This window comes from Rattus rattus, chromosome 2 (genome assembly GCF_011064425.1).
Source record: "Rattus rattus isolate New Zealand chromosome 2, Rrattus_CSIRO_v1, whole genome shotgun sequence".
NCBI classification, from domain to species: Eukaryota; Metazoa; Chordata; class Mammalia; order Rodentia; family Muridae; genus Rattus; species Rattus rattus.
In genome coordinates this window covers 182946142-183005112 of record NC_046155.1, presented here as the reverse complement: position 1 = coordinate 183005112, position 58971 = coordinate 182946142, and the positions used below count along the sequence as shown (strand labels likewise).

The following is a 58971-nucleotide window of genomic DNA, read 5'->3' as shown; positions in this document are numbered from 1 at the left end:
TCGATGACTTAGCGTTTCAATGATTTACATGCCGACCACAAGAATATGAAAATAAATTTCCACCAATTTCCTATGAGTATCAATGCAAAAATACTCATTAAAATCTTCATAAAAAGAATCCAAGAGTACATCACAACAACACCCATCCTGATCAAGTTGGCTTCATCCCAGGGAAACAGGGATGGTTCAATATATAGAAATCCATCAACATAATCCATTATATAAACAAACTAAAAGAAAAAAAACACACGTTCCTCTTATTTGATGATGAGAAAGCATTGGACAAAATTAAACACCCCTTCAGGTTAAAAGTCTTGGAAAGATCAGGAATTCAAGGCCCATACCTAAATATAGTAAAAGCAATATATAGCAAACCAGTAGCCAACATCAAAAGAAATAGAGAGAAAATTGAAGCAAGTTCATCAAAATCAGGAACTAAACAAGGCTGCCCACTTTCTCCCTTTTTATTCATATTGTACTCAAAATACTAGCCTGAGCAATCAGAAAACAAAAGGAGGTCAAAGAAATACAAATTGGAAAGGACGAATTCAAAATATCACTATTTGCAGATGATAATATTGTATACTTAACTGACTCCACAAGTTCCACCAGAGAACTACTAAGCCTGAACAACAACTTCAGCAATGTGGCAGGATATAAACTTAAACAAATCAGTAGCCTTCCTCAACTCCAAGGATAAATGGGCTGAGAAAGAAATGAGAGAAACAACACCTTTCACAATAGTCACAAACAACATAAAATACCTCAGCTTGACTCCAATGGAACAAGTGAAAAATATATATGACAAGTACTTTAAGACTCTGAAGAAAGAAATTGAAGATCTCAGAAGATGAAATGATCTCCCATACTCATTGATTGGCAGGATTAATAGAATAAAAATGGCAATTTTACCAAAAGCAATCTACATATTTAATGCTATCCCCATCAAAATTCCAACTCAATTCTTCATGGAATTAGAAAGAGCAATTTGCATTCATTTGTAACAGAAAACCCAGGAGAAAAAAAAGTATCCTAAACAATAAAAAAGAACTACAGGGCCAATCAACATCCCCTGACCTCAAACTGGGAAATAGAGGCAATAATAGTAAGAATTGTATGGTATTTGTACAGAGACAGGCAGGAAGATCATTGCAATAGAATTGAAGACTCAGAAATGAATAAACACACATATGGTCACTTGATCTTTGACAAAGTTGCCAAAACTATCCTGTGGAAAAAATCATTTTTTTAAAAATCAACATATTTAATGTTATGTTAATTCAGTCAACAAATATATAATTAGCTCCTTCCACATGTGGAGTTATGTTCTAAGATACAGACATACAAGTTATTGTCAAGTGACAGAAGACTCGACATAAACAAGTCGAAAGTAGATTGTATTTTGAGGTATTTCTTTCAGTATCATAGGCTGGAGAGTATAGATGCCCTGGTTTAAATGACAATATTTCATATTTACATTAAGATTAACTCTTTGTGTGTGTGTGTGTGTGTGTGTGTGTGTTTTATTAACTTGAGTATTTCTTATTTACATTTAAAATGTTATTCCCTTTCCTGGTTTCCGGGCAAACGTCCCCTAACCCTCCCCCTCCCCCTCTATGTGGTGTTCCCCCATCCTCCCCCATTACCACCCTCCCCATTAACAATTATATTCCTCGGGTTCAGTCTTGGGGACTAAGGGCTTCCCCCTTCCACTGGTGCTCTTACTAGGCCATTCATTGCTATCTATGAGGTTGGAGCCCAGGGTCAGTCAATGTATAGTCTTTGGGTAGTGGATTAGTCCCTGGAAGCTCTGGTTGGTTGACATTGTTGTTCATATGGGGTCTCGAACCCCTTCAAGCTCTTTCAGTCCTTTCTCTGATTCCTTCAACGGGGGTCCCGTTCTCAGTTCAGTGGTTTGCTGCTGGCATTCACCTATGTATTTGCTATATTCTTGCTGTGTCTCTCAGGAGAGATCTACATCCGGTTCCTGTTGGCCTGCACTTCTTTGCTTCATCCATCTTGTCTAATTGGGTGGCTGTATATGTATGGGTTACATGTGGGACAGGTCTTGAATGGGTGTTCCTTCTGCCTCTGTTTTAATCTTTGCCTCCCTATTCCCTGCCAAGGGTATTCTTGTTCCCCTTCTGAAGAAGGAGTGAAGCATTTGCATTTTGATCATCCGTCTTGAGTTTCATGTGTTCTGTGCATCTAGGGCAATTCAAGCATTTGGGCTAATAGCCATTTATCAATCAGTGCATACCATATGTGTTCTTCTGTGATTGGGTTACCTCACTCAGGATAATATTTTCCAGATCCATCCATGTGCCTATGAATTTCATAAAGTCATTGTTTTTGATAGCTGAGTAATATTCCATTGTGTAGATATACCATTTTCTGTATCCATTCCTCTGTTGAAGGGCATCTGGGTTCTTTCCAGCTTCTGGCTATTATAAATAAGGCTACGATGAACATGAGTGGAGCACAAAAAGTCTTTTTTTATATGTTGGGGCATCTTTTGGGTATATGCCCAAGAGAGTATACCTGGATCCTCAGGCAGTTCAATGTCCAATTTTCTGAGGAACCTCCAGACTGATTTCCAGAATGGTTGTACCAGTCTGCAATCCCACCAACAATGGAGGAGTGTTCCTCTTTCTCCACATCCTCGACAGCACCTGCTGTCACCTGACTTTTTGATCTTAGCCATTCTCACTGGTGTGAGGTGAAATCTCAGGGTTGTTTTGATTTGCATTTTCCTTATGACTAAAGATGTTGAACATTTCTTTAGGTGTTCCTCAGCCATTCGACATTCCTCAGCTGTGAATTCTTTGTTTAGCTCTGAACTCCATTTTTTAATAGGGTTATTTGACTCCCTGCAGTCTAACTTCTTGAGTTCTTTGTATATTTTGGATATAAGGCCTTTATCTGCTGTAGGATTGGTAAAGATCTTTTCCCAATCTGTTGGTTGCCGTTTTGTTCTAACCACAGTGTCCTTTGCCTTACAGAAGCTTTGCAGTTTTATGAGATCCCATTTGTCGATTCTTGATCTTAGAGCATAAGCCATTGGTGTTTTGTTCAGGAAATTTTTTCCAGTGCCCATGTTTTCGAGTTGCTTCCCCACTTTTTCTTCTATTAGTTTGAGTGTATCTGGTTTGATGTGGAGGTCCTTGATCCACTTGGACTTAAGCTTTGTTCAGGGTGATAACCATGGATCGATCTGCATTCTTCTACATGTTGACCTCCAGTTGAACCAGTAGATCTCTCCTGAGAGACACAGCAAGAATACAGCAAATACATAAATAAACTACTTGTTTATTTATGTTTTCCTGCGTTTCTCTAAGGGAGTTCTTCATGTCTTTCTTGAAGTCCTCCAGCATCATGATCAAATATGATTTTAAATCTAGATCTTGCTTTTCTGGTGTGTTTGGATATTCAGTGTTTGCTTTGGTGGGAGAATTGGGCTCCGATGATGCCATGTAGTCTTGGTTTCTGTTGCTCGGGTTCCTGTGCTTGTCCCTCGCCATAGATTATCTCTGGTGTTACTTTGTTCTGCTATTTTTGATAGTGGCTAGACTGTCCTTTAAGCCTGTGTGACAGGAGTGTTGTAGACCTGTTTTCCTGTTTTCTTTCAGCCAGTTATGAGAACAGAGTGTTCTGCTTTCGGGCATGTAGTTTTTCCTGTCTACAGGTCTTCGGCTGTTCCTGTGGGCCTGAAGAGTTCTTGTGTGTTCCTGTGAGTCAGAAATGTGGGCAGAGTGTAGTCTATTCTGGTTTCCCAGGCTTGTCTGCCTCTCAGAAAGTTTAGCTCTCCCTCCCATGGGATTTGGGTGCAGAGAGCTGTTAATCCAGTCCCTTTAGTTTCTGGAGGTGTCTCGGGCGCAGGGGGTCTGCAGCTCCAGTGCACCTATCTACCGTTTCCCAGAGGCAGTATACAGTTTCCTCTTGGGCCAGGGATGTGGGCAGGGGTGGGCAGTATTGGTGATCTCTCCTGCTCTGCAGTCTCAGGAGTGCCCACCTGTCTGGGCGGTGAGCTCTCTGTGCCACGGGGTTCGGGAGCAGTGAGCTGCGGGCAGGGTTCCTCGAAGTTTTTGAAAAAAATCATTTTTAACAAATATTTCTGGTTCAGCTGGAGGTCAGCATGTGGAAGAATGCAAGTCGATCCATTATTTCCACCCTGTACAAAGTTCAAGTTCAAATGGATCAAGGACTTCCACATCAAACCAGATACACTCAAACTAATAGAAGAAAAAGTGGGGAAAAGCCTCAAAAACTTGGGTACTGGGGAAAATTTATTGAACAGAACACCAATGGCTTACACTCTAATATCAAGGATTGACAAATGGGATTTCATAAAGTTGCGAAGCTTCTGTATGGCAAAGGACACTGTCATTAGGACAAAACTGCCACCAAGATTTTGGGAAAAGATCTTTACCAATCCTACATCAGATAGAGGCCTAATATCTAATATATATAAAGAACTCAAGAAGATAGACTCCAAAGAATCTAATAACCCTATTAAAAATGGGGTACAAACCTAAACAATGAATTCTCAGCTGAGGAATATTGAATGGCTTAGAAGTACTTAAAGAAATGTTTAACATCTTTAGTCATCAGGAAAATGCAAATCAAAACAACATTGAGATTCCACCTTATATCAGGGAGAATGACTAAGATCAAAAACTCGGGTGACAACAAATGGTGCAGAGAATTGGAGAAAGAGGAACACTCCTCCATGATTGGTGGGATTGCAAGCTGATAGAACCAAATCAGTCTGGAGGTACCTCAGAATTTTGGAAATTGCACTCCCTGAGGACTCAGTTATACCACTCCTGGGCATATATCCTAAAATTCTCCAGCATATAACAAGGACACATGCTCCACTATGTTTATAGTAGCCTTATTTATAAAAGCCAGAAGATTGAAAGAACTCAGATGTCCCTCAGCAGAGGAATGGATACAGAAAATGTCATACATCTACACAATGGAGTACTATTCAACTATTAAAAACAATTCCTTCATGAAATTTATAGGCAAATGGATGGAACTAGAAAATATCCTGAGTGAAGTAACTCAATCACAAATACACGCAGGGTATACACTCACTGCTTAGTGGATATTAGCCCAAAATCTTGTATTACCAAAGATACAGTCCACGTGAAGCCCAAGAAGGATGACCAAAGTCCATATATGTCAGTCCTTCTTAAAAGGGGGAACAAGAATATTCATAGGAGGAGATATGGAGACAAAGTTTGGAGCAAAGACTGAAGGAATGGCTAATCAGAGCCTGCCCTACTGGGACAAGCTGTTCATATACATATAGCCACCAAACCCAGACAATATTGCTGATTCCAAGAATTGCATGGTGACAAGAGCCTGATATAATTGTTTCCTGAGAGGCTCTGCCCAAGCTTGATAAATACAGAGGCTAATCTAGCAGTCAATTATAGAACTGAGAACTGAGTCCCCTTTGGAAGAGTTAGAGAAAGGATTGTAGGAGTGAAGGGGCTTGCAACACCACAAGAACAACAATACCAACCAACCAGATCTCCCAGGGACTAAACCACCACTCAAAGAGAACACATGAGCAGACCCATGGTTCCAGCTGCATATGTAGCAGAGGATGGCCTTGTTGGCACCAATGGGAGTAGAAGCCCTTTGTCATGACAAGTTGGATCCCCCACTGTGTAGGAGAATGTCAGGGTGGGAAGGCAGGAAGGGGCGTGTAGTTGGGTGTGGGAAAACTCCATGACAAAACCAAATTTACACAATATCTTTCTACAAATCCAGCACTACGAAGGATAATAAATGGTAAAGCCCAACATAAGGAGGCAAGCTATACCCTAGAAGAAGCAAGAAACTAATCGTCTTGGCAACAAAACAAAGAGAAGAAAAGCACACAAACATAACCTCACATCCAAATATGAATATAACAGGAAGCAATAATCACTATTCCTTAATATCTCTCAACATCAATGGTCTCAACTCCCCAATAAAAAGACATAGATTAACAAAATGGATATGGAATGAGGACCCTGCATTCTGCTGCCTACAGGAAACACACCTCAGAGACAAAGACAGACACTACCTCAGAGTGAAAGGCTGGAAAACAACTTTCCAAGCAAATGGTCAGAAGAAGCAAGCTGGAGTAGCCATTCTAATATCAAATAAAATCAATTTTCAACTAAAACTCATCAAAAAAGATAAGGAAGGACACCTCATATTCCTCAAAGGAAAAATCCACCAAGATGAACTCTCAATCGTAAATATCTATGCTCCAAATACAAGGGCACCTACACACGTAAAAGAAACCTTACTAAAGCTCAAAGCACACATTGCACCTCACACAATAATAGTAGGAGATTTCAACACCCCACTCTCATCAATGGACAGATCATGGAAACAAAAATTAAACAAAGACGTAGACAGATTAGAGAAGTCATGAACCAAATGGACTTAACAGATATTTATAGAACATTCTATCCTAAAGCAAAAGGATAAACATTCTTCTCAGCACCTCATGGTACTTTCTCCAAAATTGACCATATAATTGGTCAAAAAACAGGCTTCAACAGACATAGAAAGATAGAAATAATCCCATGCGTCCTATCAGACCACCACAGCCTAAAGCTGGTCTTCAATAACAAAAAGGGAAGAATGCCCACATATACGTGGAAGCTGAACAATGCTCTACTCAACGATAACCTGGTCAAGGAAGAAATAAAGAAAGAAATTGAAGACTTCTTAGAATTTAATGAAAATGAAGGTACAACATACCCAAACTTATGGGACACAATGAAAGCTGTGCTAAGAGGAAAACTGATAGCTCTGAGTGCCTGCAGAAAGAAACAGGAAAGAGCATATGTCAGCAGCTTGACAGCACACCTAAAAGCTCTAGAACAAAAAGAAGCAAATACACCCAGGAGGAGTAGAAGGCAGGAAATAATCAAACTCAGAGCTGAAATCAACCAAGTAGAAACAAAAAGGACCATAGAAATAATTAACAGAACCAAAAGTTGGTTTTTGAGAAAATCAACAAGAAAGATAAACCCCTAGCCAGACTAACGAGAGGACACAGAGAGTGTGTCCAAATTAACAAAATCAGAAATGAAAAGGGAGACATAACTACAGAAACAGAGGAAATTCAAAAAATCATCAGATCCTACTACAAAAACCTATATTCAACAAAACTGGAAAATCTGGAGGAAATGAACAATTTCCTAGACAGATACCAGGTACTGAAGCTAAATCAGGAACAGAAAAACCATTTAAACAACCCCATAACTCCTAACGAAATAGAAGCAGTCATTAAAGGTCTCCCAACCAAAAAGAGCCCAGGTCCAGATGGGTTTAATTCAGAATTCTATCAGAACTTCATAGAAGACCTCATACCAATATTATCCAAACTATTCCACAAAATTGAAACAGATGGAGCACTACCGAATTCCTTCTATGAAGCCACAATTACTCTTATACCTAAACCACGCAAAGACCCAACAAAGAAAGAGAACTTCAGACCAATTTCCCTTATTAATATCGACGCAAAAATACTCAATAAAATTCTGGCAAACCGAATCCAAGAGCACATCAAAACAATCATCCACCATGATCAAGTAGGCTTCATCCCAGGCATGCAGGGATGGTTTAATATAAGGAAAACCATCAACGTGATCCATTATATAAACAAACTGAAAGAACAAAACCACATGATCATTTTATTAGATGCTGAGAAAGCATTTGACAAAATTCAACACCCCTTCATGATAAAAGTCCTGGAAAGAATAAGAATTCAAGGCCCACACCTTAATATAGTAAAGCCATATATATGATAAGAAACCAGTTGCTAACATTAAACTAAATGGAAAAAAAACTTAGAAGATGGAATCCCAAAATCAGGGACTAGACAGGCTGCCCTCTCTCCCTACTTATTCAATATAGTTCTTGAAGTTCTATTTTGCAATCAGACAACAAAAAAATCCCCAGGTCAAAAATACCAATCGGAAAAGAGAAAGTCAACAGAAGAAGTCAAAATATCATATTTGCAGATGATATGATAGTATATTTAAAACTATCCCAAAAGTTCCAAAGAGAACTACTAAAAGCTGATAAACAACTATTGCAAAGTGGCTGGGTATAAAATTAACTCAAAGAAATCAGTAGCTTTCCTCTACACAAAAGAGAAACAAGCCGAGAAAGAAATTAGGGAAATGACACCCTTCATAATAGTCCCAAATAATATAAAGTACCTCAGAGTTACTTTAACCAAGCAAGTAAAAGATCTCTACAATAAGAACTTCAAGCCTGGGGTTGGGGATTTGGCTCAGTGGTAGAGTGCTTGCCTAGAAAGCGCAAGGCCCTGGGTTCGGCCCCCAGCTCCGAAAAAAAAAAAAAAAGAATAGAAAAAAATAAGTACTTCAAGTCTCTGAAGAAAGAAATTGAAGAAGAACTCAGAAGATGGAAATATCTCCCATGCTCATGGATTGGCAGGATTGGCAGGATTAATATAGTAAAAATGGCCATTTTACCAAAAGCAATCTACAGATTCAATGCAATCCCCATCAAAATACCAATCCAATTCTTCAAAGAGTTAGACAGAACAATTTACAAATTCATCTGGAATAACAAAAAACCCAGGATAGCTAAAACTATCCTCAACAATAAAAGGACTTCAGGGGGAATCACTATCCCTGAACTCAAGCAGTATTACAGAGCAATAGTGATAAAAACTGCATGGTAATGGTACAGAGACAGACAGATAGACCAATGGAACAGAATTGATGACCCAGAAATGAACCCACACACCTATGGGCACTTGATTTTTGACAAAGGAGCCAAAACCATCCAATGGAAAAAAGATAGCATTTTGAGCAAATGCTGCTGGTTCAACTGGAGGTCAACATGTAGAAGAATGCAGATCGATCCATGCTTATCACCCCTGTACAAAGCTTAAGTCCAAGTGGATCAAGGACCTCCACATCAAACCAGACACCTCAAACTAATAGAAGAAAAAAATGGGAAGCATCGGAACACATGGGCACTGGAAAAAATTTCCTGAACAAAACACCAATGGCTTATGCTCTAAGATCAAGAATCGACAAATATGGATCTCATAAAACTGCAAAAGCTTCTGTAAGGCAAAGGACACTGTGGTTAGACAAAACGGCAACCAACAGATTGGGAAAAAGATCTTTACCAATCCTACAACAGATAGAGGCCTTATATCAAAATATACAAAAGAACTCAAAAGTTAGACTGCAGGGGAGACAAATAACCCTATTAAAAAATGGGGTTCAGAGCTAAACAAAAAAGAATTCACAGCTGAGGAATGTCAGATATTGAGGAACACCTAAAAAAATGTTCAACATCTTTGGTCAAAAAGGAAATGCAAAATCAAAACAACCCTGAGATTTCACCTCACACCAGTGAGAATGGCTAAGATCAAAAAGTCAGGTGACAGCAGGTGCTGTCGAGGATGTGGAGAAAGAGGAACACTCCTCCATTGTTGGTGGGATTGCAGACTGGTACAACCATTCTGGAAATCAGTCTGGAGGTTCCTCAGAAAATTGGACATTGAACTGCCTGAGGATCCAGGTATACCTCTCTTGGGCATATACCCAAAAGATGCCCCAACATATAAAAAAGACACGTGCTCCACTATGTTCATCGCAGCCTTATTTATAATAGCCAGAAGCTGGAAAGAACCCAGATGCCCTTCAACAGAGGAATGGATACAGAAAATGTGGTATATCTACACAATGGAATATTACTCAGCTATCAAAAACAATGACTTTATGAAATTCATAGGCACATGGATGGATCTGGAAAATATTATCCTGAGTGAGGTAACCCAATCACAGAAGAACACATATGGTAATACTGATTGATAAATGGCTAATGGCACCCAAATGCTTAGATTGCTAGATGCACAAACATGAAACTCAAGGCGGATGATCAAAAATCACGAATGCTTCCACTCTCAGCCTTCTTCAGAAGGGGGAACAAAGAATACCCTTAACTGAGGGAATAAGGGAGGCAAAAAGATTAAAACAGAGGCAGAAGGAACACCCATTCAAGACCTGCTCCACATGTAACCCATACATATACAGCCACCCAATTAGACAAGATGGATGAAGCAAAGAAGCTCAGGCCAACAGGAGACTGCAGTGTCAGATCTCTCTCTCCGAGAGACACAGTGCAAGAGCCTGTAAAATACATGAGGTGAGTGCCAGCAGCAACCACTGCAGCTAGAGCTTGGGACCCCCGTTGAAGGGAATCAGAGAAAGGACTAGAAAAGAGGCTTGAGAAGGGAGTTCGAAGACTTATATGAACAACAATAATGTCAACCAACCCAGAGCTTCCAGGGACTAATCCATCACCCAAAGAGACACACATTGACTGACCCTGGGCTCAAACAACCTCATAGTAGCAAATGAACGGCTCTCGTGAGAGCTACAGTGGAAGGTGGAAACCCTTGGTCCCGCTGGGACTGAACCCTGCAAAGTGAGCATATAATTGTTTAGCTGGGAGGATGTGATGGGAGGAGGATGGGAGGGGCACGACCCATATAGAGGGAGGAGGAGATGTTTGCCCGGAAGCTCGGAAAGAGGCCTAAACACCGAAATGTATACAGAAATGCTCAAGCTAATAGGTGGGGGATTCAGCATGAGGTTATATAGACGAATGAGAAACCTGGGCAGTGAAATGTAAAGCACATGGCAAAACCCTCAAAATATCTTAGATTTCCTGTTAGATGTCTTCTACCGGGTAAAGTTAAAAGGCACAATGCTTCATATGTTCTCTCTCGATACATGCACCATACACATATGCTCTACAAATCATGCATTAAGATAAGATAGTAAGTAGCATTTATCAAAATCAGGAAATATAAATGAAACTGGACATTGTAAATACTAACTCCTATTCTATTTCTCAAAATTTTTATAATTGTATAGTGTCCTAAAGTGAAAATCCATACCCCATAGGGTAAAAGGAGATGTTTGATTTATTGTTTCATGTGAAATTGTAGTGTCAATTGACTGTCAATATGTGACCACTGTATTAAAATTTGTAAATTGTGCTGGCATTTTATTTTGCTACGACAAAGATATATGGTGTTGTCATTTCCTTAACACATGTTGCAATACTTTCATTATATAAATGTTTGGCGGCTTTCAACTTGTCTGTCACACACATCGCAGCATAATTTTCTGAGTACCGTATGTTGAAGCACGTGAAACTAACTTGGCAGATACTCAAAAGAGCAACATTGCTGAGAGCGATGCTGCTACTCCACTACTGTCCTTTGTTGTTTGTTTCCTGTTTGTTTTTGTTTTTAACTTTTCTTTGTCAGCCTGTGTGTGTATGTTTGTGTTTGTGTAAAAGAAGATGTCTTTTAAGTCTCGGAGATGCAGAAAGAGACGCAGGAATGCAGTAATGTAGAATATGGATGATGAATCATGGGAGAAGAGCAGCAGAGCACTTGAAGGTAGGCCAAATAGAGAACCACCACTGGTGAAAATACCAGTGACCCAAGTGAGTCAGGACCAGAATGACAGCTGAGAGCTGCACTTACGACAAAAATATCAGCAATATTATACGATGATTTCTCTAGTGTTTTTACTGTTGCTCACAAGCGGACCTCTCAAAACAGAGAATATGTTAATCTTGAGTGGATATACCTGCAATGTTTTCATTTTGGTCCTTTCTTTTTCATGCTGAATTGGGCTATTCTGATACTAACTTTTATGTGGAGTGAAGCAGCCAATATTGTTTTCATGTAAAAGATTTCTTTGCTTCATATTTGCAGCCAATTGCCACGTCCCAAGAGGAGTCAACTCTGACCTCTGGATATTTGTAACGATGAGCTGGATCATAGTCTTCAACATTTGCAAATAAATACAAACAAATTTATATCCTAGATGATACCAGACATGAGGGCGACTCGGTTTAGTGCCCAAGAAAAACAGTTCATTCCCAATAGAAAGGGAGGAGGCAACATAAAAATTTTGGGCCAATGATTGAGTGTGACAGCCTCATCTGGGGAATAAAAGTTAAAAACAGCCATAGTCACAAAACATGACCTCAACATATATGTCATTAGGCTTTCTGAAATCTGGCCTCAAGTGAACCAGCAGTATCAGTAAGAGATGTTTTACTGGATCTTTCAGTTTCTCCTGGTTTCTTGCAGATTCCCAAATTTGACTCTCTTCAACTTTGTCACTGTGGATATCAGTGCAGTGCTAACACAAAACTCCTGAAAGGAATTTCACTATGGAAGGAGATGTTGCGATAGGTGCATTTTCCTATTCCTTACTCATATTCTCTAAACACAGAAGTTCCACATAAAGCTCTCTACCATACCAATATATGGACAATTATTTACAGTGAGTACAATTATTTATTTTTAATGTTTAGAATTCTTATATCTTAATGAGTGTGGTATTAAAATGTAATAGTATCTTGGTTTACTTTTAATGTAACAACTCATAGATATTCTAAAATCTATTTTTTAAATTTATTATCATTTTTACTCTTTTCCTCTCTCATGTGGAAATAAATGTTAACTTGGCATTTATTCATTTTAGTTTCCTCATTTGGTTAATGAAGTAAACCTCTTCTTTGCAATTGCTGCTATACCACAATGTCAGAATAGTTTTCAATATTATGATCTCAAGGAAGGATAAATTAATCGCATCCTGACCTTGCTGCTCATATTCCGGGTGTGTTCTTGTGATTATTTCACTAAATGCAGTAAGTCCTGAGTGTTTGTTATACTGGTTGATTGAAGAGGCTGTGTTTTTGCTACATGCAGCTAATTTCAAAATAGTGTGTCACAATTAGAAGTTGTGAATACCTTTGTGCTGCACAGACATTTCATCTATCTCTCGTTTTTTATAAGTGTTTGCTGATATAAGTTTTTTCTCCAATTCCCAGTGTTTAACGACTTATGCTTTTTTGCAGTATTTTCGTCTTTATGGCTGTATTTACCAAGACATCAGGAATATGAGGGGACCAACTTTTGGCTGTTTTAGCTTGCATGAAATATTCCAGATAGATGGATAGTGTCAGCAGGTCTTTATGAATTAGACAGAGATAAGATGTATTTATCTCAACCAAACCTTCCAATTCCTTGAAGACCATCTTATATATGTATTTATACAGAAAGTAGGGCACTGAAATAGAACATTAATACTTAGAAATCCCCTTAAAAGCATAACAAAACCTTTTGGGAGTTAACAAGTTAAAAATAACCAAAAGAAATACAAGTGTGAAGGTAAATCACACTCAGTGTGACAATATTATGTTTTGGTAAAAATCATATGAAATATATAAGGAATTTTATCAAAACATAGATGATAGGAGAAAGAAAATTTTATAGATACATATTGAACATTATGCTACTCTAGAGGATTTATTTGAAAATTTAAAACATACATATAGTTATGGAAAATTTGATAAAAGTAAAATGATTCGTATTCAGTATTTATCTCCATCCATTTTTGACACCAAGTACCACTGATTTTCTCTCAAATGGTTTAGCAGATAGGAAATTTCAGACATTGATGGTCTCACTTCTAACTCGTCATAATTAATCCTTCTTATATCTTCACTGTTTCTTTGTCTACCTCAGCAATTTCAGGCAGCAGAAGATAAGTCTTGACATATTCTTCACGTTATAAACATGCTGCAGTATCAAGTCATTTCACCACCAGAGACTATTTCTTTTATTTCCTGTTTACATGCTGTGAGTATTAGTGTCTGGCTGATCATTAAAAAGTGAAAGTGCTTTCCTTGTCACAGAATACAACTTGTCAGAGAATTTGCAACTTAGTGTTAGTTAAATATTTTATAAATCAGTGCAATATTATCTACCTTGCTTGTTCACTTCTGGTATGATATTCCTGCAAGATTGATCACTATGAGGCCCTACATACAGCTGAAAACATTCTAAAATAGGAGATCTCTTTGACTTTACATTTCAAATGTTATTCCTACTCTGGTTTCCTGTCCATAAGCCCGTGCATCTGCCTTCACCCTTCTTCTATAAAGGGTGTTCCCTCTGTCCACCAGCCCTTAATGCCCCCTGGCCATTCCCTGACGCTCCACCCTTGGCAGGCCCAAGGGCATCTCCTTCCTCTGAATGCTCAACAAAGGCCATGCTCTGCTCACCATATAGAGTTCAGGTCGGTCCACGTAGCACATGGTTTATATGGGCGGTGGTTTTTAGTCCCAGGAAGCCGAAAACAATCTTTTGTCATTACTTACTAAATATCTGCCTATCTGTTTGAAACGTTCCCTAACGCATTTGCAAAAGGATGAATTCCTATCTTCTCTGAGACTCTTATTCATTATATGTTTTATTAAGCATAAATATGTTTCCATAAAGGCTGTCACATTTACTAAAAGGAATAGAGTGAGCTATCAGTATATGTTCTGGTAATGTTAGTTTTCCAAAAGTAGCCTTTTCTAAATAGATTTCTTTCTCATAATGTTTTAACTTTCTGATCCTATCATATAGGAAGTGTAAGAGAGTGAGTGTGTTATTGTGTGAGAGTTTCTTGTTGAACATAGAGGATTTAGAAGAAATTTGAGCTTTTCATTAGGCTGTCTACGATATTAGTATAGTCTTCTCAAATTTCCTATGACACAAGCATCTTTGTGTGTGGACACACAGCTTTTGAGATTACAGCTCATTTTCGTATGAAAGAGAAAAATTAGCAGAGAACAAATTACTCTCATCTTACAATCAACATCTTGAGAATCCTATCGAGCCTCTAATCAGTATCACGGATCCTACACTCCCAACTAAAGCCAATGATAGGCAATGTGCTATTCAGTCGCTTCATTGAAGTCTTTCTAATATGATTTCAGGTAACAGCTAAAATACTCTATATATTTGTGAGAATAGAATTCTTTTCCCTCGCATCAGTCATATGGGGTGTAAACTTCGCTATGTTCAAATGGTAATCAACCATGACTTCATTCATGTATTCTATTTCTAGCAAACATGAAGTTGACATATCACAGAGACTATATCTCTTAGATCGTGAGCTATATACCATCATCGTCAATTTTCATGCGTAAAAATCATCGTGACAATACTGTAAGAATATGCTTTATGGTATGTTTTATTCATATTTGATATTTTATGTCTAATATGCTTAAATTACAGAAAGTAATATTACAGCTAGAGGTTTTCAATATTTATTCCCTGATAATATATAAACATTTATCATTTAGATGCAAATATTTAGTTATAAACATTACATGAATAAATAAATTTAACTAAACCAAATAAGATTATATTCTTTGAAAATAATCTTCAATCTATTCTGAATAGGCTTTCAGCAATTATAATTTTTTTCAGTACAGAATGAAAGTGTTTTTTTTCCTATTCTTCCTTATATTAGTTGTTTCCTTTGCTGAGATCTTGTTTATAGCTTTTATAAACATTTTTTGAGTATAATATAATGTGGACAGATATTTTGACAAAACAGAAATACCAAAATAAGCTCATAATATATATGAAGCTTTTCTTACTTCAGGATATTTAGAAAGTCTCTCTTGAAGTAAACAGTGTCTCTTATTTTTCAGCATGGTAAATTAGAAATTATTCTTGCAGAATAAATACTTGGATCCAATTAATGTTACATTCAAGTATGGATTAAGACATGTATAGACTGATTTTCTATAAAATTATTCATTTCTCAATATTAATTAAATAATGTAATGTTTTACTTTGTTCCTGCAAATTACTTTTAAAAGAATGTGAGTTGGCCTATAATCCAGTGATTATATGAGTAAGTTCTAAGCTCATTTATTATCCACTAGCAATTTCAGAATGCCATAGTAGAAAAATAATATCAGAGTTATGGTAACTATTACCTATAAGAAATGTATTTCATTTGTAATATTATTTAATAAACATATTGTTTCTAAAATCTGATTAGTTTAATAATGTATGATGAATTATCATAATTAGACATCTCAGAAGGTCAAGATTAACATATTAGGAGATCTGTAATTTTGTGAGAAAGTGATTCATAATAGGTAGACTGATCTTTGTAGTATAATCTAATAGATTATAAATAAAGTATGTTTTGAGGAAATATAGTCATTGTGTAATAATATTTAATGATCTTGCCAAATATTAACATATTTACACAATCTAGTTCCACCTATACATGGTGAAAAAGTTAAACTGCATAATTTATGGAAACAAAGATGTAGTATAAAGTTTACAATATTCGATATGTGTCCCATGTTGCATTCCTTTTGTAATTGGTGTTCTTTTGTCATTTATACAGGTATAATTTTAAGAACTACCAGTATATTCTGGCTTTGGTATTGGCCATTAAGGAGATAAATGGGAACCCCAATCTTTTACCTAATATATCTCTTGGATTTGATTTCTACAATATCAGATTCACTGAGAAAGAAACCCTTATGAATGCTTGTATTTGGATCACAGGTCAAGGACAGAAAAAGATTTTACCAAATTACAATTGTAACAAAAGAGTTTTTACTGCTGCACTTACAGGGACATCATGGACAGCATCTGCCCAAATTGGAACATTACTTCAACTCTTTAAATTTCCACAGGTAAGAGAATTTGGAGTGTGGACCTGGGAGTAAGGTCTCTTTGTTCATATTATAGGTGTTTTTAAAAATACAAGAAGAGTTTTCAAATTTTTTCAACATCAAAGGAAGTTCCAAAACACTTTAATGTGAATCAAGATTTCTCTTAAAATCAGGCCCTTGAAACTGAGAGGCTGGGTGGAAATTTCTGTAAATTATGTAAATGTAATTTTTCTTTAAAATTGAGATAAAACTAACTTTTTTCCCTGTTGTCATTTGTTGCTTCAGGAATGTAATTTTGCTCAATGTTAATATTCTTCTTCTTACTTGGTTCAGCTTTCTTTTGGACCTTATGATCCCATTTTGAGTGATCGTGGTCAATATTCTTCTCTGTATCAGATGACCCCTAAGTATACATCTCTTTCACAAGGCATTGTATCTTTGATGGTTCATTTTAGGTGGTCCTGGGTTGGTATCATCCTTCCAGATGACCACAAAGGAAACAAAATTTTGTCAGAGTTCAGAGAAGATATGGAGAAAAAAGGAGTCTGCATAGCTTTTGTGAAAATAATCCCATTCACATGGACTAAGTATTTTAACAAATTCTGGGAAAATATGGATGAGACAAATGTCATAATTATTTATAGTGACATTGATTCCATCACAGGTATAATGCGAAATATTGGGCAAAGACTGTTAACATGGAAAGTCTGGGTCATGAACATTGAACCTCATATTACTGATTATGCTGATTATTTCATGCTTGACTCATTTCATGGTAGCCTTATTTTTACACACCATTTTAAAGAGAGTTTTGAACTTACTAAGTTTATTCAAACAGTTAATCCTTACAAATATCCAGAAGACATTTACCTTCCTAAGTTATGGCATTTGTTCTTCAAGTGCCCATTTTCTGATATTGACTGTCAACTACTGGCTAACTGTCAATCCAATGCGTCTCTGGATGTATTACCTCGTCATATATTGGACACAGCAATCAGTGAAGAAAGCAACAACATTTACAATGCTGTGTATGCTGTGGCTCACAGTCTCCATCAGATGAGTCTTCAACAAGTACAAATACAGCCACATGAAAATGGGGAAGTGATGACCTTCTTCCCCTGGCAGGTAATAGCCACTATACTATATTGTGTCATGAGCATCTTTATATGTGAGATTTGCAATTACAGAAAGTTGGGTATTATAAAATTATATTCATATTGTCCATAATCTTGGGAATTTTTGTATTTCGAAACTCATTTCAAGGTCAAGACAGTTTCCAGTGTGTGTTTATGATAAATGGGATAAAAGAGTACAGGAGGATTATGGTATTAGGATTGTCATGTCATCAATATCTAGATATACAATATTCTCATGTTAAAAGTTGCAATTAAAAATCAATAATTTTTCTGTAAATTTTTTATAACAGCAATAAATGAGTAGATAGGTAAGTGAATCAATTAGAATGATTGCACACCTAAACAATTCCCTTTTAGAAGTCAGCAACTTCATTTTAGATAGTTGATCTTTGTAGATAATCTGGAAGCAAATGGGTCTGGCTAGTATGGTATCCCACAAATCAGTCATTCATTCATTTAACATTATTAGACGCTTCATTAATTTGACATTTACATCATACTTTAAGATAAATAAGACACATTCAAAGCTATATGTTCATTTCAGTCTCCTAGATACAGTTTAATATAAATTTATGAATCTCTTTTAGCTAAACATTTTCCTAAAGGATATTGATAAGAGAGACAACATGAGTTTAGGTGGGAGAAAGAAATTAAATGCAGAATATGACATTTTTAACCTTTGGAATTTACCAAAGGGTCTTGGTCGTAAAGTGAAAATAGGATCCTTTTCAGGAAATGCTCCTGAGGGCCAACAGTTGTCCTTATCTGAACCTATGATACAATGGGCAGAAAGATTTTCAGAGGTGAGTCATGTATTAAATCAATACTTTAAGCTTGTGTTAATAAAATTTTAATTTCTCAAGATATGATACTTGTTTTCTGACTTAAGGTCCATTACTCTTTGATTACCAATACAAAATACCACAATGGTTGTACTAGAGTATTGTATGTTTTCATTCTTTGTTTCAGATTAGTGGTAATATTTAGTGTTAAATAAGACCCACAGCATTCATTCATATGAATATTATTTAGTCTCTACCTGTCAAATATTAGGAACACATTGGAAGAGGATATTTCCAGCTCTCAAATGTGCCTTGGGTCAATGTGTTTCAGAAATATTTTCATTCCAGATTAATAACATGAAACAATATAAAATTTACTTTTTATTGTAGGATCAAACAACATTTCCAAAGGTGATTCATGGAAAAATGGTTTATTTTTAGTTATGATCCAAAAATATAAAATTCTGTTATAGATAGAAGCATCACACCAAGGGTTAGTCATGAAGACAGTCTCAAGAACCAGAATGATAATGTTTCTATACATCCATATTTACAGTAAGAAGAATGAGAAACTTAGAACTGAGGAGAAAATTAAAATGTTTCGATTCCAACCACATTGAAAAAATTTTCTCCAGCAAGTCTGTATCTTCAAAAGTTTAATTTACGTCCCAAATGGTGCCACAAATATGGAAATAAGCACTCAAATACTTTAGCCCCTATGGTATTCAAAATACCATATAAGAACCCTGTTAGCATCCCTTAACTGTTCATATATTTTCAATAGGTCCATTGACAATCTTGCTTAAAAAAATGTCTATCCCATGAACAATTGGGCTAGCTTTTTTCAACCTCTAGTATAAGGAGACCTATATCGGGTGCATGTGGAGAATCTTCTGGCTTGCATATCTCCTATAAATCTATACATAAACAATTTCAGGGTGTGTGCATTATATTTGGAAATATATAATATCCAAATTATGAATATATATATATATATATACTCTGAATTCAGAAATGCATGAATAATGCTGCTTTCTTCTACCTTCTATACATTCATTCTGAGACATCATCAAAATTTAAGCGTCCCTTTTCAACTTATAAATTTATCTATATATTTTTCCTAGAAATACACATATCTGTTTCTATATTGAATCTAGATCCTATCAAATTGACAGAGCAGATCCTCAGTCATGATGGAAGTAAGTGTGATCAATGCATTAGTCAGAAAGTACAAAGATTGTATCACTCAGGATTTGTCTTTTATATTATATTCCCTATCACCTACGTTTCTCAAACTTGCCCATTCCTCATTATGGGTACAAATTCTCCAACACTCCGGTAATAATTATCTGATAAATCTTTAAGCACATTTGTTTCTCCAGGGTATAATCTTTCTAAAAATCCTCTGTATTTACAAGAATACTTGGGAAATGATTGTATAACATTCAAAAATTTTATTTGTGATGACTTTTGATAAAACACTAAGATTTAGATAACATTTCTTTAATTTTTCTCAGATCCCTCAGTCTGTATGTAGTAAGAGTTGTGTGCCTGGATTCAGAAAAGTAACCCTGGAGGGCAAGGCCATCTGCTGTTACAATTGCACTCCCTGTGCAGACAATGAGATTTCTAATGAGACAGGTAAATGCAGGATTTACTGAAATCTTTCTCATTTCTTCACAGAGCTCCTTAATGATCTAGCCAATGAAATTGTCTAAATGCAAATCACAAATAAATATGTTCACTTTGTTTAGGAATTTAAATGTCATAATTCTTCAGGATCTCATTGAAATGGCCCACCATAGCCATTAAATATCATATGTGATTTATATTTTTAGTTCACTGCCAAATTGACTCTGGGAGAAAAAAATAAATATTTTCAGTGTAGTTCACAGTATGTTTTATTTGATGGTACCATTTAGCACGTAATGATAAAGTATTAATATAGGTTTTCCAGTTATATTTAAATAACTTTTAATACTCAGATTCACATCTTTATATTAGTGATTATCTCAAACTCATTTTTCAAAATATATTTTCTCTCAATTTTTAGTTGTTCAATAATTTTGTACAATGTGTTTTGATCATATTCACTCCTTCTTAACTAAAGGGTTTTATCCAGTGAACAGGTACCATGACCACATCTACTATTAAAAGAATGATATTTAATTGTGGCTAGCTTACAGGTTAAGAGGTTCAGTCCATTATCAAGGTGAGAGCATGGCAGCATCTAGGCAAGAATGGTGTTGGAGGTCTGAGAGTTCTACATCTTGTTCTGAAGGCAAACAGAAGACTGCCTTCCAGACAGCAGGGTCTTAAAGCCCATGTCCACAGTGACACACCTACACCAACAAGGTCTTAATAGTGCCACTCCTTGGGCCAAGCACATACAAATCATTACACTCCACTCCATGGCTCCCTATTCATGTTCAAACTTAAGTCTACTCTACAGGGACATACCCAGCTAAACATAATAATAAAAGTATCTTGTCTGTCTTCCATAGTTCCCATAGTCTATAGCAGTCTCAACAATGTTAAAACTCCAAAGTTCAAAGACCTAAGTTTCATCTAATCTCTGAACTGCAATCCCCAAAGAAAGACAGCAAACTAGCTGAAAACTCCTTTTTCATCTTTCTTGAATATACAAACTTTTATCCTCTGGGCTGGGACCACTCACTGTTAGCAACTTTCCTTGTCAAGTATCCCACAGCTCAGACTTCTTTAATACCTTAGAGTCTCCAAGTCAACTTCAATTTCACAGCTTCTTAATCAAATGTCTTTGATCCATACATGATCTTCTGGTCTCCTCCAAAGGGCTTATGTCACTTCTCTAACTCTGCCCTCTGGATCCTCTAACCTCTAGGATCTGGTTTTCTCCACCACTGCTCCTGGTATTCTCAGTGATCATGCCATGGTAATGACATCTGAAATATAGAATTTTCTGCTGCAAGTAGGCTTCACCAATAGTCTCTCAGAGGTTCTCTTCATGGTGTCTTGCCTCAGCTTCTTTGCCTGACCCTTTAACCTTGGGTCTTCAACTGCAGCTGAGGTTTCATCTTCACCAATGGTTTTCAATGGCATCTCATGGTGCCACACCTCAGCTGCTCTCCATGATCCCTACATACCTGAAAAGCCAGGATCACCAGGGCAATTCTTACGCATTACCAAGTGCACCTCTAGCTGTAGGTGCTACCTTGGCTATCTCTAGCATTCTTATTCTCTAAGAAAATACTTCCAAGATTTCACCACAGTGATGTTGGGCCCTTCTTAATAACTGACAATTTCAACGTTCCAGGTAACCAGCATAAATTTTTCCAGTAGTCCCTTGACTCTAAAGTCAGAGATACAAGGCTGCTGAGTTCTGCTGTTTCCTGGGACTTAAACTTTGTCCCCTTTACTCTATCATATCACGACCAGCCTTCTCTTTTCCTACTCCTTCACAGTCTATGCTTGGCTATCCTCAAACTTCCTCCATAGATTTACCTTGAACGCAGAGATCTTCAGTCCTATTTTCTAAATATTAGGTTTAAAGATGTTTCCCCCAAGGCTGCTCTTAAGCTTTTCTCTTCTTGGAAATTGCTCTTGACCAGGCTGGACTTGAACTCAGAGATCTGCTTACCTCTCTCTCCTGACTTTGATAGTTTGAAGCACTATGCCTGCCTAAATTTACCTGGGTGAGATCTTCTCCCAAAATCCTACTCTCTTAATTGGCTTATTTCCTGGAACATAGAATTCAGTCCCAATCTACTTCCTGGTGCCCCTTTAATTCTTGAGCCACATATTTTTTATTTTTCCTCTTTCATTTTGCATCTTTTCATTAAAAACCTTTTCATAAAAGTGAACTTTAGTAAGCACACAACAGAATTTATACCATGGTTTTTTGATACTTCCTTTTTCAAAGCAATCTAAATCACTTCACCATAACCTCAGGCTGTCTCCTTGGAATATAGCAAAAATTATTCACATTTTTTCACCAAAATACCACAAAATCATCTCTAAGTCACAACTAAAATTCTTCTCCATTGAAACATCTTGGACCAGGTTTGCAGACTTCAAATCACTCTCAGCAACAAAAACTTTGATATTCCTACTAGGAGATCCCTTAACCCCACTTAAAGGATTCCTCCGCTGTCCAAATCCAAAGCCACAAAATCCATATTCTTCTAAAAAAAAAACATGTTAAGGTCTGTCATAGCAATACACCAGTACCAACCTCTTCTTAGAGTTTTACTGCTGTGAATACACACCAGCTCTTAAAATGGCAACATTTAATTGTGGCCAGGTTAAAATTTCAAATGTTCAGTCCATTAATATCAAGGCAAGATCCAGGAAGGCATGGCATAGGCAAGCTGAGAGATCTACATCTTGTTCTGAGAGCAAAAATGACAAGACTGCCTTCCAGGCATCTAGGGTGAGTGTCTTAATGCCCATGAGTATAGTACCACACCTAGTCCAATAAGGCCTCTTAATAGTGCCACTCCCTGAGCCAAGCATATATAGACCATTGCAGCCCCCTCAATCCTCCCAGATCTAGTCCTTCTTTTCTAGCTATTCAATATTTTGCAATTAAACTTTCTAAAATTTTCTATGATACTCATCTACTTTTATTGTTGTAGATCTCAATTGAAAGTAGTTAACCAACCATGAGATACCTGATAAAAAATGACTCTCTTCCAAAGAGCTAACAATTGCCAATATCTTATTTTCCAGGAGTGTGTTTTTATGTTTTATTCCTACCTACACTCTCTATGTGGGAGTTTGGTCTGATTTTAGTCTGCAACTTTCTAATTCATTTTCCCGTGGGCTATAAATTCATAAGTCCAAGTGTCTAATAAGTCCAGAAAACAATAATTAATTCTAGTTATCTGCACATTACAGGGCTTCATGCTTTCTCTTGGATAAAATTTAAGAAACATTTTATTTTGTTATTGAGAATTTTGGAGAGGATTAGAGTTTGAGATCTTTTGGGGGGAGCTATGTTATGAGAGGCAAGTTTGAAATTTTAAAAGTGTATGTGAAATCTGGATTCTTTTTTTCTGATTTCTGCTTTTAAATCAGAATAAAAGAATTTAATTCATCCAGTGCTCAAGTGTCATCCCTGCCTGGATACTGTCATGCTTATTGATATGGCAGAAATGGACTAACAGTGCAAATCTATAAGGAAACACCCCTGTTAAATAGTTTTATAAGCTATTTTCTGTTCACAGAGGAATAGAACAATAACTAACACAGATAACAACACAACCCCTTAAATATTTTTGAAAATTTTACCTAGAAAATATCTAGCTGAGTTTAATCAAGAGTCAATTGATAGTTATAGCTTTTATATACACATTTTCATTATTATTAGTTAGATATCCTTTTCTGTTTCCTGTTGCTGAATGTAGATGCTACAGATTTTATTTTTAAATATTATAGATTAATTTGTATCACTATTTGAAATGTGAGAGTAACATTTTATTAAGGTCTGGTAGTGAGCTTTTGTTCTCATAAGAACTTAGTGTGTATGATAGATGAACTATTGCCCAGAACTTTTCATATAATTCTTGTAAATAATGATCCACTTACCATATTACTGAATAAATTGATGAGGAGATTGTCATCATGAAAAATCTCTGCAATTAGGCCAATTCTTTTTATTGTTTAGGAATGAATATCTAGCACATGAATTAAAATTATAGAGGTATATGTACATACATGTACAATATGTGTTTGTATATGTACATAGGTAATATATGCATATATCTTATTTTATTTTATACATATAAATATTCATATTTATATAGATAGAGAGAGAAAGAGAGTGAGATAAACAGATATAGCAAGATAGGGAGACAGAGGCAGAGAACATGAGAGACACAGAGAATCACATTTTTATCATCATCAAAGTGAAAACATATTTTCTATCATTTATTTAATACTCCCATTATTGAATCTCAACCACACATATATTTTAAATAAGTGTTATTGTATTGACATGGAATCATAAAATTTATAGTAAGTTTTATTTTTCCTACCATAATTACATTATAAATAGTAGTAAAAATATTTTTAATGAACAGATAAAGTCTTTTAAATGAGAATTAATGAAGATTTATTGTCAATTTTAACATGATAATACATTATGTATTATGAAAATACACAGAATCTGAACTGATAAACTTTATAAATAGGTTTGGGTGACTAAGGTGACAGCTGTCAGTCCTACTATCTTCTAATTTTCCTTGATAGAAATTTATCATTTCACCATACACAGATTTTTAATAGATTTCAATTCAATTCAATAAATTTGGTTCCCTCAAGGAGATAACTTTTGAAAGAACCACTGTTACCTTCCTACATGTAATTTTGGCTGCAATTAAGGGAGTAGCATGTGTAGTAAATGAAATTTGCTATTTAATTTAAGGTCAGTCATAAAATAGATGAGAAACTATTACTAGTGCTTTTATGAAAGTCACAAAATCAACTTTTGAAATATAGTCACACTTTTTGTTCGCACTTTCTTAGATTTTGTGGTATTTAACTGTCATTTCTACGAAACTACTGACATGAGCATATGCTAGACATAAGCTGGCAGAGTACACAAATAAAGATATAAACAAGAGAGGAGCTAAGGAAAGCATGATGTCCATGAACGCATTTCAAGGATATTGACTAGCTTTCTTCTTGGATTAAAACGATGACTACCAGATTTTTTATGATAGACTTTGTTTATGGCCTAAAATCATATAATTTTAAAACATATTAAAAAATACTCGGAGCTGCAAGATATACTTTTGGATGTAATTTTATTATTGCTTTAATGAGACTGCTCAGAAATTCTAGGCACCCAACATACATTTCTTCTGTTTTTTTTTGTTTTGTTTTGTTTTGTTTTGTTTCTGTTGTATTTTTTAAATCTCTGTAGGTAGACTGTAACAGAGGTAGTGTATATAACCATATACACATATAATCAGCTTCAATGTCATATTTTCTATTTTCCCATCCTCAAAACTTCCTGCCTTGTCACAGATTTGTAAAGTTTAGTATATTTTAAAGATTATTATTTACTTTTACCCTCCAGATTTTATTATCCTCCTGCTCCACCCTCCAACTGTTCCATATGCCACATCTCCTCCTTGCCCCTGCTTGTCTCCACAAATATGTCTCCACCCCATACCATCACAGACCTCTAAACTTCCTTGGACCCCCAGTCCCTTGAGAATTAGGTTCATCTTCTCTGACTGAACCCAGACCCGGGTGTCCTCTGCTGTATATGTGTCAGGGGCCACATCTCAGCTGATATATGCTGCCTGGTTGGTGATTGTCTGAGAGATCTCGGGGGTCCGGTTAACTGACAGTGCTGGTCCTCCTACAGTATTGTACTCAGTTTCCTCCAGCTTTTCCCTAATTCAACAGAGAGGTCAGCAGCTTCTGTTCTTTGGTGGGGTACACATATTGGCATCTGACTCTTTCAGCTGCTGGTTGGGTCTTTCGGAGAATATCATCCTACCTGAGGTAACTTTAGTAATTTTCAGTATCACTTGACTGACAGCAAAGATTTAAACCCACAATAAACACAGGGAGATACTTAAGAGTCAGAAATAGCCAAAGATATGAAAGATGCATCACATGTACATGTTCAGTACCTATAACATCTGTGAAGATTTATATGCTAATGTAAAGATCCTAAAATTAAAAAACGTCATCTAAATTGTCTAAAGATGGATATCTAGTATTTGACTACAACACATTTTCCTGCCCTAACTTGCTAATATTAAACAATTTGCCTGAATAGTTAATAAGTTCAAGTCCTAGCACTTGAAACTTATATCAAAATCTATCTAATTTTCATACGGCTAGAAATTGGAAATTTGCATTAGATTTCCCCAGCATCTTTACTGTCTATTGTAATTAAATATTTAAATTTCCTAAATCTGTAGGTTACATTACTATTGTCTATCTCCATGTAATAGAACTATATGCAATTATAAACTCAGATTACAGAATTTATACAACTTACATTGTATGCCATCTATAATGTAGAGATATAACAAGACTAAGAGGTCTTTTAGAATATTCAATCTCTAGTTTTTTTTTCATATTTTTTTTATTAACTTGAGTATTTCTTATTTGCATTTCAAATGTTATTCCCTTTCCCGGTTTCCGGGCAAACATGCCACTAATCCCTCCCCCTCCCCTTCTTTATGGTTGTTCCCCTCCCCACCTTCCCCCATTGCCACCCTCCCCACAACAATCACGTTCACTGGGGGTTCAGTCTTAGCAGGACCTAGGGCTTCCCTTCCACTGGTGATCTTACTAGGATATTCATTTCTACCTATGAGGTTAGAGCCCAGGGTCAGTCCATGTATAGTCTTTAGGTAGTGGCTTAGTCCCTGGAAGCTCTAGTTGCTTGGCATTGTTGTTCATAAGGGGTCTCGAGCCCCTTCAAGCTCTTCCAGTTCTTTCTCTGATTTCTTCAATGGGGGTCCTATTCTCAGTTCAGTGGTTTGCTGCTGGCATTCGCCTCTGGATTTGCTATATTCTGGCTGTGTCTCTCAGGAGAGATCTACATCCGGCTCCTATCGGCCTGCACTTCTCTGCTTCAGCCATCTTGTCTAATTGGGTGGCTGTATATGTATGGGCCACATGTGGGGCAGACTCTGAATGGGTGCTCCTTCTGTCTCTGTTTTAATCTTTGCCTCTCTATTCCCTGCCAAGGGTATTCTTATTCCCCCTTTTAAAGAAGGAGTGAAGCATTCACATTTTGATCATCTGTCTTGAGTTTCATTTGTTCTAGGCATCTAGGGTAATTCAAGCATTTGGGCTAATAGCCACTTATCAATGAGTACATACCATGTGTGTTTTTCTGTGATTGGGTTACCTCACTCAGGATGATATTTTCCAGTTCCAACCATTTGTCTATGAATTTCATAAAGGCATTGTTTTTGATAGCTAAGTAATATTCCATTGTGTAGATGTACCACATTTTCTGTATCCATTCCTCTGTTGAAGGGCATCTGGGTTCTTTCCAGCTTCTGGCTATTATAAATAAGGCTGCTATGAACATAGTGGAGCACGTGTCTTTTTTTTATATGTTGGGGCATTTTTTGGGTATATGCCTAAAAGAGGTATAACTGGATCCTCAGGTAGTTCAATGTCCAATTTTCTGAGGAACCTCCAGACTGTTTTCCAGAATGGGTGTACCAGTCTGCAACCCCACCAACAATGGAGGAGTGTTCCTCTTTCTCCACATCCTCCCCAGCATTTGTTGTCACGTGAGTTTTTGATCTTAGCCATTCTCACTGGTGTGAGGTGAAATCTCAGGGTTGTTTTGATTTGCATTTCCCTTATGACTAAAGATGTTGAACATTTCTTTAGGTGTTTCTCAGCCATTCGGCATTCCTCAGCTGTGAATTCTTTGTTTAGTTCTGAATCCCATTTTTTAATAGGGTTATTTGTCTCCCTGCAGTCTAACTTCTTGGGTTCTTTGTATATTTTGGATATAAGCCTTCTATCTGTTGCAGGATTGGTAAAGATCTTTTCCCAATCTGTTGGTTGCCGTTTTGTCCTAACCACAGTGTCCTTTGCCTTATAGAAGCTTTGCAGTTTTATGAGACCCCATTTGTCGACTCTTGATCTTAGAGCATAGGCCATTGGTGTTTTGTTCAGGAAATTTTTTCCAGTGCCCATGTGTTCCAGACGCTTCCCTAGTTTTTCTTCTATTAGATTGAGTGTATCTGGTTTGATGTGGAGGTCCTTGATCCACTTGGACTTAAGCTTTGTACAGGGTGATAAGCATGGATCAATCTGCATTCTTCTACATGTTGACCTCCAGTTGAACCAGCACCATTTGCTGAAAATGCTATCTTTTTTCCATTGAATGGTTTTGGCTCCTTTGTCAAAAATCAAGTTCCCATAGGTGTGTGGGTTCATTTCTGGGTCTTCAATTCTGTTCCATTGGTCTATCTGTCTGTCTCTGTACCAATACCATGCAGTTTTATCACTATTGCTCTGTAATACTGCTTGAGTTCAGGATAGTGATTCCCCTGAAGTCCTTTTATTGTTGAGGATAGTTTTAGCTATCCTGGGTTTTTTGTTATTCCAGATGAATTTGCAAATTGTTCTGTCTAACTCTTTGAAGAATTGGATAGGTATTTTGATGGGGATTGCATTGAATCTGTAGATCGCTTTTGGTAAAATGGCCATTTTTACTATATTAATCCTGCCAATCCATGAGCATGGGAGATCTTTCCATCTTCTGAGGTCTTCTTCAATTTCTTTCTTCAGAGTCTTGAAGTTCTTATTGTACAAATCTTTTACTTGCTTGGTTTAAGTCACACCGAGGTACTTTATATTGTTTGGGTCTATTATGAAGGGTGTCATTTCCCTAATTTCTTTCTCGGCTTGTTTCTCTTTTGTTTAGAGGAAGGCTACTGATTTCTTTGAGTTAATTTTTTACCCAGCCACTTTGCTGAAGTTTTTTATCAGCTTTAGTAGTTCTCTGGTGGAACTTTTGGGATCACTTAAATATACTATCATATCATCTGCAAATAGTGATATTTTTATTTCTTCTTTACCAATCTATATCCCCTTGATTTCCTTTTGTTGTCTGATTGCTCTGGCTAGAACTTCAAGAACTATATTGAATAAGTAGGGAGAGAGTGGGCAGCCTTGTTTAGTCCCTGATTTTAGTGTGATTGCTTCAAGTTTCTCTCCATTTAGTTTAATGTTAGCAACTGGTTTGATGTATGTCTCTTTTACTATGTTTAGGTATGGGCCTTGAATTCCTATTCTTTCCAGGACTTTTATCATGAAGGGGTGTTGAATTTTGTCAAATGCTTTCTCAGCATCTCATGAAATGATCATGTGGTTTTGTTCTTTCAGTTTGTTTATATAATGTATCACGTTGATGGTTTTCCGTATATTAAACCATCCCTGCATGCCTGGGATGAAGCCTACTTGATCATGGTGGATGATTGTTTTGATGTGCTCTTGGATTCGGTTTACCAGAATTTTATGGAGTATTTTTGCGTCGATATTCATAAGGGAAATTGGTCTGAAGTTCTCTTTCTTTGTTGGGTCTTTGTGTGGTTTAGGTATAAGAGGAATTGTGACTTCATAGAAGGAATTCGGTAGTGCTCCATCTGTTTCAATTTTGTGGAATAGTTTGGATAGTATTGGTATGAGGTCTTCTATGAAGGTCTGATAGAATTCTGCACTAAACCCGTCTGGACCTGGGCTCTTTTTTTTGGGAGACCTTTAATGACTGCTTCTATTTCCTTAGGAGTTATGGGGTTGTGTAACTGGTTTATCTGTTCCTGATTCAACTTCGGTACCTGGTATCTGTCTAGGAAATTGTCCATTTCCTGCAGATTTTCAAGTTTTGTTGAATATAGGCTTTTATAGTAAGATCTGATGATTTTTTGAATTTCTTCTGAATCTGTAGTTATGTCTCCCTTTTCATTTCTGATTTTGTTAATTTGGACACACTCTCTGTGTCCTCTCGTTAGCCTGGCTAAGGGTTTATCTATCTTGTTTATTTTCTCAAAGAACCAACTTTTGGTTCTGTTGATTCTTTCTATGGTCTTTTTTGTTTCTACTTGGTTGATTTCAGCTCTGAGTTTGATTATTTCATGTCTTCTACTCCTCCTGGGTGTATTTGCTTCTTTTTGTTCTAGAGCTTTTAGGTGTGCTGTCAAGCTGCTGACATTTGCTCTTTCCTGTTTCTTTCTGCAGGCACTCAGAGCTATGAGTTTTTCTCTTAGCACAGCTTTCATTGTGTCCCATAAGTTTCGGTATGTTGTACCTTCATTTTCATTAAATTCTAAAAAGTTTTTAATTTCTTTCTTTATTTCTTCCTTGACTAGGTCATTGTTGAGTAGAGCATTGTTCAACTTCCAGGTATATGTGGGCGTTCTTCCCTTATTGTTATTGAAGACCAGCTTTAGGCCATGATGGTCTGATAGCATGCATGGGATTATTCCTATCTTTCTGTACCTGTAGAGGCCCGTTTTTTGACCAATTATATGGTCAATTTTGGAGAAAATACCATGAGGAGCTGAGAAGAATGTATATCCTTTTGCTTTAGGATAGAATGTTCTATAAATATCTGTTAAGTCCATTTGGTTCATGAGTTCTCTTAGTCTGTCTACATCTCTGTTCAATCTCTGTTTCCATGATATGTCCATTGATGAGAGTGGGGTGTTTAAATCTCCTACTATTATTGTGTGAGGTGCAATGTGTGTTTTAAGCTTTAATAAGGTTTCTTTTACGTATGTAGGTGCCCTTGTATTTGGGGGCAATCTCTAGTTTTAAGAATAGGTAATATATACAATTATGGTATATTAAATAAAGGAATAATAATTCTCAGTATTTTTCTATTTCTTAATATTGATTGAAGAGTTGGATTAATTTAATTTTCTTTTTTATTAGATATTTTTATTTACATTTCAAATGCTATCCCCTTTTCCTCTTTCTAATCCTTAAACTCCCTATCCTACCCCTCTTCCCCATTTTTCTATGAGGGTGCTCCTCCCCAATCATCCACTCCTTCCTGCCTCCCTGACCTGACATTCACTTATATTGGGTGATTCAGCCTTGGCTTGACCAAAGGCTTCTCCTCCCGATTGGTGCTTAACAAGGCCATCCTCTGCCACATATGCAGCTGGAGCCATGGGTTTGTCTATGTGTACATAGTAAATGGGGATTAGTCCCAGGGAGCTCTGGTTGGTTGTTATGATTGTTCTTATGGGGTTATAAACCCCTTCAGGTTGTACAATCCTTTCTCCAACTCTTTCATTTTGAACCCTCTTCTCCATCCAATGGTTGGTAGTGAGCAACTGCCTCTGTATTTGTCCATCTCTGGCAAAGCCTCTCAGTGGACAGCTATATCAGGCTCCTGTTAACATGTACTCCTTGGGAACCCCAATAGTGCTGGGTTTAATGTCTGTATATGGGATGGATCCCCATGTATGGCAGTCTCTTGATGGCCTTTCCTTTAGTCTCTGCTTCATATTTTGTTTCTTTATGTCCTTCTGTAAATATTTTATTGTCCCCCCTTCTAAAATGTCTGAAGCATCCACAGATTTATTTTCCTTTTTCTTGAGCTTCATGTGGTCTGGGAATTGTGTCTTATATATCCAAGCTTTGGGACTAATATCTACTTATCAGTGGAAATGACTTTCTCTTATGTAAGAGAAAGAATATGATGGTAGGAAAGAATGATTGAATGAAAACACACTATATGTGAATATGCATACTAGAAGAAATACATGAGAAAGAAGGAAAAGTATATAAATATTTAACTATTCATTACAGCGTGCTTATTACTTTTTTCCTGAGAAAAAAGGTAAGGTGGAATTTGTAACAGTCCTTGAATTTGTAACAGTCCTTGTACATAAAAATGACTCAGAAAAAATAAGGTATCAATTCAGTCTGGACTCATGATCTCATGATAACCTACATTTCTGACCAGATGTGGATCAGTGTATGAAGTGTCCAGAGAGTCATTATGCAAATCCAGAGAAGAACCATTGCTTCCAGAAAACTGTGAGCTTTCTGGCCTATGAAGACCCCTTGGGGATGATTCTGGCCAGTATATCTCTCTGCTTATCTGCACTCACAGCCTTTGTAATTGGGGTCTTTGTGAAGTACAGAGAGACTCCCATTGTGAAAGCCAATAATCGAGGTCTCAGTTACACTTTGCTCATCACAATCACCTTTTGTTTACTCTGTTCCTTGAACTTTATTGGTCAACCAAATGCAGCCACCTGTATTTTCCAGCAGACCATATTTGGAGTTGCATTCACTGTGGCTCTGGCTACTGTATTGGCCAAAGCTATTACTGTGGTCATTGCTTTCAAAGCCACCATTCCAGGGAGAATGGTGAGGTGGTTAATGATATCAAGGGCCCCAAACTATATAATTCCTATCTGTACTCTGATCCAACTTCTTCTTTGTGCATTATGGATGGCAACCTCTCCTCCATTCATTGACCAAGATTTTCATGCTGAACATGGACACATCCTACTTTTGTGTAACAAGGGATCATCTCTTGCCTTCCACTGTGTTCTGGGATACCTCTGCTCCCTGGCAATTGGTGGTTACACCATGGCATTCTTATCTAGAAATCTGCCTGATACATTCAATGAATCCAAATTTCTGTCATTCAGCATGCTGGTGTTCTTCTGTGTCTGGGTCACATTTCTTCCTGTCTACCATAGCACTAAGGGGAAGGTCATGGTGGCTATGGAAGTATTCTCTATCTTAGCTTCCAGTGCAGCCCTCCTTGGTTTTATATTTGCTCCTAAGTGTTACATTATCTTGTTGAGACCAGAAAAGAACTCATTTCATCATATGAGAGACAAAACACATTCTAGAAAGAATAAGTCTATTAAAATATAGTTGAAAAATAAATTTAGTTTCTATGTTAGCAAATGTTAAGAGGTTTGAATTTATTCCCTATTCTATTCTAAAAACATAAGATATACAACTATAAAATGGATTCAACTCCATCAAACATTATTTCTTTAAACAATTATATTCTGGTGTTACAGCATGAGAGAAACTTCTCTATTTCATTTGTGAAAACCACATCTGCTCGTTTGCTCCTCAGTTTCTCTGAGTCAATAAATTGGTGGCATCATACCTGGATAATGTTGAAATTTTAATCTTTCTTTGATATAAAAATTCATATGTTCTTTTCTTCTTTTAATGTGTTTATCAATCATAATTTGCATATAATTTCCTCTGCCTGAATTAGTACCATATTTAATATGACATGCTCATCCAAATATTATTTCTTAATGTCCATTAATAATTCATACTTATTCCATTGTTACATAGGTAATTTATAAATTTTCATATGTTCAATTTTTTTTCATTTTCATTAAATTGTGTATTTCTTATTTACCTTTCAAATGTTATTGCCTTTCCCAGTTTCCTGTCCATCAGTCCCCTAGCCCCTTTACCTCCCCTTCTGAATGGGTGCTCCCTTCCCAATCTACTCTCCATTACTGCATACCCCACAACAATCCCCTACACTGAAGGTCTAACCTTGCCAGGAACAAGGGCTGCACCTTCCACTAGTGCCCCAACAAGGCTATTCACTGCTATCTATGAAGTTGGAGCTTAGGGTCAGTCCATGTATAGACTTTGGTTAGTGGTTTAGTTCCTGGAAGGTCTGGTTGGTTGGCATTGTTCTTATTATGGGGTCGCAAGCCCCTTCAGCTATTTCAGTCCTTTCTCAAATTCCTTCAACAGTGGGTCCTGTTCTCAGTTCAGTGGTTTTCTACCAGCATTCGCCTCTGTATTTGACATGTTCTGGCTGTGTCTCACAGGGGAGATCTATATCCAGTTCCTGTCAGCATGTACATCTTAGCTTCATCCATCTTATCTAGTTTTGGCGACTGTATATATATGGGCCACATGTGGGGCAGGATCTGAATGGCTGTTCTTTCAGTTTCTGCTCTAAACTTTGACTCTCTATACCCTCTTATGAATATTTTTGTTCCCCCTTTAAAGGAGTGAAGCATCTGAATTTTGATAACCCCACTTGGGCTAATATCCACTTATCAATGAATATATAACATGTATGTTTTTCTGTGATTGGGTTATTTCACTCAGGATGATGTTTTCTATTTCCATCCATTTGCCTATGAATTTCATAAAGTCATTGTTTTTGATAGCTGTGTAATATTCTGTTGTGTATATGTACTATATTTTCTGTATTCATTCCTCTGTTGAAGGGCATCTGGGTTCTGTCCAGATTCTGGCTACTATAATTAAGGCAGTCATGAACATAGTGGAGCATGTGTCTTTGTTGTAGGTTGGAGCATCTTTTGGGTATATGTTCAGGATAGGTATAATTGGGTCCTCAGGTAATGGAATGTCCAATATTCTGAGGAAACTCCAGACTGATTGTCAGAGAGGTTGTACCAGTTTGCAATTCCACCAAAACTGGATGAGTGTTCCTCTTTATCAACATCCTCACCAGCATCTGCTGTTGCCTGAGTTTTTGATCTTAGTCATTCTGACTGGTGTGAGGTGGAATCTCAGGGTTGTTTTGGTTTGCATTTCTTTGATGATGAAGGATGTTGAACATTTCCATAGGTGCTTCCCAGCCATTTGATATTTCTCAGCTGTGAATTCTTTCTTTAGCTCTGTACCCCATTTTTAATAGGGTTATTTGATTCTCTGAAATTTAACTTCAGGAGTTCTATGTATACTTTGGATATTAGCTCTCTATCAGATCGAGGATTGGTAAAGATCTTCTCCCAATCTGTTGATTGCCATTTTGTCCTAGTGACACTGTACTTTGCATTACAGAAGCTTTGCAGTTTTATGAGATCCCATTTGTCGATTCTTTTTTTTTTCCCATTTGTTGATTCTTTATCTTAGAGCATAAGCCATTGGTGTTTTGTTCAGAAAATTTTCTCCAGTGCCCATGTGTTCGAGTAGCTTCCACACTTTTTCTTCTATTAGTTTGAGTGTATCTAGTTTGATGTGGAGGTCCTTGATCCACTTGGACTTAAGCTTTGTACAGGGTGATAAGAATGGATTGATCTGCATTCTTCTACATGCTGACCTCCAGTTGAACCAGCACCATTTGCTGAAAATGCTATCTTTTTTCCACTGGATGGTTTTGGCTCTTTTGTCAAAAATCAAGTGACCATAGGTGTGTGGGTTCATTTCTGGATCTTCACTTCTATACCACTGGTCTATCTGTCTGTCTCTGTACCAATACCATACAGCTTTTATCGTTATTGTTTTGTAATACTGCTTGAGTTTAGGGATAGTGATTCCCCCAGAAGTCCTTTTATTGTTGAGGATAGTTTTAGCTATCCTGGGTTTTTTTTTGTTATTCCAAATGAATCTGCAAACTGTTCAGTCTAACTCTCTGAAGAATTGGGTTGGTATTTTGATGGGGATTGCATTGAATCTGTAGATCGCTTTTGGTAAAATGGCCATTTTTACTATACTAATCCTGCCAATCCATGAGCATGGGAGATCTTTCCATCTTCTGAGGTATTCTTCAATTTCTTTCTTCAGAGCTTGAAGTTCTTTTTTTTAAGTGGCAAGTATTTTATTATACACACTATCAACTTGGATTTAGGGGAGGCATATTGTTGGCAGAGGTAACATTTTAATTGGATCTTCATTAACAATCAGGATCTTCTTACAAAGAAACAGAGAAAAGGATCACAAAGTAGTTATATTAGCTCACATCTACTGAAATTGTATTTGTTACTTTTCTCACCATGACAAGAGAAATACCTGTGATGATACCTGAAGGAAGAAAGGCTTATTTTGGCTCACCGCTTTAGACACTCCATTATTAATTTGACCCATGCATTTGGGTGAGCTTGAAGTTCTTATCATACATATCTTTCACTTGTTTGGTTAATGTCACACCAAGGTATTTTATAATATTTGGGACTATTATGAAGGGTGTTGTATCTAAAAGTTATCATAAAAGATAAGAAAGAACATTGCATACTTATCTAAGGAAAAATCTACCAATATGAACTCTCAATTCTGAACATTTTTACTCCAAAACCTTATTAAAGCTAAAAGATTACACAATACACCACAAAAAATAATAGTTGGATATTTCAACACCACACTCTCATCAATGGACAGATCATGGGAACAGAAAATAGAGACACAGAGAAACTAACAGAAGTTTTGAAAAAAACGGGTTTAACCGATATCTATAGAACATTTCACCCTCCAATAAAGGAATATACCGTCTCTCAGCACCTCATGGTACCTTCTTCAAAACTGACCATGTAATTGGTCACAAAACAGGCCCCAACATATACAAGAATATTAAAATAACCTTATGCATCCTATCACATTACCACGGACTAAGGCTGATGTTCAATAACAACAAAAATGACAGAAAGTCCACATGGACATGGAATATGAACAGTGCTCTACTCAGTGATAACTAGGTCAAAGGAGAAATAAAGAAAGATATACAAATTTTTAAAATTTAATTATATAAAGGCACAGCATATACAAATTTTGGGACACAATGAAAGCAATGCTAAGAGGAAAATTCATAACTCTGAGTGCCTCTAAAGTGAAACTGAAGAGATCATACACTAGCAACTTGACAGCATACCTGAAAGCCCTAGAACAACCAAAAAGCAAATATACTCATAGATTTGTGAATTTTTTCTTAGGTGTTCCAAGCTTTTGGGATAACAGCCACTGATTAGTGAGTGTATACCATGTGTGTTCTTTTGTGACTGGGCTACCTCACTCAGGATGATATTTTCTTGTTCCATCCATTTTCCTTTGAATTTCATGTAGTCATTGTTTTTTTCATTGCATAATTTTAAATTACATTTCAAAGGTTATTTCTTTTCCCGGTTTCCTGGACATAAGACCCCATCCCACCCCTCACCTTCTTCTATAAGGGTGTTTCTCCATGCCATCTATATCCCCTTTCTGCTCCCTAGCATTCCCCTACACTGGGGGCCCAACCTTGGCAGGACCAAAGCTTCTCTTTCCACTGGTTCCCAGCAAGGCCATTCTCTGCTATTTATGCAGCTGGAGCCATGGATCAGTCCATGTATATTGTTTGGGTACTCATTTAGACCCTGGGAACTCTGGTTGCTTGACATTGTTGTTCTTCTGGGGTTGCAAGCCCCTTCAGCTCTTTCAATCCTTTCTCCAACTCCTCCAACAGGGGTCTCCTCAGTTCAGTGGTTTCCTGCTAGGATTCGCCCCTGTATTTGACATGCTTGGTCTGTGTCTCTCAGGAGACATCTAAATCCAGTTCCTATCAGCATGTACTTCTTCGTTTCATCAATGTTATCTAGTTTTGGTGACTCTATACATATATGGACCACATGTGAGGAAGGCTCTTAATGTTCATTCCTTCAGTCTCTGCTCCAGACTTTGCCTCCATAGCCACTCATGAATATTTTCATTCCTCCTTTTAAGAAGGAGAGAAGCATGTGCACTTTAGTTATTCTTCTTCTTGAGCTTCATGTGGTCAGTGGATTGCATCTTGGGTAATTTGAGCTTTTGGGCTAACGTCCACTTATCACTGAGTGCATACCATGTGTGGTTTTTTCTTTTATTTCTTTTTTTTGTGACTGAGTTACTTCACTCAGGATATTTTCTTGTTCAATACATTTGCCTATGAATTTCATGAAGTGATTGTTTTTGATAGCTGACTAGTACTCCATTGTGTAGATGTACCACATTTTCTATATCCATTCCTCTGTTGAAGGACATCTGGGTTCTGAAAAAATCTAATATTTTTTAGAATTTCCTCAGTTTCTCTTGCTAAGTCTCCCTTTTCATTTCTGATATTATTAATTTGGATACTCTCTGTGTGTTCTCTGGTTAGTATGGCTAAGGATTTATTTATCTTGTTGATTTTCTCAAAGAACCATGTTCTGGTTTTGTTGACTCTTTGTATAGATGTTTTTGTTTCTACTTGGTTGATTTCAGCTCTGAGTTTGATTATTTCTTGCTGTCTACTCCTCTTGAGTGAATTTACTTCCCTTTATTCTGGAGCTTTCAGTTGTGTGCTATCAAGATATTTAGTGTATGATCTTTCCAATTTCTTTTTGGAGGCACTCAGCACTATAAATTTTCCACTAAGTATTGCTTTCATTGTATCATATAAGTTTCGGTATGTTATGCCTTCATTTTCATTAAATCCTAAAAAGCCTTTAATTTCTTTCCTCCTTCCTTCCTTCTTCCTTCTTCCTCCCTTCTTTCCTTCCTTTCTGTCTTTGTTCGCTTCTTTTTTTCTTCCATGACCAAGTTTTCATGGAGTGGAACATTGTTCAGCTTCCATGTGTATGAAGAATTTTTGTTGTTTTTGTTTCTATTGAAGAACAGCATTAGTCCATGTTGATCAGATAGGATGCATGGGATTATTTTAATCTCCTGATATCTATAATTGTCAGTTTTTGAGAAGGTACCATGAGGTGCTGAGAAGAAGGCATACACTTTTGTTTAGGATCAAATGTCTTCTAGATGTGTCTTTAATTCATTTGTTTTATAACTTCTTTTAGTTTCAATGTGTCTCTTTTTTAGATTCTGTTTCCATGATCTGTCCATGGATGAGAGTGTGCTGTTGAAATCTCCTGCTATATTGTGTGTGGAGCAATACATGCTTTGATACTTAATAAAATTTCTCTTATGAATGTGGGTACCCTTGCATTTGGAGTGGAGATTATCAGAATTGATAGTTCATCTTGTTAGACTTTTCCTTTGATGAGTATGAAGTGTCCTTCCTTCTCTTTTTTGATAACTTTTGGATGAAAGTCAAAATTATTTGATATTAGAATGGCTGCTTCAGCTTGTTTTTTGGGACTATTTGCTAGGAATGTATCTTCCCAGCCTTTTACTCTTAGGTAGTGTTTATTTTGTCACTGAGGTTTGTTTCCTGTATGTAGCAAAATGCTGGGTCCTGCTTACATATCCAGTCTGTTTGTCTATGTTTATTTATTGGGAAATTGATTTCATTGATATTAAGAGATATTAAAGATTAGTGAATGGTTACTGTTACTTTTGTTTTTTAGAGGTAAAATTATGTTTGTATGCCTAACTTCTTTTGGGTTTGTTGCAAGAAGATTAATTTCTTGCTTTTCTGAAGGTGTCGTTTCCTTCCTTGTGTTGGACTTTTCTATCTATTTTCCTTGTAGGACAGGATCTGTTGAAAGATATTGTGTATATTTGGTTTTGTCACAGAATATCTTGGATTCTTCATCTATGGCAATTGAGTGTTTGACTGGGTAGAGTAGTCTGGGCTGGCATTTGTGTTCTCATTGGATCTGTATGACATCTGTCCAGGATCTTCTAGCTTTCATAGTCTCAGTTGAGAAGTCTGTTGTAATTCTGATTCTATATGTTACTTGAGCTTTTTCCTTTACTGCTTTAGTAGTCTTTCTATGTTTTGTGCATTTGGTGTTTTGGCTTTTATGTGACAAGAGGAATTCCTTTTCTGGTACAATCTGGACTTCTGTTGGCTTCTTGTTTGTTCTTGGGCATCACTTTCTTTAGGTTTGGAAGTCTTCTTCTATAATTTATTGTAGATAATTACTGGATCTTTAATTTTGGAATCTTCATTATCTTCTACACCTATTATTCTTAGGTTTGGTTTTCTCATTGTGTCCTGGATTTTCTGGATTTTTGGGTTAGGAGCTTTTTGCTTTTTGCATTTTCTTTGACTATTTTGTCAATGTTTTCTATGGTATCCTCTGACCCTGATATTCTCTTTTTAATCTCTTGTATTCTGGTGATGATGCTTGCATCTATGATCCCTGATCTCTTTTCTATGTTCTCTATTTCCACAATTGTCTTCCTTTATGATATATATATATATATATATATATATATATATATATATATTAATTTCCAATTTTAGATCCTGGGTGGTTTTATACAATTCCTTCATCAGTTTGGTTGTGTTTTCCTATAATTCTTTAAGGGACTTTTGCTTTAACTTTTTAAGTGCTTCTACTTGTTTACCTGTTTTCTCCTGTCTTTCTTTAAGGGAGTCATCTATGTTCTCTTAAAGTCCTCTATCATCATCATGCGATGTGATTTTAAATCCAAGTCTTGCTTTTATATGTGTGTTGATATTCAGTATTTGCTGTGGTGGGGAAACCGAGTTCTGATGATGCCAAGTAGTCTTGGTTTCTGGTGCTTAGGTTCTTTTACTTGCCTTTTGCCATCTGGTTATCTCTTTTAGTTAGTGTTGCTGTTTCTGACTGGAGCTTGTCCCTCCTCTGGGCTTCTCAACCCATTAGTCTGTCATTGTACAGCAATGGAGAGCAAGTTGTGTCTTATCATTGGGATGTGGGCTTAGATGGGAGTGCACTTCTGGGAGACTAGCTCTATATGGGCAGGTTTTGTGTTACAGGGCTGTGGGACAGTCCCATGTCTGGTAAGAAATGGAGACCGGATGGGTTCTTTTCTATACTGCACTGTGTCACCTGTGCCTCATGTGCTCCCAATGGGCCTCTTCTTTGACTTTCAATGGAGAGAAGTTTGTGTTTTCATGTGGGCTTTGGGTTTTGGAGGGCATGCAGTGCTGTCAGAACACCTCGCTGCAGGCAGGATTTGTTTCTGAGGGCTGTGGGACAGCTCCAGCTCTTGGTGCAAATGGAGACCAGAAGGGTCCTGTCCTAGGCCTCCTTTTCAACACCTTGTTCCATAAGAGTATTTAAACACTTTAACACCATGTGTCTGTTCTCACCAAAGTGTCCTCCCATGTTTCTATAAGACAGTTTACAGAAAGTATATTGTGACAAAACTGAGTCTCCAAAGAAAGCAGACATTTCCAATTCATGTCCTCATTTATGTTTAGAAATTGTCTTTTTCTCTAACATCAACAGTCTACACATAATAGAAACAGTTCTATACGCCACCAAACTTGAACATTTTATCACACTTTAAACAAACAGTTCATGTACAAGGTAGTATAAGATAGTCAAAGAACTTAATATTTTTGTCAATATATAATAATTAATCAAAAGAATGTTAAATATCTTTTAATATATAAGAAGTGAGTGAAAACACTTTAAATGTTGTTAATAATTAAGCAGAATGAACATAAATTTCCAACATTATACAATAATTAAACAAGACCTACCACCATAAATTCTAACAATCTTAACTTGTGAAAAAAAGCAAAAGCACTCACTGCAACTGAAGAGATGATAGTCTTCCTTAATTGCTTCCTTTTGATGTTTTGTAAACAATTCCTTGTCTGGGCCCTAGTGGGATTTTATGGTAAACGTGTTAATTAAAATTCACATGACAGCAGATGCTGACATGGATGTGGATAAAGAGGAACACTCCTGCATGGTTGGTGGGATTGCAAGCTGGTTACAACCACTCTGGAAATCAGTCTGGTAGTTCCTCAGAAAATTGGAGATAGTACTACTGGTGGACCCAGCTATACCACTCCTGGGCATATACCCAAAAGATGCTCCAATATATAGCAAGGACACATGCTCCACTATGTTTATAGCAGTCTTATTTATAATAGCCAGAAGCTGGAAAGAACCCCAATGTCCTTCAACAGAGGAATGGATACAGAAAATATGGTACACATGGAATTACACAATGGAATACTACTACAATGGTATGAAAAAATGACTTTGTGAAATTCTTAGGCAAATGGATGTAACTAGAAAATATTATGTAAGGTAACCCAGTCACAAAACAGAATACATTGTATGCACTCACTGATAAGTGAATATTAGTCCAAAATCTTGGAAAACCCAAGATACCATTCAGACACCACATGAAGCTCAAGAAGAAGGAAGGCCAAATTGTGGATGCTTCAGTCCTTCTTTGAATGGCGAACAAAAATACTCACAGGAGGAAGTATAGAGAAAAAATGTGGAGCTGAGATTAAAGGCAAGGCTATCAAGAGACTGCACCACTTGGGGATCCATCCCATATAGATCCAACTAACCCTGATAATATTGTGTATACCAAAATATGCATGCTGACAGGATCCTGATATAGCTGTTTCCTGAGAGGATGTGCCAGAGCCTGACATATACAGAGGGGGATGCTCATAACCTGCAATTGAACTGAAAATGGGGACCCCAATGGATGAGTTAGAGAAAGAACTAAAGGATCTGAAAGGGTTTGCAACCCCATAAGAAGAACAAAAATATGAACCAACCAGACCGTCAGAGCTCCCAGGCATTATATCATCATCCCAAGAGGATACAGGGAAAGACCTGTGGTGCCACTGCATATGTAGCAGAGAATGGCCTTCTTGGGCATCAATGAGATGAGAGGTCCTTGGTCATGCCAAGGTTTGTGCCCCCACTGTATATGGGAATGTCAGAGCAGGGAGTTAGGATGGATTGTGTGGATTGATGGGGAGAGCATCTTCACAGAAGCAGGGGGAGATAGTGAATTTCTGAAGGGGAAACCGTGAAAAGGGCTAACATTTGAAATGTAAATTAAAAAAATCCAACAAAAGGGAAAGTTAGCTCTCTCGTGTGTTGTCAAGTCTGTATATCCAGTGTTAGTGTTGCCTATCAAGTCTTTGTGTTGTTGTTCATTTTGGGGTAGCCTTTTTAAAAAGTTGATTGGCATGCTTTTTTTTTCTTTGTAATCTATAATGGAGATAGTCTGTAAAACTGAGAAAGTGAATCACCCAGTGAATCAGCTGGGTTTGCTTTGTGAACACATTCATGCCTCAGCTGAAAAGAAGGTTTTTTTCTCTTCTGGTAAGATGTAATCTTTATAAGCTCTATATATGCTAACCATATTTTATTAGTCCTTGTAGATACATAAGCAAGACAAAACCCACAACTTAAAACTTTGCAGATTTCTAGTCTAATATCAACTCATAGTATATTTTTGTCTTAGTTCTTCAGTTTTTTTCAAAGACTCAGAGTCTCTCAATTGCTTTTGTTAATTTTTCCCTAGCATTAAAATAATTTCAAGTTATTTATCACATACCTTTAGAGTGTTACTCTTACTTTTTGTTTAATAAGCATTTTTGTAAGGTACGATTGGCTCTTTCTATAACTGCTTCTCTTGTCAGATTGGGTGCTATATCAATAACCTGCTTTATTCTGGAACATGCAAAGAACTTCTTCATCTTATTGAATATATATTCAGGGGCATTATCGGCTTTAATTTGTGTAGGTATCCACATCATTGTCAGTATTTCTAATAAGTATAAAATGACAAAAATCATCCATTTCAGATATTAATGGAGTTGCCCAGTGAAACCCTGTGTACATGTCAATGGCGTGCTTTATATACCATCATTTTTCAAATTCTGCAAAATGGAAAACATCCATCTAACAGATGTAATTTCTTTTAGTTCCCCTATGGTTACTCTCTACAGTTAACAGAGGTTGGTTGTTGTAGCTTGATATACATATGCAGGTAAGGGCTGGCACATGTTAGGTCAAGGATCTTGATGGGACAGGAAAAACTAAAGCAGGGACAAAGTTTTGGTAGGGTGAGGGAGAAGAGAAAAGGAGAAAGAATCAAGGTGGAGACAGAGAAGGACAACTCAGATCTGGGTGGTCTTAAATGCTCATAGTTATGAATATTTCTTAAGGGTTGGATTTTTATAGGTCAAGTTATCTAGGTAGGCAGCTTTTATCTTTATCAATTGTATATCTTTATCAATTGGCTGTGAGTTTATTGTGTGGCTGTATTATCGATTGAGAATTTGACATATAAATCTGAGTGTTAAATTACAGGTTATTGAGTCTTGATTTTAAGGGATGGTTGGGAGTTTAAACTTTAACTACCTGGAGCCTGGTGCTGGGAGTGTGGACAGAGTCTGCAACAGGGTGCTGTGATAGGCCAGCCACTGCTGGATATCTAGTGTCTTGATTCTTCCTGTCAACTGGGACCAGAAAGTTCCCAGCTAGGAGAGAGCCACTATCAATGGGGGTTGAGCTGGTTCTAGCGGATAACTAGAGGTAACATGTCATGGTGCAACTCTAGGACTGGCCGCCACTGAGATGAAGGTGACCCACAGATGCCATGATGCCCTACAGTGCTGGCACTAGCACAGAATAAAGTTTACATTTTATTTTTAATAATTACCACAACATGTGGCATACCAACATGTTAGGCAAGAATCTACTAAAAATTTAAGTTAATCAGCCTAAAAATTAAGAGTTGAGTTTTATTTTCTAACTGATAAAGGGCTGGCACCATCATGAGTCAAGTGATGGCCCAAGTGCAGGAACTTTAAACAAAGCAACAGAGGAGGAGTCTGCTCACAGATGCTAGGTCCCCTGACATGAAAAGTACAGGCTGCTCCTAGCCACAGAGAGCTGATAATTGAAGCTTCCTGCTTCCTTAACAGATGTTGATTAAAATATGATGTATTTAAAAGGCTGATTTATATGCTTTTAAAATAGACTCATATATAGTTAATCTGAGTCTCATGTGGAGTTTTGCCTATGATTCTGAACTAAAGTAAGTAAAAAAAATGCGTAAGTAAAGGTCTATAGCACCAGGCAGAGTACATACAGACGTATTTTATAGAAGTTATTAATAAAAGAAAGTCTGATGCTCCAGGTAGAGAACTTAAGAGATAGATGTAGATTTTGGTCTACAGGAGGCTTATATTCTCTATTGTGGTCTCTCTCTGTCTACGTCTCTGTTTAATTTCTGTTTCCATGATCTGTCCATTGATGAGAGTGGGGTGTTGAAATCTCCTACTATTATTGTGTGAGGTACAATGTGTGTTTTGAGCTTTAGTAAGGTTTCTTTTACGTATGTAGGTGCCCTTGTATTTGGGGCATAGATACTTAGGATTGAGAGTTCATCTTGGTGGATTTTTCCTTTGATGAATATAAAGTGTCCTTCCTTAACTTTTTTGATGACTTTTAGTTGAAAATTGATTTTATTTGATATTAGAATGGCTACTCCAGCTTGCTTCTTCAGACCATTTGCTTGGAAAGTTGTTTTCCAGCCTTTCACTCTGAGGTAGTGTCTGTCTTTGACTCTGAGGTGTGTTTCCTGTAGGCAGCAGAATGCAGGGTCTTCGTTGTGTATCCAGTTTGTTAATCTATGTCTTTTTATTGGGGAGTTGAGGCCATTGATGTTGAGAGATATTAAGGAATAGTGATTATTGCTTCCTTTATATTCATATTTGGATGTGTTATGTTTGTGTGCTTTTTCTTCTCTTTTGTTTTGTTGCCAAGACGATTAGTTTCTTGCCTCTTCTTGGGTATAGCTTGCCTCCTTATGTTGGGCTTTACCATTTATTATCCTTTGTAGTGCTGGATTTGTAGAAAGATATTGTGTAAATTTGGTTTTGTCATGGAATATCTTGGTTTCTCCATCTATGTTAATTGAGAGTTTTGTAGGATACAGTAGCCTGGGCTGGCATTTGTGTTCTCTTAGGGTCTGTATGACATCAGTCCTGGATCTTCTGGCGTTCATAGTTTCTGGCGAAAAGTCTGGTGTGATTCTGATAGGTCTGCCTTTATATGTTACTTGACCTTTTTCCCTTACTGCTTTTAAAATTCTTTCTTTATTTTGAGCGTTTAGTGTTTTGACTATTATGTGACAGGAGGTGTTTCTTTTCTGGTCCAATCTATTTGGAGTTCTGTATGCTTCTTGTATGCCTATGGGTATCTCTATTTTTAGGTTAGGGAAGTTTTCTTCTATGATTTTGTTGAAGATATTTACTGGTCCTTTGAGCTGGGAGTCTTCACTCTCTTCTATACCTATTATCCTTAGGTTTGATCTTCTCATTGAGTCCTGGATTTCCTGTATGTTTTGGACCAGTAGCTTTTTCTGCTTTACATTATCTTTGACAGTTGAGTCAATGATTTCTATGGAATCTTCTGCTCCTGAGATTCTCTCTTCCATCTCTTGTATTCTGTTGGTGAAGCTCGTATCTACAGCTCCTTGTCTCTTCTTTTGGTTTTCTATATCCAGGGTTGTTTCCATGTGTTCTTTCTTGATTGCTTCTATTTCCATTTTTAATTCCTTCCACTGTTTGATTGTGTTTTCCTGGAATTCTTTCAGGGATTTTTGTGTCTGCTCTCTATGGGCTTCTACTTGTTTATTTATGTTTTCCTGGAATTCTTTTAGGCATTTTTGCGATTCCTCTCTGTAGGCTTCTACTTGTTTATTAATGTTTTCCTGTGTTTCTCTAAGCGAGTTCTTCACGTCTTTCTTGAAGTCCTCCAGCATCATGATCAAATATGATTTTGAAACTAGATCTTGCTTTTTTGGTGTGTTTGGATATTCCATCTTTGTTTTGATGGGAGAATTGGGCTCCAATGGTGCCATGTAGTCTTGGTTTTTGTTGCTTGGGTTCCTGCGCTTGCCTCTCGCCATCAGATTATCTCTAGTGTTACTTTGTTCTGCTATTTCTGACAGTGGCTAGACTGTCCTATAAGCCTGTGTGTCAGGAGTGCTGTAGACCTGTTTTCCTGTTTTCTTTCAGCCTGTTATGGGGACAGAGTGTTCTGCTATCGGGCGTGTAGTTTTTCCTCTCTACAGGTCTTCAGCTGTTCCTGTGGGCCTGTGTCTTGAGTTCACCAGGCAGGTTGCTTGCAGCAGAAAAGTTGGTCTTACCTGTGGTCCCATGGCTCAAGTTCGCTCGCGGGGTGCTGCCCACGAGCTCTCTGCAGCTGCAGCAACCAGGAAGAACTGTGCCGCCGTTTCCGGGAGCTTCAGTGCACCAGGGTTCCAGATGGCGTTTGGTGTTTTCCTCTGGAATCAGTAATGTGTGCAGAGTGCTGTCTCTTCTGGTTTCCCAGGCGTGTCTGCCCCTCTGAAGGTTTAGCTCTCCCTCCCACGGGATTTGGGTGCAGAGAACTGTTTATCCGGTCTGTTTCCTTCAGATTCCGGTGGTGTCTCAGGCAGGGGTCCTGCCGCTCCTGGGCCCTCCCCCACGGGAACCCAGAGGCCTTATACGGTTTCCTCTTTGGCCAGGGATATGGGCAGGGGTGGGCAGTGTTGGTGGTCTCTTCCGCTCTCCAGCCTCAGGAGTGCCCACCTGACCAGGCAGTGAGGTCTCTCTCCCACGGGGTCTGGGAGCAGAGAGCTGCTGCGGGCCGGGATCCGCGGGTGTGGGACTCCGGGTAAACACAGGAAGTGCCTGGTCCTAGAGGAATTCTGCCTCTGTGTGTCCCAAGTTCACCAGGCAGGTCTCTTGCAGCAGAAAAGTTGGTCTTACCTGTGGTCCCGAGGCTCAAGTTTGCCTGTGGGGTGCTGCCAACGAGTTCTCTGTGGCCGCAGCAACCAGGAAGATCTGCGCCGCCGTTTCTGGGAGCTTCAGTGCTTGTTCCCCCTTTTAAGAAGGAGCGAAGCATCCACTTTTTGGTCATCCTTCTTCTTGAGCTTCATGTGGTCTGTGGATTGTATCTTGGGTAATTTGAGCTTTTGGACTAATATCTACTTTTCAGTGAGTGCATACCATATGTGTTTACTTGTGATTGGGTTATCCCACTCAGGATGTTATTTTCTAATTCCATCCATTTGGCTATGAATTTCAGGAAATCATTGTTTTTGAAAGCTGAATAGTACACCTTTGTGGAGATCTACCACATTTTCTGTATCCATTCCTCTGTTGAAGGGCATCTGGGTTTTTTCCAGCTTCTGACTATTATAAATAAGGCTGCTGTGAACATAGTGGAGCATGTGTGGTTGTTGTATTTTGGAGCATCTCTTAATGTGGGCTCCACGGGAATTTTGAGTTCATTTCCTGACACAACAGGTCAGAAAAACCAAAATTGGCTCATACAATTTGTTTAGTTTACTTCATTTTTTAATTGTTTTAATTTTCATAATGGGTGTGATTTTGAGTCTTGTGAGTGTATTATTTCTCTGGAAGAGAGTGCAAGATACAAGCTTTTGTGGTTGTCGACTAAAGATCATGATATTTTGGGAGAAAGGTTTTGTCTTTGTGTTTTTAAAAAAAGTGATTAGGCTTTGCACACTTTCCAAAGGTATCTCAATGCACATGTACAACTTGAAGAAATTATTGCATAGTCATTGTCCCAATTCCCTAAACTTTGGGAGCCTGGATGTAGTTATTCTAAGGTTATCTTTCTGGAGAATTTAGAAATGGTCATAATTTAATGGGGAGAAATTAACTAAAATTGATTGGATAGGCATAATGTCATTTGGTCAAATCCTTATATTTGTTACTAAGATAAAGTTATCTTTTACATTGATACAGAATATGATACAAATTTAAGATTTTCATTGGTATGAATTATTGGTTTAAAATTGAAATTAATATTGCTACTCTCACATATAAGCATTTCTGCATATACAACACATTTAATTATACAAGGCTTATATGCATTCCTTTACTGCTGTAAAAAATAATTTGAGATGATTAAACATGTGAATTACTGGTCAGATAGCAAATTAATGGCACTATGTTTACTGTTAGGGTGTTTTCAAGATAATTTATTAAGATAGTCAATGGATAACAGCCCAGAATATTTACATAGTTAGATGGTTTTCAAAAATGTCAGAAGTCCACTTCACTTGTTAAGACATAACTGCTCCTAAAAATTCCATTTGTGGACAGGAAGAAGCAGCTGACCATCTCTAACTCCAGGTGAGGTGCATAGTGGCTAGATGGTCACTGGTCAAAAATTGCCTATTTCTCCTACAGATCTGTACTATCCCTGAGAGGACACAGTTTACGGGTTAGGGCAGCTTAGTTTTGCCGAGACAGAATAAGCTAATCCTTAATTTCTGTTTCACTAGTCTGTCAGATTCCTGGGCAAGAAGGATCGATGCATTTTTTTTTTGTTGCTAATAGTGTACAAATTCAGCCATCTCTACATTTAAAGCATCTCCTTCTGCATATAAAAGGTTCAGTCATTATATTAAGAGATTCTGGATAACCTACTAATAGCATAAGGATTGCATGCAATTCTGACTTTTGGACTGATATATGTGCACTTTTGATCACATTGCTTATTATATCTTACTTATTATCTGCTATTATCATCTTGTTGCATCTGTATAAAATGTTAGTGTCTCTGGAATTGCTGTTCTATTTACAATACATAGAATAATCCAATTTGTTCTTTTTATAAATTCTATACATATGTTTTTTGGGTATTTTTTATTAATTTCACCCAAATAGTTACTGCAAGTTCTTTGCCAGTCTTCATTAACCATCCATAATGATCTCGGCATTTGTAAGGAGTACTACAATTTCCTGATGATTGAAGCACTTTTATTCTTCATTTTATTATTAATTCAGAAATGTTTTCTATATTTGTCTTGAATATTCTTTAGTTTGGTTATCAGCTAAAATATCCATTCCATAATAATATCTTACCTTTGAAAAATGAATGCAGTAAGTGAATGAGTTGAAGGCAAGATGAACAAAATACAATCAAGTTTTGGATCAACTTGATTCACATATGACTCTTGTAGATTTTTGTTGTTGTTGTTTGTTTGTTCATTTGTTTTTTAATGCAAGAGTTAACACTTTTTCTGATTTAGCTATTAAACACCTTGGAGTGCTTAAAATTAAATATTCTTGCAATGTTTGGTATTTAACTCTAATATACTTAATGCAATTGTAGATCTCATCCAGTTAATGGCTCCCATTAATTTTTGAAAATTGTTAAGAATGATCTCTGTGGATCTGTATCTTTGTTGTCAAATATTTGTTGAATGATTTTATAAAGTATATAAGAAAATGATTCTCCTTTTTGCATTTTTTCTGGAGCAACCTGTAACACTACCATGGCAATGTTCTTTATGTTCTTTATGTTAAGATAAGGATGCCAACTGTCCTCATATCTAATCAATATAGTACTTCAAGAGCTAGCCAGAATGATAAGACAATAAAAGAAGACCAAAAGGATACAAATTGGCAATGAAGAAATAAAGGTATCACTATTTTCAGATGATATCATAGTATACATAAACAACCCAAAAATTCTACCAGAGAAATTCTACAGCTGATGAACAACTTTAGCAAATTGGGAGGCTATAAAATTAACTCAAATGAATCAGGAGCATTTCTTTATAAAAAACAATAAACAGGCTGACAAAGAAATTAGGGAAACAACTCCCTTCACAAAAGCCACAGATAATATAAAATTTCTTGTGCTAACTCTAACCAAACAAATGAAAGATCTCTATGATAAGAACTTCAAGTCTCTCAAGAAAGAAATCAAAGATGATCTTAGAAAATGGAGAGATCTCCCATTCTCATGGATTGTCAGAATCAATATCATAAAAGTGGCCATCCTAAGGAAGGAAATCTACAGATTCAACTCTATCCCAATTAAAATCCCTACACAATTCTTCAAGAAGAAGAGATATTTTCAAATTCATCTGGATAATCAAAAAATGCAGAAAAACAAAAACAATTTATTCCAATAAAAGAACTGCTGCAGTACTCCCCTCCCCTGACCTCAAGCTCTACTACAGAGCAATAGTGATAGAAAGTGTATGGTATTGGCCCAGAGACAGACACCATCAATGGAATAGAATTTAACACTCAGAAATAAAACCACATAATTACAGGCAATTTGTCTTTGACAAAGAAGCCAAAAATATAAAATAGGAAAAAAAGAGCATCTTCAATAAATGGTGCTAGTCTATCTGGCAGTATGTGTGTATAAAAATGAAAATTGACCCATATTTGTTAGCGTGCACAAAGCTCAAGTCTAAGTGGATACAAGTAGATTAAAGACCTCGACATAAAATCAGATGCACTTAATCTAATAGTATAGAAAGTGGGAAAGAGGCTTAAACTCATGGCACAGGGGGAAATTTTGTAAACAGAATTCAAATGGCTCATGCTCTAGGGTCAAAAATTGATAAATAGGACCTCATGAAACTGAAACACCCCTGTAAGGCAAAGGACATAATGAATAAGACAAAGCGGCAAAGTACAGATTGGGAAAACATCTTCACTAACCCCACATCTAATAGAAAGCTAATATCCAAAATATATAATGAACACAAGAACCTAACCCCCCTCCAAAAGCATACAAATCTATCAAAAAATGAAGTATAGAACTAAACAGAGAATTCACAATAGGAGAATCTCGTGAAATGGCTAAGAAACACTGAAGGAAGTGTTTGAAGGCCTTAGTTTCTGGGAAATGAAAATCAAAATGACCCTCAGATTCCACCTTATAATCAGAATTGCTAAGATTAAAACTTCTCATGATAGCAGATGTTGGCAACGATGTGGAGAAAGAGGAACACTCCTCCCATGCTGATAGGATTACAATTAGGTAAAATTAGTCAGGAAATAAATCTGGAGATTCCTCAGATTGAAATATATGTATATAGACCTACTTGAAGGTCCAGATACACCACTCTTGGTCATATAACCAAAAGATGTCTCACCATTCCACAGGGGTATATGTTCCACTACATTCATTGTGTTCTTGTTTGTCATAGCCAGAAACTCAAAACAATCCCAATATCTCATAACAGAAGAATAGATACAAAAAACTTGGTTCATTTACATGGAATATTAATCAGTTAGAAAACGAACACCCTGAATTTTGCAGGTAAATGGATGGAACTATAAAATATCATCCTAAGTGAGGTGACTCAGACTCAAAAAGACATGCATGATGTTACTTACTAATGATTACATATTAGACAAAAACCGTATAGAATACCCAGGATACAGTCCACAGAACAAGCTGAAGGGCCCATGGGAGGATGCCCCAGTACCACTTGGGAGGGAGATAGAAACAGTCACAGGAGAAGGAAGCAGGGAAGGACCCTGGATGGGAAAGGGGTCAGGGAGGGGAAGAGTGTAAAGCAATCAGGTATTGAGTGGTGGAAAAATACTGAAGCCCTGAAGGCAAGCAGAAAGAATGGAAACAGGCTACCTTGGACTCGAGGTAGGAGGTGAGGGGACTCCAAAATGTACCAGAGACCTGGAAGTTGAGAGACTCTCAAGACTCAAAGAAAGGGACCTTAGATGAAATGCTCTACAGTGGGGATAAGGAACTTGTAGAGACCACATCCAGCAGAAAGACAGGGCATCAAGTGAGGGATGGATTTGCCATCCCACAGTCAAAACTCTGACCCATAATTGTTCCTGTATGAAAAGAACTACAGGGACAAAAGTAGAGAACAGTCTGAGGAAAAGGAAATCCATCAACTGGCACAAACTGGGATTCAGCTCAAGGGGAGGCCCCAAGTCATAACACTATTACTGAGGCTATGTAGTGCTCTCACAAATGAACTTTTCATGGCTGTCTTCTGAAAGAGCCAACAAGCAGCTGAAAGAGTCAGATGCAGATATTTATGCCCAACCAATAGACAGAAGCTATTGACCACCAACATAGTAGCATACACTAGCTGATACGAGGCCTCCAATTCATATACAGCAGAGGACTGCTGGTTCTGGGTTCAATCAGAGAAGATACATATAGCTCTTAGGAGATTGGAGGCCCCAGTGAGTGGGGAGATCTGGCAGGAAAGGGATGTGGAGTATGGGGTGTGAGGACATTCTTGTGGAGATGGGGATTGGTAGGGAGGAAGTATGGGATATGGAAAAGCCAGAGGGTGGACCAGGAGGGGAATAAAATAAGGAATGTAAGAAAACAAAAATGTTAACTAAAATTAAAAAAGAAAATATTAATACTGAATGTAAGAAATCTGACCTTTCAATGCATGGGGAGGCCTGATAGTAAACAGCATAAGGGGCACAATTTGTTTTGGATCTCAGTTATTTAGAATTTCCTTAACAAATGGCTGTAGAAATACTGTTTAATTAATAAACCCTGGTGCAGATCACTTTCCACCCCGAGATCCAACACCTGCTTCAAATTAAAAGTCTTGTAGAGATCAGGGATACAATGTGCATATCTAAACATAATAAAGCAATATACTACGGATGACCTGCCAATATCAACATAAATAGGTGTTTAAAGCAATCCCACTAAAATCAGGGAAAAGAAAAGACTATCTACACTTTCTCTACCTCATCAATATAGTACTTGCAGTTCTAGCTTTAGCAATAAGAAATCTAAAGGAAATCAAAGCTATACAAGTAGGAAAGAAAGAGTTCATTAGCCGAAATACACAACAAAGGGGAGATAGAACCTAGAGAGACCATATCTAGTGGATAGGCATGACCCCCAGTTGAGAGTGGAGCCACCTACCGACCTCAAAGTTATTAATCCAGAATTCCTCTTGTCAAAAGGAAATGTAGGGGCAAAGAGTGGAGCAGAAATTGAAGGAAAGGCCATACAGAGAATGCACAACCTAGGAATCCATCCCATCTACAGACACCACACCCAGACACTATTGCTGATGTCATGAAGTGCTTACTGAAAGGAGTTGTCCCTTGAGAGGCTTTGCCAGAGCCAGACCAATTCAGATGCAGATGTACAAAGCCAAACATTAGCCTCAGCATGGGTATCCAGTGGAGAATTTAGGGCAAGGACAGTAGGAGCTTAAGGGCTATGGCTCCAGCTGTATATGTAGCAGGTAATTGCCTTATCTGGCATCACTTGGAGGGAAGACCCTCCGTCCTCTGGATGCTTGATGACCCAGGATAGGGTAATGCTAGGGTGCTAAGGCAGGAGTGTGTGGGCCAGTGGGGTAGCAACCTCATAGAGGCAGGGAGGAAGGATTAGGAGATAGGGAGATTTTGGAGGCATCACTGGGAATGGGGATAACATTTGAAATGCAAATAAATAAATTAAGCAATAAAATAATGAAAAAAGAAAGAAGTCAAAGTACTGTTATTCACAGATGACAGAATAATATACATAAAGAACCTATAAAATTCTACCAGAGAATTCTGACATCTAATAACCACATTCAGCAAAGTAGCTAAATACAAAATCAACAACATTTTGTAAAGAACGGCAATAGCTCAGACACTAAAATAAAAACAACAATAATGATTTGGACCTCAAGAAACTGAAAAGTTTTTGCAAAGCAAAAAACTCCTGCAAGCAGATAGAACAGAAGCCTACAGAATGGAGAAAGATCTTCCTCAACTCTAAATTGTATAAAGGACTAATATCCGCAGTATATAATGAATTAAAAAATTAGACACCAACAAGTCAAAATCCAAATTGAAAAATGAGATACCGAGTAAAATGGACAATTCTCAACAGAAGAATCTTTAATGGATGATGGAAAGTTGAACAAATGTTCAGTATTATCTTTAGTCTTAAGGGAAATTCAAGTCAGAATGATGCAGAGATTCCCTCTTATGTCTGCCAGAATGTCTAAGATCAAACATTCAAGTTACATCACATGCTGTAGAGGATTTGAAGCAAGTGAAACACTCTTCCATTGCTTATTGAATTGGAAACATGTACAACTACTTTGGAAATTATTTTGTTGATTTTTTCATAAAATTGGGAATAGTTCTAGCACAGGCCCCAGCTAACTCCTGGGAACATACTGAAAAGATATTCCATTATACTACAGGAACACTTAATCATTCACATTCATAATAGTTTTATTTGTAATAACTTGAAACAATCTAGATGTCAGTTAGCTAAGGACTGAATAAAGTTAGGGATATCACCCCACTCACAAAACCTTTAACACAAATTTTGTCCTACCTACAAGTTGTACAAGGACAAAGATGTAACAGAGAATTAGTTACTGAACAACCAAAGACTGTGCCAACTTCACACCCACTCCATGTGAGGTAGCCATCAACTGACATTATTCATAATATGTTTGTATGCTTGAAGACAAAAAAGTGCATACCAGTCTCATTAGAGGCTTCATCCAGCAGCTGGAGGAAACAGATGCAGAGACCCATAACAAAGCAATGCCAAGACCCCAGGAGTCTTGCGCAGATTGCAGGATAGCGAATAAGCTGGAGAGCAAAAGACACTATAAGAAGACCCATAGATTCAACTAACCTTGGCCCATGTTGCTCAGAGACTGAACCACCAACCAAAGGGCATGCAGGTGCTGGACTTAGATCCCCCTAAGCATTTGTAGCAGATGTGCACCTTCCACTAAATGTCGGTGCCATAAAAATCATACATTGGGCTCCCTCTGACTCTTTTGCCTGCCACTGAATCCCATTACTCTATCTGGTTGGGCCTCAGTGGAAGAGGATATGCCTAGTCCTGCTGGGACTAGATGACTCAGGGTGGAATGGTACCAAAAAGAGGCTCTCCCTCCTTTGAGAATTAGGGGTGCTGCAGGCGATTTGTAAAGGTGAAATTGGAAGGAGAGGATGGAAATAGGGCTGCTATCAGAATGTAAAGTAAAACAAAAATCAATCACTGAAATAAAGTATATATTAATCATTGTAAAGAAAGTACATGAGTAGCATTAATCTGCTAAATAAACTAGAAGTTGGGAGAGTGGTGACATGATGTTTTAATTCCAGGATTTTTTAAGATGAGGCAGGAAGCTTAAAGTGTGTGCTGCATTTAGACTGGGCTACAGAGATGACCTCAGAAATAAACCTTCAAAGAATAAATTCAGTTCCTGTTCCACCAAACAGAACAGCAACATTTGACCTGAAGCACCACTCAGAGCATACATGAGTGAGAACTGTTACTGACACCCCACATTTACTTATGGATATTTGTCAGATGGGCTGGTGCAAGTACTGGGCAGCATGAGAAAGGTAGTCCATAATGATTAATTACAAGTTGGTTGATCCAGCAAGTTCAAAGGTAAGAAAAACAAACAAACAGCCAAGAAACAAACAAAAACAAACAAACATCGCTGAAATAATAAAAACAAAGGAAAAGTAGGAAAAGTAACATTTTAAGGGCAAGCAAGAAAGAGGAAAATCAGGAAGAGAAATATTGCCCAAAATTATGGCCCTAATAATTGAGTTAAGAATGTGTCTTATGCTTAAAATTCCCAGTATCTCCATCTAACCATCTTTCCACCTATCCTTGCCTATCTATCTATCTATCTATCTATCTATTTATCTATCTATCTATCAATCTTCCATTCATTCATTCTCTTATGTGTGCGCATGTGTGTGAGTATATTTGTAGGCATATATGTTAATGTGACACATGTATGCTACTGTACACATCTGGCAGTTAGTGAACATTTTTAGATGTGTACTACATATATACAACCTGTTTAAAATCAAAGTCCCTAATTCCCCTGCTGTGTACATAAAGCTAGCTGGCAATCAAGATTTCATGAACTCTTTAGTCATGGCTTCAAATCTGATGTGCAGAACACTGAATGGTACAGACATTTACCCTAGTGTCAGATTTTTACAGATTTGAGGTATTGCACATACGTCCTCATGTTTGCATTGTAAGAGCACTTGCCCAATGCACCTTTTCCTCAGTACAAGTTGTTCTGGCTATGAGTTATAAAATATCTGTATAAGAAGGCTGAAATGCTTCAAGAAGTAGAAAATGAGGTCCTTTGTTGTTCCTGCTGCCCTAGTTCCATGACATTACAGAAGCACAAATTTGAGTATCTTAGTGTAGTAGGATTTCTGAAAGATTTTGAAATTGTGAGTGTATGTCTAATCCTTGAGAGTATCCACACATATATCCTCAGGGCAGTCTCCTTATATACAGTTTGAACCAATAACACCTGCTGAGGGGATCAGGCCAAGAGCATAGCTAACCCACTTACTAAATATATTCTGTATTCGTAAGACAGCTCATTGCCATAGACTTAGGGAAGTTTTCACTGATGTTAATTGACTCAGCTCTTTTTTTATGCAAAGACAGCATTTATTCTACAGAAACAGCCAGCATGTAAGGGCCAACCATCTAAGCAAAATGGCAATGACTGTGAGGGAAGTTCATAGGCCGGTGTTAGAACCAGTTTGGGGGTTTCTGGTTGCTGTTGAGTCACCTTCACCAGGATTGGTTGAGCTTATGGTACGGGATATTTGTATATTTCTTGTTGGTTCGTACCTCGAGAGAGACTGTTACCTTATAGGGACTCTTTCATACCTGTTCTTAGTCCCTGGCCAGATGTCAGGGCAGTTGCTGATTTGCTGCCCGTTCTGTGTGATTTCTACAAAAAGCTGTGCTGTACTTCTGGGAAACTGAAGTTTAAGGCCTAACATGGCTGCCTGTTATAAAATGGAGTTACGTCCTCTCAGGTACTGCTTGTCTTCAGCCCTTTTAGCTGTCTGCCACAGCTAAAAGCATTGGGGACTCAAAGCACACTTTGCAATTGCCCGTTCAATCGTAACTGAATTGTTACATTAGATCCAATATCCACAGTAGTTTTAATCCATAAATAAATACTTTGACATTTGAAAGTCTAATCTGCATTCAGCATTAGCATTCTCAAAGCTAAAGATTTAATTGAAAGTTCTCTAGCACCTGATATTGCTCTGTCTACAGCTTAAGTTACTTTGTAAACACTCAGTTATACATTTGTTTCACATAGGCTGCAGTCAGCAGACTACCACTGCCTCCTGAAATCTCCTTAGAGATTGTATCTCTCTTTTGCCAACCAAATTCATTGTAACATTGAGATTCTCTCATTTGTAGGTAACTTTTGTGAGTGGGAAAGTCATTGCCCCCTTTCTAATAGGCTTGGACTGCCATCCTGCAATCTTGTCACAAATTGGTGTGGGATCCAATGAGCCCTAAGACCGGAAGGTCCCACTCACGAAAACACAGAGCCGGAGAGCAATGCAATCAAGCAAGAGTTTTAATGATCCAGTAAGTTGGGGCCGTCCTGCCCATAAGACAGTGGTGACCTCCAATAGCTAAAGTACACACTATACATCGTGGGGTATAAGGAGCGTCTATGGTTCTGCCGGAGCTGGGGGACCGAAAGGAGCGTCTATTTTTAAGTTGACGGTGAGCAGTAATCCCACATCATAACCGTCTTTATAGAACCTAAGGCCCCAAGTATATCCTTTTACCCACTCTTTGGTCATCTTTCTCAGCTCAGTGAAAGTGACACAGAGTGGGTGGCACCAGTTATAGGCACATCCCGGCACAGATACCCCACCAGGAACGTAGGGTTCCAAGGTATAGTTTGCTACTACCTTAATATAGTACCGGTTCGAGGAGAGCTTCCAGGATGCTTCCCCTGCCATCTCGCATCCCCAATTTTTGCAAAAGAAGTCAGCCCTACCCCCACATTTAGGGTTGAGGGACCTGTCCCGGTGATACCCAGGGCAGACATAGAACTCCTGCGTTCAGAGCATACTTCTCCAGTGGCCATTACAGCAACCTCCACACGGGGGCGTCCGGTGTATCCATTTGTCTGAAGCGCAGGTTGTGGGAGCGGTCTGAAGGCCAGTATGTCCTTCCAGGTCCCAGTCCGTGGCCCCAACAGCCAGGGTACAGGTCCAGCCACCATGAGTTTGGCGTAGTGACCTTGGTTAAGCTCCTCACCACGTCACCTGCCCCATTTACCACAAGCCAGGTTAGGTTGTGTGGTTGGTGGGTGCTGGAGCCAGCAGGACACAAGGGGAGGGAGCTAAGGCACAATACCAGTGCCAAGGGGAGGAACCACATCTTTGGACTTCCTGGTGATCGTTAGTTTCAGGGGGTTCTCAGTGACTGAATTCCAGAATGGTTATACCAGTCTGCAATCCCACCAGCAATGGAGGAGTATTCCTCTTTCTTCACATCCTTGCCAGCATCTGCTGTCACCTGAGTTTTTGATCTTAGCCATTCTCACTGGTGTGAGGTGAAATCTCAGGGTTGTTTTGATTTACATTTCCCTTATGACTAAAGATGTTGAACATTTCTTTAGGTGTTTCTAAGCCATTCGGCATTCCTCAGCTGTGAATTCTTTGTTTAGCTCTGAGCCCCAATTTTTAATAGGGTTATTAGTCTTCCAGCAGTCTATCCTCTTGAGTTGTTTATATGGATATAGGCCCTTTACCTGTTGTATGATTGGTAAAGATCTTCTCCCAATTTGTTGGTTGTCATTTTCTCCTAACAACAGTGTCCTGTGCATTAAAGAAGCTTTGTAGGTGTTCATTTGTTTGTTTGTTATAATTTTTAAATAATTAACTTGAGTATTTCTTATTTACATTTCGAGTGTTATTCCATTTCCCGGTTTCCGGGCAAACATCCCCCTAATCCCTCCCC

The 58971-nt window shown here is 37.6% G+C and overlaps 1 pseudogene; it reads left to right on the top strand.

Moving 5' to 3' along the window:
* The first annotated feature begins 12140 nt into the window (after positions 1 to 12140).
* LOC116892770 lies at positions 12141 to 32878 on the top strand (annotated as a pseudogene).
* Positions 32879 to 58971: the final 26093 nt, after the last annotated feature.